General features: G+C 38.8%; 8 protein-coding genes across 8 annotated transcripts; 5 read left to right on the top strand and 3 right to left on the bottom strand.

Annotated features, from left to right (window-relative positions):
• Positions 1 to 2,877: 2,877 nt before the first annotated feature.
• On the bottom strand, positions 2,878 to 3,568 carry LOC311070680 (histone H2B). Its single transcript, XM_084094687.1, has one exon. The coding sequence runs from the start codon at positions 3,549 to 3,551 to the stop codon at positions 3,177 to 3,179; it is 375 nt and encodes a 124-aa protein (XP_083950813.1). The 5' UTR covers positions 3,552 to 3,568; the 3' UTR covers positions 2,878 to 3,176.
• Positions 3,569 to 4,340: 772 nt separating this feature from the next.
• Positions 4,341 to 4,669, bottom strand: LOC311070689 (histone H4). Its single transcript, XM_084094696.1, has one exon. The coding sequence runs from the start codon at positions 4,666 to 4,668 to the stop codon at positions 4,357 to 4,359; it is 312 nt and encodes a 103-aa protein (XP_083950822.1). The 5' UTR covers position 4,669; the 3' UTR covers positions 4,341 to 4,356.
• Positions 4,670 to 10,169: 5,500 nt separating this feature from the next.
• Positions 10,170 to 10,784, top strand: LOC311070658 (histone H1-like; the record flags this gene model as incomplete). Its single annotated transcript, XM_084094662.1, has 1 exon — positions 10,170 to 10,784. The coding sequence occupies one exon, from the start codon at positions 10,170 to 10,172 to the stop codon at positions 10,782 to 10,784; it is 615 nt and encodes a 204-aa protein (XP_083950788.1).
• A 603-nt stretch (positions 10,785 to 11,387) lies between these two features.
• Positions 11,388 to 12,074, top strand: LOC311070667 (histone H2A-like). The gene has a single exon (XM_084094672.1). It carries the CDS (start codon positions 11,411 to 11,413, stop codon positions 11,795 to 11,797), a length of 387 nt encoding a protein of 128 aa, XP_083950798.1. The 5' UTR covers positions 11,388 to 11,410; the 3' UTR covers positions 11,798 to 12,074.
• A 559-nt stretch (positions 12,075 to 12,633) lies between these two features.
• On the top strand, positions 12,634 to 13,097 carry LOC311070663 (histone H3.2-like). The gene has a single exon (XM_084094668.1). It carries the CDS (start codon positions 12,654 to 12,656, stop codon positions 13,062 to 13,064), a length of 411 nt encoding a protein of 136 aa, XP_083950794.1. The 5' UTR covers positions 12,634 to 12,653; the 3' UTR covers positions 13,065 to 13,097.
• Positions 13,098 to 19,612: 6,515 nt separating this feature from the next.
• LOC311070690 (histone H4) lies at positions 19,613 to 19,949 on the top strand. The gene has a single exon (XM_084094697.1). It carries the CDS (start codon positions 19,629 to 19,631, stop codon positions 19,938 to 19,940), a length of 312 nt encoding a protein of 103 aa, XP_083950823.1. The 5' UTR covers positions 19,613 to 19,628; the 3' UTR covers positions 19,941 to 19,949.
• A 765-nt stretch (positions 19,950 to 20,714) lies between these two features.
• On the top strand, positions 20,715 to 21,485 carry LOC311070692 (histone H2B). The gene has a single exon (XM_084094699.1). It carries the CDS (start codon positions 20,727 to 20,729, stop codon positions 21,099 to 21,101), a length of 375 nt encoding a protein of 124 aa, XP_083950825.1. The 5' UTR covers positions 20,715 to 20,726; the 3' UTR covers positions 21,102 to 21,485.
• Positions 21,486 to 37,417: 15,932 nt separating this feature from the next.
• On the bottom strand, positions 37,418 to 40,808 carry LOC311070660 (ladderlectin-like). The gene is made up of 6 exons (XM_084094664.1): positions 40,674 to 40,808; positions 40,470 to 40,537; positions 40,135 to 40,283; positions 39,131 to 39,250; positions 37,847 to 37,961; positions 37,418 to 37,657 (listed from the first exon to the last, which is right to left on the bottom strand). The coding sequence occupies exons 2-6, from the start codon at positions 40,528 to 40,530 to the stop codon at positions 37,560 to 37,562; spliced, it is 543 nt and encodes a 180-aa protein (XP_083950790.1). The 5' UTR covers positions 40,531 to 40,537; positions 40,674 to 40,808; the 3' UTR covers positions 37,418 to 37,559.
• Positions 40,809 to 66,759: the final 25,951 nt, after the last annotated feature.

Raw genomic sequence — 66,759 nt, forward strand, 5'->3', positions numbered from 1 at the left:
ATTTGCTGTTGCAGTCTTGCCTTATCTCTCTCTCTCTCTCTCTCTCTCTCTCTCTCTATCTGTGTGTGTGTGTGTGTGCATTTGAGCGAGATGTTTTTTTTCATTTATTGATTTAATTTTGCATTTTCACAAAATTTTCTGTTGCAGTCTTGCCAGTAAATCTCTCTCTCTCTCTCTCTCTCTCTCTCTCTCTCTCTCTCTCTCTCTCTCTCTCTCTGTGTGTGTGTGAGTGAATGTGTGTGTGTTGCATTTGAGCGAGAGTCTCTTTTGTATTTTTTATTTATTTATTTTTGCATATTCTCAAAATTTGCTGTTGCAGTCTTACCAGTCTCTCTCTCTCTCTCTCTCTCTCTCTCTCTCTGTGTGTGTGTGTGTGTGTGTGTGCATTTGAGCGAGATGTTTTTTTTTCATTTATTGATTTTATTTTGCATATTCAAAAAATTTTCTGTTGCAGTCTTGCCAGTCTCTCTCTCTCTCTCTCTCTCTCTCTCTCTCTCTCTCTGTGTGTGTGTGTGTGTGTGTGTGCGTGTGCATTTGAGCGAGTTTTTTTTTTTTCATTTATTGATTTTATTTTGCATATTCTACAAATTTGCTGTTGCAGTCTTGCCAGTTTATCTGTGTATGTGTATGTGTGTGTGTGTTTGTGTGCGTGTGTGTGTGTGTGTGTGTGTGTGGGGGGGGGGGGGGGGGGGGGGGGGTCTTATTTGCACTCTTGATGTTTTAGAGTGTCACCCCTTCATTGCTGTACACTTTTTTTCAGCACAGTTGCTGATCTGTAGCTTGTACCACCAAAAGTTTCTCTGAGTTTTCCTATTTTTTCGTATTTCCCATTCATTTCCTATGTCGCCCGTTTTCGGGCGGGAGGAAGCTAAGTGTGACTTTTTTTTTTACGACCCTTTAACATATCAGAATCATCTCCTTGATTTTTTTGTGTGTTCATATAGGTAATACAACAAAAGTCACCAAGTTTCATCCCCATCCGATGAAGCAAAAAAATTAAACATTTCAAAACATTTAGGTTTTCGCCCGTTTTCTAATTGCGTTTAGTTGGTGTTGTGGTCTACCGCATAACTTAATCCAGAGCAGACACTTATCTCGGTTGAAATGTGGCTTGGGAAAGGGTAAAAAATACACACCGTCGCCCAGCCTTTCAGGATACCTAGTGTTGGAGTTGAATGTACCCCATGCACACCGTTTGACCATTTTAAACTTAAAATGACAAGAAAAAACATATAAAAACGAATGAAAACTGACTAACTGCAATGCATTTCAATGGACGTGGAAGCAGAGAATGTCCGAGTGTATGGGTTAGCTATGCGCACTGTGATTGGCTCATCGCGTTTGGGGGCGTGGCTTAGCCATAGGTCAATTACACTGTGTATCTAGTTAATGCAACTTTTGATATAGGAACTCGAACTCCTAATATTTTACTATAAGCAATTATGGAGATATGAACATAATCAAAGCACTTACAGGATTTTCATTCAGGATTTCACTCTTTGTGAGGTTTTGTTTTGCCGCGTTCAGCTACAGCTACGTGTCTGCGGGAGCACCACAACAACAATCTGCGATGCTGTATAGGAACTCACTCGGCTAATAACTGCCTTGATTGCTGCCTCGCGCTAGGAAATAAATTAATTACTGTTATAAATATAAAACGTCACTAAAGACCTATAATTTTCACAATCATTTTTAATGTTAAAATATATTTCTGATATCCCTTATACTTAATAGACCCGACGGTGTCCGGTCTTACTGGTATATTATGTTGGGTATGAGTTTACTGACATTATATATATTATTAGACCCGACGGTGTCCGGTCTTTTCCAATATATATACTTTGGGTTCTGGCTTGTTTCTGTGAGCTCAGGAGTCCTGAGCTGCAGTAGGCAACCAGTTACTTATAGTGCGGCGTTTTACATGGCGTCCCCACTGCGTATAGCGAAGTGACCGTTCTCGAAAGGGAACTTACTCGGTTACTATCGTAACCTCGGTTCCCTGAGAGTAACGGAACGAGTATTGCGTAGCCGTCCGCACTATAGTAACATGGCAAGTTTGTCGCTTCAGTCGATTAGAACCTGCTATAATGGCGAATTCGGGCTCTAATATAGTCTTAGCCACGCCCAATTTGACGTGTGCGCCAATGAGATAGCAGCGCGCCAACACACTTCAGAGACCGCCAAATTGGGCGTGGCTCCCGAATTAGCCATTATAGCAGATTTATCTCCTTCAGCGACACACTTTCACATCGCAGTTGCCGCAGCACAGCCAATGAGTGAGCCAGACACTCACTGTGCTAGCTGTGCAGAATCAGAAGTAATTGATTTTTGCTATGATATTCAGAGTTTATTTTCTTACACTGTACATCTTAGTCATTTGTGTTTGTGAATATTGTATTTGACCATTTTTAAAGTCTCTCAAAAACCTAGTCAATAAATTATATGGTCTGCAAGTATTGTGGATTTTTCTGTCCAGTCCACATAATAAACTCCTAAAGCAAATTAAACATTTTGCATCAATCAAACGGTTGTTACAACTTCTAATTAAATTATCTTAAACCAACATTTGATTTAGATTAACTTAAATTGTAGCATAAACACAAATAAATTGATATGATAACTTATATTAAATTGTTGTTTCAACTAGTTTAAACAATTCACTTATAAAGGGAGTGGTGGCCCTCAACTATTTTAGTTCAAATAAACAGCTAGAGCTCATAACTTATTTTAGCATGTAAATTGAATGAATAAGACACTGGCATTAGCAGTCATTGCTCATCTAAATAATAACTCGTTCAATGTTGTATCTCAAGTTATTATTCAATAATAACTAAAGTATCTCTATATTCGTGATGTAAAATTATTTTTTTAACAGTGTTTATTTACTGGAAACAAATGCTCTATAAATTTGTACAAAGAGCAAGGAAGACAAAGACAAATTCTTACTTTCAAGTTTTTGGATTAGGGTTATGAAACATGCTCAGCCTCAATGTCATCAAAAAGCTTAGACAGTGTTGTCAGTGTTTATATTAACAGATTCATCGAAATTCTCATAGAATTAAAGGCTGTAGATTTTAAAAGATAAATAAAATAAAATAAAAAACACAAAAGCTCTTTATCTGAGAAGATGGGTGGCTCTTAAAAGAGCCTTTGGGATAGTTGAAGTCAGGCACGCCTCACTTTGAGCTGGTGTATTTGGTGACGGCCTTTGTGCCCTCGGACACGGCGTGTTTGGCCAGCTCTCCGGGCAGCAGCAGACGCACGGCGGTCTGGATCTCTCTAGAGGTGATGGTGGAGCGCTTGTTGTAGTGCGCGAGGCGAGACGACTCACCGGCGATGCGCTCGAAGATATCGTTGACGAAGGAGTTCATGATGCCCATCGCCTTGGAGGAGATGCCGGTGTCAGGGTGAACCTGCTTCAGGACTTTGTAGACATAGATAGCATAGCTCTCCTTCCTGGACTTTCTGCGCTTCTTTCCTCCCTTACCGGCGGTCTTGGTGACGGCCTTCTTTGAACCCTTTTTGGGCGCGGACTTTGCTGGTTCAGGCATGATGATGCGAGATCAAATATTTGATGAAGTTCTGTCCCGCCAATGTGAGACAGAGGTATTTATTCACTGCCCTATGCTAATTTTCAAAGGGATAAGGGAATTCTCTGATTGTCCGTTTTCATAGGCCAAACCCATAAACTCGTACTTCATTGGACAACTCAAAGCATCACGAAGGCCAATCACAGGAGGTTAAATAATAGTCCCGCCCACTGCTCCACGAACGACACCCTCCCTCAAGTTTCCGTTGTTTCGTTTCCCGCTCTTTTATTCAATATTTTTTGAGATAAATAAGCGGTTCTAATATTGTGCATCATCATGTAATTTTTAAACCCCTTATAAACCTATTGAGAGAGTTTGGGAGAAAAGAAACGAATAATGGTCAGACACCCTTTAAAAACAGTATCCTCATGAAACTATTGTTAAAATGTTTAAAATGACAAAAAAAAAGCTGATACAAGCTCATTGGATCGTTAGTGTACAATATAACATTTTCGTCTTCACCTTCACTTCTCTTAACTGTGGTAGCCTACTATGTTGATGTAATTGCTAGTTTGAATTGTTAGTTTCCAAAAAAAGAATATTCGTTAAATTAACATTTAACACAAAATCAAATGCTTACATTTGTTATCTGTTAAAAGAAAAAAAATGTAAAATTATATATATATATATATATATGGTCTCAGACATGGCGTTTTGAAATTAATTCTATGGTTGATATAATCAAAACATTGACTCTTTATGTGGCAGAGTGTGTGGCTCTTAAAAGAGCCGTTGGGTTTGAGTGGTTTCTCCTGGTTTCAGGCGTTTATCCGCCGAAGCCGTACAGAGTGCGTCCCTGTCTCTTCAGCGCGTACACAACATCCATGGCGGTGACGGTCTTTCTCTTGGCGTGCTCGGTGTAGGTGACGGCATCGCGGATCACGTTCTCCAGAAACACTTTCAACACTCCGCGGGTCTCCTCGTAGATCAGACCGGAGATGCGCTTGACGCCGCCGCGGCGAGCCAGACGACGAATGGCGGGTTTGGTGATTCCCTGGATGTTATCGCGCAAAACTTTACGATGACGCTTAGCGCCTCCTTTCCCGAGTCCTTTGCCGCCTTTGCCTCTTCCAGACATGTTTCACTTTGACTACTTCAGTAAACCAATGAAAAACAACAAATAGATGCTCTGTGTGTTACAAGGAAGCCTTATACATTCGCTTACAGGACCTGACAGAAACCAGCGCCGTGTCACATGACACACACCTCCCTCAAAATATAGCTAGAGCACATGTGATTTAATACCAACCCTGACCTTTGTTTCGTATAAAAAATTGTGAAATGTATCTCACAAAGATCATATATTTTACAGTAGTAACTGGTTTATAATGAAAAGTGATTTTCAACAAACTCACCAAAGTGAATGAAGACGTCGTATCACAATATTAAAGTAAAGACAGAGTGGCACATCTGTTATATCTTCTGTTTATGCCTGTTTGTGTTTGTACATGTATCATTTAAGTATTATTTTCCTTAAACACAAACAATGGTGACACATCATGTTTGATACTCTTTCACAACTTTACTGACTGTATACATTTGAACTCTTAATCAGTAGTGGAAAATAATCAGCAAAACATCATTTCATGTCACTTTTTATATCATCTGGACTTGAGTAAAACATAGTCAAATGAGTTTTTCTTTATTTTGATTTTCTTATATTTGATATAGTTTGATAGATTTCATGAGCTGTATCTCCCATGATGCTCTATTAAGGTAAAAAGTATGAAATGTCTAAGGTCCTTTTTTCTCCTGGAGTTAATATATGTTTCGGTCGTTCGGATCACATGGCCGACGCTAAATACAGGTGCAAACGGGGTATAAAATGATTTGAGCTTGTCCACTTTCCACCACTTCCAGAGGTACAAAACGCATTTGACCGAATTGCTTTCCCAGTGTAAACGCTCATGTGGTCGAATGTGTTCGAACAGCCACAAAAGACCATCTACTCTCCGCCTACTGACCTAATGCATAGACATTATGAGAAGTGCTCTAGCCAAATGGGATTTAAACTTCATCGGCTGGAGACCCAAGTTTGATTTGAAGATGGAAAGTCACCATTCCTGATTTCTAACACACGTTCTTGCGGCTGTCAGAGCAGAAACTAAAGCTTTCCGTATGTTTTCCCTCCGTACAGCCCATACCCTCCCATAACGTTGTTAATGTTCAATTAAGAAACACAGAACATTTGAACCAAGTCATATGAACATTGTAGCTTTATAACCTGCATTGACCTCGGACACTTGGTTTGATACCGTTTAAACTTTATGATATATCATAATCATATTTTGCCAGTTATTTATATCTTTTGCTACTTGTGTCAGTGGGAAATATCAGTTTACACTTCCAAACATTCCTTTTGCCATTAATTGTTATAATCCAGTGAGATGTTTGTAAAACAGCTGGTATGATCTGATCTCACCATCATCAAGTCTGTGATTACATGAAGAAATCATTCCTGGGATGAAGAAATCCCAGGAATCCATTGTTCAAAACAGATCATCGGACCTTTGACCTATTTAGGCCTATACTACAGTAAAACAGTGATTGGTTAATGATCATTTAAGCAATTTGTGTTTGCACATATGAGGAGTGTGTGTGTGACCTGGTGAATAAGTGTAGCATTTTGATTGGTTGTGTTTGGAAAAGGAAAGCAAGTCACTTCCTGTTAGATTTTTGTGTTTTAGGTAGAGAATTGTGTGTAGTGTTTTGAAAAAAGGCTGAGGAAATAGCTTATGGTTTTGGAGATTTGGTATGTAGTTTTGCACTTTGAGTGAGAGGTTTCAAAAATCGTGTGACATGAAAAGATTTTGTGTGTAAGCAGTTGGAAAAAACTGTAATGTTAACACATAAACATTTTGATCTTAAAATGTATTAGTAAATGAATAAATGTTATAAATGAATAAATGAAGTATTGCTCATTGTTAGTTCATGTTTCTTCATATTCACCCAACATTTTAATTATGTCATCATTTACTCACCCTCAACTTGTTCTGACTAACGTTATGCATGTATGAATTTCTTTCTTCTGTTGAACACAAAACAAGCTATTTATAATAATGTTGGTAACCAAACAGTTGCTGGTCCCATTGACTAGCATAGTATGAAAAAAGTCAATGGGACTGTCACAGGTCCTGGCAGTCGGGAGGACTGTAAGCAGTTTAAAAACTTAACAATAAATGAGAGAGAGAGAGAGAGAGAGAGAGAGAGAGAGAGAGAGAGAGAGAGAGAGAGAGAGAGAGAGAGAGAGAGAGAGAGAGAGAGAGAGAGAGAGAGAGAGAGAGAGAGAGAGAGAGAGAGAGAGAGACTAGTTAGTGGTTGCTTAAAGGTCCTCTTTGTTGTCTTTTAATCAACATTGTACTTCAGAGTCATTAAGACACTTTGAATCACAGGATTCATAAATACATTGAAATACAAATAACATATAGATACTTAAATCAAATCACAATAAATAAGTAAATAAATAAATCAAGAAACCTTAACCATATGTACAGACATGCTCTAGCCTAATTCACACAACTGGCTGAACTCGTAAGTATACACGAATGAACTTCTTTATGACAAAAGCATATATGTATATGATATATATATATATGACATTAAAACATGTAAATAAACATTTGATATGAAAATTAATGAATTTAATAACTAACCTTAACAATAAATGAGAGAGAGAAAGACAATAGTTAGTGGTTGCTTAAAGGTCCTTTGTTGTCTGAGGATGCACCACAATCGTCACGGCAACTCCACTCTCTCAACTGTCAACCAGAATTCGGAAGATGCAGCTGAGCTGCCCAATGTAAACTCACTACAATAATAAAACTTATATATACATACAAGTAAACTGAAATAGACATGTGTAGGTAATAAAAGAAAGAAAGAAAGAAATATATACAAACAATCCAATATCCCTGTGACCCGACTAAATTCAGGGTGGTCACAGGACCATAAACGGTTTGGTAACATTTTTATTTCAAATATGTGTGTGTGTGTGTGTGTGTGTGTGTGTGTAATGGAGAAAATCATACAGATTTAGTCAAAACTACTTGAGGGTGAGTAAATGTAAATAATAATGATTATTGGAAATTTTATATTTATTTAGAATTTAAAATTAAAAAGTTTTGGCATCAAAAACGTTTAAAAAAAAATTTGGCATCAAATATCCATACTGTCTTTAAGTATTTGTTGCAAAATTAACATGAAGTGAATGTTATCTCATAATAGCCTACAATATCAAATTATAAAAAAGAAAAGAAAAAAAAGCTATGTTTCATTAGTTAACTACATTGTTTAAATTGAATATCAATAAATAATCAGATCATGTATTTTTAGTCTAATAAGACCCTCTCTAAACCATATAGAGCTATGGTTCGCCTTCACTTCCTTCCTGAGCCGTGTGTGTGTGTGTGTGTGTGTGTGCGCGCTGCAGCTCGATAAATCTCCTGTTTTATATTCGTTATTTTCAGCGTTACATTAGAAATCCCCTCGCTCAGTGTTAATTAAAGTAGCTCTTAAAAGAGCCGTTGTGGGTTGAAGCAGACGCAGTTTAAGCACGCTCAAAATTATATCCATTTAAGCACATTAATGTAGCCTACAAAGTGTTATTTTAGGCAGAGAAGTTTTCCCAGTTTCGGTTCAGGGTTAAATAAAATATGCTGTATCTTTGGTTTTACACGTGAGGCACAAAATGTCCTTGCTAATATAGTGAAACATTAGGGAAATTATGTTTCTCATATAATTACAGTGCGTCATGAGAGCCCCATTTCTTTTTCACAAGAGAATTATAATAGTTTCTTCTTTCTTAGGCTTCACATTTGACTATTCTTGTGTAAGACTTGTGCACCTTCTTTCAGTTTTGTTATGTGCACATCATGGGCACACCTAGACAAAACAAGGACTATGCCGATAGAGTCAAGACACACACACATATGAATATCTGACCTCTCTTACTCTCTCTTATTACTTGTTATTATTTCTTAATATGCCATATGGGGTTGATCTTTCAGTATTATGATTGGATGGCCTGGATATTCTGGATGATTCTGCTTTATCTTGTATAAATATGACCCTTCCTCCTTAATAAAGTTGAGAATGTGATGGTACTACACTGTCTGTGTCTTGATCATTGATCTCGCACTGATGCCACACATCACAGGGGTCGAGGCCTGTTTCCATCTGATGACTGACAGATGCTTCGAGGCTGCAGAGAGACTACCTGAAAACGAATCTAACAGAAAAATATTGTCTTGGATTAGAATACCCTCATATTCCCTGATGTTTTCAATTCCAATAAACACATTTTAGGAATAAGCGAAAACTTCTAAACAACTGAGACCCAACAAAACTACGTTTTAAATTGATTTTGAGTGTTTAAATTCAAAATGTTTTAACTTCATTAAAACATTCATTAAAACTTCACTCTTCAGCTCCAGTGTACTCATAACTTAGTAATAATCCCAGTGTAACCTACCCGTGTAATTTTGAACACCTTCATTATCTTGACCAAATACATCAAACATATAGTGCAAATGATATGACTATTTTATGAATTGGTATTCAACAGTGGTTAAATCAGAATATAACAAACATGCAATAAGTGGCCTGCTCTTTATCATTTATTAATTTAGCAGATGATTTTATCCTAAGCGATTTATGGAGAAATACAACAAGCAATTCATCTTAAGGAGGCAATGATATAAAGAAATGCTTGCAACACAAAGTTTCAAACATTGTCCAGAAAAGTACAAGCTAGAACAAGGCAAATATGAAACAGTGGGGAAAAATAAGTTGTTTTTTGAGTCACTTGCTCTGCCTTGCTTAAATGGGCAGCTCATTCAGATGAGCTTTTACATGATCCTCATTCACATGATGAAAACTGAGATGAAGGACGAATAAGGAAAGACAAATATGACGATTTACATTTTTATTTATGTGATATTTTATTTATGTACATCAGATTATGAAAATGCTATATATTTTTTATTAATAATAATACCAATTATTACTTTACTGCCAGATCATCTGCTGGCCAGACATGAGTCACAGAGAGACTCGGAGCCTCCGGATGATGTTCGTGTGCTTCAAGCTGCCCAAAACAACATCTGTATGAAAGCCTCCTCACGGTCCTCACTGATGCTGATTTCATTAAAGTCTATTTCAGACTGTTTGCTGAACACACATATGGCGTTCAGGCATCTATTAACCTTTACAGTTAAACTATCCATCAAATTTACACGCGGCTTTCCCCCGTGGCTGATGCTCGCCTTGGATTTGATCTGACGAAGCCAAAATAAACATTTCATCAGCGGGTATTTTAGTCACCGATGAAAGCTCAGAACCTCTGCTTGGTGTTCACTTTGTTTTGACTGCGCCAAACTATTTTACCACTCCAGTTTTGAACCAAATGTAAGAGAAGAAAACACACGCGTGAGGGGCTCGTGGACGCGCACAGACGCCGAGCGGGCAGGTTGAGTCTATAAGGTTCTCATGTGTTATTTAAGAGCGCAGCGCCGCGCGAGCGTCATTTATTGCTGAAAACAGAGACAGCGTTTGAAACACTGTAGATCCGATCAGAGAAAAATGGCAGAAACCGCCCCAGCACCCGCTACTGCCACCCCGGCTAAAGCGCCCAAGAAGAAGTCCCCTACGAAAGCCAAGAAAGCAGGTCCAGGCGTCGGCGAGCTCATCGTCAAAGCTGTGTCCGCATCCAAGGAGAGGAGCGGCGTGTCCCTCGCCGCGCTGAAGAAAGCGCTCGCTGCCGGCGGCTACGACGTGGAGAAGAACAACTCCCGCGTCAAGATCGCCATCAAGAGCCTGGTGACTAAAGGCACTCTGGTGCAGGTCAAAGGGACCGGCGCCTCGGGCTCATTCAAGCTCAACAAGCAGCAAGCCGAGACCAAGAAGAAAGCGGCTCCTAAAGCGAAGAAGCCCGCGGCCAAGAAACCCGCTGCTGCCAAGAAGCCCAAGAGCGCTGCGGCAAAGAAGCCCGCCGCCAAGAAATCGCCCAAGAAGGCCAAGAAACCCGCAGCCAAAGCCGCTAAGAAGGCGACGAAGAGCCCCAAGAAGGCGACGAAGAGCCCCAAGAAGGCAAAGAAGCCGGCAGTCGCTAAGAAAGCAGCCAAGAGCCCAAAAAAGGCAAAGATTGCCAAACCTAAAGCTGCAAAGCCTAAAAAGGCAGCGCCCAAAAAGAAATAAAGTCCAATGTTTGTTTCTCAACGGCTCTTTTAAGAGCCACCCACTAACTCTGAATTAGAGCAAAACACACACACAATCATTGTTCAGATGTACATGTATTGTAAAAGCTTCAGACAGTGATCAGTCTAAATATGTTGTACAAAAGTACAGGCAGAACCTATTTTTTACAGTCTATGGGCAGAACATACAAACAACCCACACCCAACCAATTAGTTATAAAACTATAAGTTATAAAACTCCAATATTACAATAGGAACATAATACTGTACAGTATCAGACAGTCATTGTACCCAGAATATACAGTGTGTAAAAAGGTATAGTACCTTTAGTAGTAACAGCATACAATATCCTTTTTTGTACTTATTTAAATTTTATATAACAAACATTTATATGGTTTCATCTCTTCTGTCTTATTAAGACAGTCTTAAAGGTCATTAATTCGTGTGCATAGTAATCCCCGCCAGAAAGGGTGTTGGGCTTCGGAGAGAAGTTCAGTGATTGGTTTGAATATTTACACACTCTAAACCAATGGGCGATTGTCACTCTCGTTTAAATACAGTGTGTGGAGCCACTCTAATTTCATTCTATTATTTTAGACGGAGGTGTTTGAAATAACTGAACTGAAAATGAGTGGAAGAGGCAAAACTGGCGGCAAAGCCCGAGCCAAGGCTAAGACTCGCTCCTCCAGGGCGGGATTGCAGTTCCCCGTCGGCCGTGTTCACAGGCTTCTGCGCAAGGGAAACTACGCCGAGCGCGTCGGTGCCGGTGCTCCTGTTTATCTGGCGGCGGTGCTCGAGTACCTCACCGCTGAGATCCTGGAGCTGGCTGGAAACGCCGCTCGGGACAACAAGAAGACCCGCATCATCCCCCGTCACCTGCAGCTGGCGGTGCGCAACGACGAGGAGCTCAACAAACTTCTGGGCCGAGTGACCATCGCTCAGGGCGGCGTGCTGCCCAACATCCAGGCCGTGCTCCTGCCCAAGAAGACCGAGAAACCCGCCAAATCCAAATAAACAGATTGAAGACTGGGTTACTGAAACAACGGCTCTTTTAAGAGCCACCCATTTTATCTGACAATGAGTGCTTTTCTTTGTTTATATTTACAAACGCCATAAACTAATTTGGTTAAGTGGGAAAATCTAACCCATCAAATCAGTAAAATGTATGATTTCTCTACATCGACGATTACATGTATAATCGAAGTTGTGCGCATGCTTGTTATAAGCGCATTACGACCCCCTAACGTGTGTTTGCTACCCAACCCATCTCACCTAATATTAAAATGTTGTTGTCTACAAAGCCTTGATAGTTTATTGTATATAATAAAATTATTTTATCTCAAATAAATAAACCCATTTGCATATCAGCTCCAGGAAAACAGAAATTGGTCATCAATGTTACTCTGGGTCTTTTGCCCTTTATGCTGATTTACGGAACGTCCCCCTGTTTTACGGGACGGATGGAAACCCTATTGCGTCTCGCTGCAGTGCTTTTACACAGACTGTAACTTGACTTTGTTATAATCCAAAATCTGCACAACCACTGGGAATTAAGGCGAGTATATTTCAGAACACATAAATACAACAATGTAAGTATAAAGACCAGGGAGCTTATGTACGCTGTTTTATGAGCAAAGTAGTCAATGGAACATAGAAAGCATCTCGAGCGGGAAACCCTCCACTTGTTTGAAAAGAGGAAACGCGCAGTCATTGGCTGACACTCATGCGCAGACATCACGTATTAGCCAATCAGAAGGCCTGCATCATCGCGTCACTATGAGCTCGTGGCGGTTCAATGCTTTAAAAGCGGGTGTTTAACGTAGAACAGCATTTTCAGCGCAAGCAGGACAGAGAGAAGAAGACTGCAGCAATGGCAAGAACCAAGCAGACCGCTCGTAAATCCACCGGTGGTAAAGCCCCGAGGAAGCAGCTCGCTACTAAAGCCGCCCGTAAGAGCGCTCCGGCGACCGGCGGCGTCAAGAAGCCTCACCGCTACCGGCCCGGGACCGTGGCTCTGCGGGAGATCCGCCGCTATCAGAAGTCCACCGAGCTGCTGATCCGCAAACTGCCCTTCCAGCGGCTGGTGAGAGAAATCGCTCAGGACTTCAAGACGGACCTGCGCTTCCAGAGCTCCGCTGTCATGGCCCTGCAGGAGTCCAGCGAGGCTTATTTGGTCGGTCTGTTCGAGGACACCAACCTGTGCGCCATCCACGCCAAGAGGGTCACCATCATGCCCAAAGATATTCAGCTGGCCCGCCGCATCCGCGGAGAGCGCGCTTAAACCCGCGTCTGCGTCAACCCACAACGGCTCTTTTAAGAGCCACTTCAGTTTTAACTGAATGAGGGAATTTTTTACTGTAACACTGAAAATAACAAATATTAAACATCCGGGTCCTACACGGCATGATATTTGTTTAAATAAATTTCCAGATCTGAATAATCAGGAGAGACCGTATATCGAGCTGCAACACACACACACACACACACAGCTCAGGCAGGAAGTAAAGGCGAACCATATATGGCTTAGAGCGGGTCATTATTAAACTGAAAATACATGATCTGATTATTGATATTCATTTTAAACATTGTAGGTAACTAATGTAACAATTATATTGTTTATTTTTACTGTAGGTTACTATGGGATAACATCTTCATGTTCATTTGTAACAAATACTCAGTTTGGATGTTTGATGCCACATATACATTTTAAAATTCTAAATAAACAAAATAAAAAACTTTTACTTTCTTCAGTAAAAGTAGCCATAAGCTGCTAATAACAATCCTGAACATTGTCTTAATTTTCTTTTTCAGTGTCTTCAATTATATGTGGTTCATGCTGTTTTTTTCTTTTCAATAAGAAAAAGTGTTAATACACAAAATTGACTACGATGTATGAAGGGCAGAACAGGGGCCTGTTTCAATAAGGAGGTTCAACCAACTCTGAGTTAAAAATTGAACTCTGAGTTGACTTACCCTGAGATGGGAAACTCTGAGTTTTTGGTTTCAGAACAGCTGAAATTAGTTAGTTCAATCAACTCTGAGTTGACTTACCCTGAGTTGACTGACTCTGAGTTAAGCGCGTGCACCACAACTATAAAAAGCCATTATCAATGGAGCACAGATATTATGAGTCACCATGGCAACAGCGTCAGACAAAAAGAGGTCTTCATATTTCTTCACATTTTAATTACTGTTATACAGTGATGGGTGTAATTAATTACCAAGTAATCTAAATACTGTAATTTAATTAAAGGGATTACTCTTAATTCTTCTGTAATTTAAAGTTAAATCTGATGTAATTGTATTAGACTACAGAACAATTCTGTATAGGCTATTTAACATACATTTTTAAAAGTTATATTTTTAATGTAACCTTCTCCCTCTACACACTTTGGTCAATTCAAGAATAATTCATGCAATTGTATATTGTTTATTTGAAAGCATTAAAAGTGCTGTTTCTTGTCTCTCCTTGTTGTTCAAGTGGTTGAGGTTGATATGGGATTTAGTAATTAGTAATAAGTAGACCAATAATTTCTAAAGATAGTCATTATTACATTAATCTAATTACACTGTTGAAGATGTCATTTGTAGTTAGTAATACAAGTAACTTGCCCAACTGTTATAATATCAGAGGTGAAACTGGAAGAACAGTATGTTATTCAACCTAATTTTAATTTTCATGTAAGTGCAATCCTGCAGGCATTAAAAGAACATGGCAGCAGCTGAAATTTAAATATAAACACATAATTCAGTCAAGTAAGGCTTGAGCATATCATGGGTGTAGGCTATCTGACTTTACAAACATTTGACATATTAAATAACTATAGCATCCAGTGTCTAGCAGTGCAGCAGCATTTTTGGCTGAGGGAATTCCTGGACGGACTTCAGAGCCAGTCCCAAAGATCCAAGGGCCTTCATAAAATGTAAGAGGTTTACATATGTGTTATTTTTTTATATAGGCTATTTTTGATATTTCCATTTATTTTACTTTGGGTTAGGATTTTTGTTGGTCCCAGTAGATTCTGATGGTAATATCTGTCTTTTGGAGCCTCCTGTCCCAACAGAACCCCAGGCAGTTGTAAGTCCCTACTCAATACACCAGAAATTATGACAAATAGTGTTATAAAGTGTACTCAACCAAATGCTCATCACATGGGGATAAAGAGTTTCTGCTGCCACAGAGAGGCCTACAGAGGTGATGTTAATATTATGTGTCTACACATCAAACAATCTACACATTCACATTTTTTCACATTTTTATGTGGAGTAGCCTATAGAATCTAAGTTTAAATCTAAGTATAAACGGGTATTCTTATCTCTACCCCCGCCCCCAGAGTGTGGAAGAACAGCAGGAGGACGGTCCATCAACTTCTGTTGCACAGATGAACAGTTCAGTGATTTTCAGTAAATGCCACAGTTTAATTCTGTAGAATTTGTTTAGAACTACATTATGTAACTCTAATCTACTACTGTGTTTTCAGTTGCCAGTTAAGGAGTTATATAGACTTCATCTTATTTAAAAAAAAAAGCAATATTTTATTTATTAATAAAAGATTAATTTTATTAATAAAAATGTACTGAAATAATGAATGAGGTGTTTAAACACCACTTCCTCTTTAAAAAAAGGGGAGGAGACTGATAGAAACTCTGGGTTTACTGAAGAAAACCTGCTCCCGACCAGGTTAGGTTCACAGAGTAAGTTACCATGGTAACTGACTCTGAGAAAAAGTTACCTCTCTTTCTGAAACAGGCTTGACTTACTCTGCTTTCTCAGGTTTGACATACCTCCCATTCTGAAACAGAAAACTCAGAGTTTCCCTCATTTCAGGGTTAACATACTCAGAGTTTTCACTTAACCTCCTTTCTGAAACAGGCCCCAGGTGTGCACACCGGACTATGAAATATTGACTGTATCTTTCCGACCATTCTATCTCCCGCGAGAGTTCAGTCAAATTACTATTATTCTTGTGTATGTGCCCGGACCGAATGACGCAGTAGCGGGGGAAAAAATAACAGAGAGCTACAATGATGCACTCGCCCGCTCTGCAGATCAGCCTGTCTTTGTCTTTGGAGATTTTAATTCATGTAATTTGTCTACGCATCTGCCCACTGTCTCACAATATGTTGACACGGCTAAATCGGACCCTTGACCGCTGCTATGGGAATGTCCCTGAGGCATATAAAGCATTGTGCAGACCACCCTTAGGGAAATCTGATCACAATGTAATCCATCTTTTGCCGAAATATAAAGCTTTGCTTAAAAGGACAAAACCAGTTGTCAAGCAGATACAGACGTGGTCTGAAACAAATAGAGATCAACTAAGGGACTGTTTTGATAATACAAACTGGGACACCTTCTTTGAATCCTGCCAGGATGGGAATGAATTTACGGACACTTTAACATCATACATTAAGTTCTGTGAGGACTGTGTGTCTGAAACAAAGACTATTAGAATATTCCCAAATAATAAACCCTGGGTTTCTAAACAATTAAAAATCTGCCTTAATGAAAGAAAGATAGCCTTTTGTTCAGGCAACTTGGAATTAGAACAGGAAAAAAGGAAACAATTAAAGGGGGATATCCTCAAGGCAAAAATTGAATATAAAAACACAATAGAGAGTAAATTTTTCAGTGGGAATATAAAACACGCTTGGGAGGGCTTGAATATTTTAATGGGAAAAAGTTGCAATAAAAGCAATAGTCCTGCAGTTTGCAGTCTTAGTTTGGTAGACGAAATGAATACATTCTTCTGCAGGTTTGACACTGTGGATGATGAGGATGAGTGTGATGGCATTTGTAAAAATCTTCCCATAGGTTCATCAATAATTATTACAGAAGAAGCTGTTGCCAAAAGCCTCACCAAATTAAAGCCGAATAAGGCCACTGGCCCAGATGGCTTGAAAGCCCGCTTACTTAAAGACTGTGCCTTACAATTAAAAGGTGTTTTTTCAAGGCTTTTTAATTTTCTTTTAGCTGCAGGTGTACCCACGTCCTGGAAGTTCTCCTTAATAAGGCCTATACCTAAGAAGCCTGGTGCAAGTAAGCCTGAAGATTTTCGACCCATAGCCATTACCTCCATATTGTGCAAAACAATGGAGAGAGTTCTGGTAGATCTCCTGACCTCTCAAGTAAGTGGCGTGCTAGATCCGCTGCAGTTCGCGTATAGAAGTGACAGAGGGACTGATGATGCTGTCCTGATCCTCTTAGATTCTATTTCAAAACAACTTGCACTTTCTAAAGGCCTTGCTAGAGTTTTATTCATAGATTTTAGTGCAGCATTTAATTCTATGAAGTTACACATTCTCCTACAAAAACTAGCTAATATTAATATAGATAGAGGCTTGATTATATGGATCAGAGACTTTCTCTCCTGTCGCACTCAGAGGGTATGTGTAAATGACTTTGTGTCAGGAGTGCATACTAGTACAGATTGTCCACAAGGCAGTGTTCTTTCCCCTATGCTTTTTTCATTATTTACGAATGATTTCTCCATAAACAATAGCACTTTTAAATTAATAAAATATGCAGACGATATGGCCTTAGTAGGCCTTTTACAAAAAACTAATCCCTTTGATGAAGCCTATTATTTAGCACATATTAAGGCCCTTGAATTATGGTGCAAAGACAGCCAGCTAGAAATTAATGTGGCGAAGACAAATGAGCTAATTTTCTGTAAAAAACAAGACATAATAACAGAGCCAGTGTTACTTAATGGTCAAGTAGTTGAAACAGTGGGAACTTTTAAGTATTTAGGTACAGTTCTTGATAATCACCTGAGTTTTATAGAAAATACAGATTTTATTTACAAGAAATGCACACAACGTCTAAGTCTGCTCAGAAAATTGAACTGTTTGGGTGTCAGTACTAAGATTATTGAGCTTGTGTATATCACACACATTGAAAGTGTTTTAACTTTTCATCTTTCTGCTTGGTTTGGCCATTTAAACTGTAAGCTTAAGAAAAAGCTTAACAGGATAGTGTTAATGGCTAGTAAGATAGTAGGAAAACCACAAAAACAACTGACTCAAATATATATTGACAGAATGAGTAAAAAAGCAAGAAAGATCACAATAGATAGTACTCACCCCCTCTCTAGTGAGTCTGAACTTTTGAAGTCCGGGAGGCGATTTAGAGTGCCTCTGGCTAAAGGTACTTTTAAAAAATCCTTTATTCCAAATGCCATTAGTATCCTTAATCAAATTAAGTGACAACAACAAAGGAGTTAACTTGATGTATTTAAGTATATTTATCTTCAGCATGTTTTTTTTATATTGTATCTTTTATTTTTTAGAAATATTCTCTCTTGTACGAGTTGTTGTTTGCATGTCTGTTGTATTTGTCTTTTTAGTCTGGTGAGCCAAAGAAAAATTTCCACTTCGGTGGACAATAAAGATTTATTCTATTCTATTCTATTCTATTCTATTCTATTCTATTCTATTCTATTCTATTCTATTCTATTCTATTCTATTCTATTCTATTCTATACCACAGCACAGAGGTCAAGATCATATAGAGAAAGAATACAATCAGATCCACTTAAATATGCAGAGTCCCTCAAGAAGGACAGAGAAAGATACTTGAAGAAAAAAGCAACAAGGTGTTCATTTCAAAATATTGCCTATTTTATCTGTTATTCAACATTATATTCAACTGGTTATATTAAGGCAATGATGACATAAAGGGTTTGCTCTAGTTTGTCCTAGTTCAGCATGTAGAAAGCAGTGAAGAAATGACTTGCTGATTTTTAACACATATTCTTGTTTTGTTCATTTTTTGTATTGTTTTTCATTTAAAAATATTGATTATATGTTTTTGTTCACTAATGCTGTTGCTTATTGATTTGCTCTGGTTCACCACATAGAGCAGTAGAAAAATAGTTTTTAATTGGAAGTTGCCTATCTATGTCATTTCCGCCACACACTGTCTCTTCCGCCACGCCATGTCATTTCCACCACAACACATATTTTAAAGTAAAACATATAAAAAACATACAATCAAAACAACTATATTCAGTGGTGTTGATAATTGTGCAGTTAGGGGTAAGATATGTGTATACACTTTGAGAAATACATGATTTTGAGCTATGATAAGTAAATGAAATGTTCCAGTGATCTAGTTTTAGGTGTTTTTTAGTGTAAACATTGTAAAATCTTTACAGTTACATTTCTGAAAAATAAATAAATTACAAATTTGATCAGAGATGTGTGTGCTATTTAATCAAATATTTTTATAACAGAAGATATTTAATTATTTTCTCTTCAAAACACATGTTTTGCTATGTGATGGAAATTACGTTTTCTTGGACTGTCAGATAAAAATGGCAAAATATATATATTATTCAATACAAATCAAGGTTTCTAGACAGATTGAGAAACCAACTGATACTAAAAAACTGTTTGTAGAAATGTTTTCATTTTCTGAAACTGTCTAGCTCAAAGAGTACCATAGTTGAAGAATTACCCATATATATATAAGATATTTTATATAAAAAAACCCGACTGATTTATTTATTTATTTTATTTAACCCAGTCTTTAAATTGAATTGGATTAAATGGGTAAAGAATTTAACTTTGATAATATGATATGTCGTCTTGCCTTGTAGAAAGTCATTTATCAACCAGTACTACTGTAAAATATATAATATTTGTTAAATACAATTTATGAAACCTGAATTTTAATATGAAACAAAGCTTTAGCTATGTTTTGGGGGAGCGGTGTGAGTCATGTGACGCAGCGCTGGTTTCTGTCAGGTCCTGTAAGCAAATGTAAAATTCTTCCTTGTAACACACAGCAACTATTCGTTCATTGTCTTTCGTTGATCGACGGAAAGTAGTCAGAGTGAAACATGTCTGGAAGAGGCAAAGGCGGTAAAGGACTCGGGAAAGGAGGCGCTAAGCGTCACCGTAAAGTTTTGCGCGATAACATCCAGGGAATCACCAAACCCGCCATTCGTCGTCTGGCTCGCCGCGGCGGCGTCAAGCGCATTTCCGGTCTGATCTACGAGGAGACCCGCGGAGTGTTGAAGGTGTTCCTGGAGAACGTGATCCGCGATGCCGTCACCTACACCGAGCACGCCAAGAGAAAGACTGTCACCGCCATGGATGTTGTGTACGCGCTGAAGAGACAGGGACGCACCCTGTACGGCTTCGGCGGATAAACGCCTGAAACCAGGAGAAACCACTCAAACCCAACGGCTCTTTTAAGAGCCACACACTCCGCCACATAAAGAGTCAATGTTTTAACCATGTCAATCATAGAATCAAGTATAGAATATTTTGTTAACTGAATCCAGGATGAACTTAACCAAATAACGTTCCACAGTAATAAATCGAGACTGTATCAACATATGTGTTATTTAACAGATAACGCCTAAAAATTACATTTTTTTTGTGTTGCACATGTTAATCACTTGAACGAATTTTCTTTTACGAAATTAACAAAAAAGCAATTAGATCAAAATAGTACTACAGTTAGCAGAAGAGAGGATGTAGAAAATGTTACACAAACTGTCAAATGTGCTTATATTTGCTTTTTTTCTGTCATTTAAACATCTCAACAATAGTTTCACGACCACCCACGGTTTGTTTGTTTTTCTCCACACTTTTTTTTCTCTCCCAAACAACTTCAATGGATTCATAAGGGGTTTTAAAATTACTCGATGATGCAAAATATTGGAACCGCTTATTTAAAAAAATGAGCGGGAAACGAAACAACTGGGAATCTTGGGGAGTTGTGGGCGGGACGATTATTTATCCGCCTGTGATTGGCCCTCGTGATGCTTTGAGTTGTCCAATGAAGTACGAGTTTATGGGTTTGGCCTATGAAAACAGACAATCGGAGAATCCTCGCATCGCTTTGGAAATTAGCATAGGGCAGTGAATAAGTACCTCTGTATCACGCTGAAGGGAACATTACTTTGTCAGTCTTCTGATCTCGCATCATTATGCCTGAACCAGCAAAGTCCGCGCCCAAGAAGGGCTCAAAGAAGGCCGTCACCAAGACCGCCGGTAAGGGAGGAAAGAAGCGCAGAAAGTCCAGGAAGGAGAGCTATGCTATCTATGTGTACAAAGTCCTGAAACAGGTTCACCCTGACACCGGCATCTCCTCCAAGGCGATGGGCATCATGAACTCTTTCGTCAACGACATCTTCGAGCGCATCGCCGGTGAGTCGTCTCGCCTCGCGCACTACAACAAGCGCTCCACCATCACCTCTAGAGAGATCCAGACCGCCGTGCGTCTGCTGCTGCCCGGAGAGCTGGCCAAACACGCCGTGTCCGAGGGCACAAAGGCCGTCACCAAATACACCAGCTCGAAGTGAGGCGTGCCTGACTTCAACTATCCCAAAGGCTCTTTTAAGAGCCACCCATGTTCTCTGATAAAGAGCTTTTGTGTTTGTTTATTTATTTACAGCTTTTAACTCTGAGAATTGATGAATTGCAAATATAAACACTATTAATACTGTTTGAGTTTTTTTTAGAAGATTTAGGCTGAGCACGTTTCATAACCCTAGTCCATCTCTTTCAGTCTGTTATTAGTTTAAAAATTTGAAAGTAATGTCTTTTTTTTCTTTGCTCCTTGTGTAAATGGCCTACTCATAGCATTACCCAACTTGTGTAAAATGGCATCAACACCAAACCGCAAACTTCCTTACATTTTAAACTCACTCAAATGTGCTTTACCTTCCAATAACAGGTATCCATGCCTTATTATACTATTAAAAAACAACTACCAATGAAAGTAAATAATCATTGTTGAAGTTAAAAAAAAAAAAAAAAAAAAAGCTCTAAAATAAGATGGATTTGCTGAAGTACAGACAAAATTACCATGATATGCTGATGCTTTTTAAAAAAGAAATATGGCAGTGTTTTGTAAGTTTTATTTATTTATTTTTTGGTTTTATTACTATTTAAAACAAGTCATAAACTTTTATTTTATTGTTTTAATTTATTCAGCTGTGTGCAGATGTTACATTTAAAAAATTTATTTCCCTGGATTTTACGGTGGCCGAGAGAGCTCAACTGAAGAAAACACATGCAAAAAAAACCCCCGCAAATTAAGAAAACATCATCAGTTTCACAACACACTTGTGCTCCAAATAACACAACCAAATACAGAAACGCGCTGCAAATAACACAGACCACAATGGAAATGTTTCCAGGGGAACAAAATAAGTGACGAACCCGGCTGGGACGTGCTTATTGCTTGTGAGCATCCCTATGCCCTACTCCCTTCGAAGGGCAGACGGCAGAGCCCTTGAAGTGGGACTTTGGAGTGAGCAGAGCACTAGTGCACCATTATTGGATCGCACTTGATGAAGGGCGCAACGAAAGACAATGTAATTTCCTCATTATTTTCACCTGGGATGTTCCCATGACAACAGCAGCACGGTGTCCATGTTAGCATAACGGTTGCAAATATATATTATATATAATATAATATATAATATAATATATAAGTTTTAGCTCAAAATATTTTTATATAGCATGTTAAAGTTGTCACTTTTTGAGGGTGAGCAAAAATGCACTGTTTTTGTGTCTGTCCCTTTAAATGCAAATGAGCTGCTGCTCCCGGCACAGAGGGCGGAGCTTCAATAACTCTTGTCCTTAGCAGCTTCGATTACCTCACACACACATGCACTGAAAATTTCAAAAACTTTTAGTCTTTTATGTTCAAACCAGAGTCAGACAATGATGGAGAGATTCAAGAAGAAGTGACAACATGTAGAAGCAACAGGACATTTCTGAATGGTTAGTTGATGAATTTATGTATCTTATTTGTAGTTATCTTCTAGTCATTGATTAGCATATTCTGTCTTGATAATCTATAAATCGTGTTCTGGGGCGGGGTTTATGTAAATTCTAGGGTTGGTGATGTCACTAACCCGGGAGGAATGTCGTGTAGTCTCTACCAGCCGTTTGTTGTAGTCCTTAAAAAGTGATTTCTTTCAAAGCAAATATCTCCCTTTGCTTTGAACTTTTAGCATCGTAACTCTGCAGATGTTGTTTATGCTCAAACAGCAACATTACACACTAACGCAAGAGTAAAATTCATCAGATCACTCAATTCATGTGTAAAATTTAAAACGAATGATATAACATTGATTTGATGGCATTTGAACTCTAGAACATTAAAATGTGACCACAATGCATATAACAACAAATAGGCTAAAAAAAATGAACCTGAATGACCAGTGAATCTCAATTTATTCAATGAATATGAGTATAATTACTGGAGGTTAAATGTCGCCTACTTTACCTGAATCCCACTTTATCAAACACATTCAGCCAAAGTGGACCAGCAATATTTAAACACCTTACAAAACTGACACATTTTTAAACATTTTAATCTTTGCAGTTTCTTTCTGTTTACAGTGTGTACAGTTTACATTTAGTGTTTAAGTTAGGAATTAAAATATTTTTCTATATTTCACCTTGAGTGAGTTTTGCTTTGACGTGTGACTACACCCACCAGTGTCATATTGCATCAAACAGAACTATTTCATTTAAGGTTTGACCTTATTTGTTTACCTGTGGACAGGAGCACTGTAATGCTACTAAAAAAGAGTTTCTTAGCAGTGTTAGTTAGTTTCTCCTCAAAACTGATGAAAACAAAGTAATTTATTACCAACTATCAAACATAAATTGTAAATCATACATTGCATTTATTCTAAAAATAATGATCAAAACATTGGCAGTAAAAAAAAGATGATCTTTATACGAAACAAAGGCATCAAGAATAGTTCTTCTTAGAAGGAAGTGTTACAGCTGGAAAAATCTACTGAAACTGGCACTGCATGAGTACATAAGATCATGATGCATATGCACACAAGGTATATATTTTCATATTACAATATGTGTTTTATTTGAGTCCTTTTTGTCAAACATCAGCATTGATAGGTTCAGTATCTCTTTTGAGCAGAAGTCAAATGGTAAGCAGGAATGGAAAAAACACCTTCAACCGCATGTTATTCACAGACACACACTTCACACCTCAGAGAGAGAGAGACAGTCACAAACTGACACTGAAACATTGTTGCAAGATAAGTGTACCTATGATAAAAATGTAGCGGCTCTCTAGCTTGTTTCACTATAATGAGAGGTGGCTATCCTGAGTTCTTTAACTTTCTTTTCAGTCAAATATGTGAGTTTCACTAATAAATGTATCAGTATTCAACTTGTGTGTGTGTGTAATTATTAACTCATTGTATGAAATACTCTTTCCCTCTAAATCACTATTTAACCCTCTATTGCATGAAATATTACTTAGACATGGTAAAAAATGTTTTGCATGTTTTTATTACTTAAAATGAGCTAAATAACAGAAATATATAAAAAATAAAAATAAAAAAAAGTTTAAAGGGGGGTCGTTGGTAAATTGTTGCCATATGGCAACAATATGCAATCGTGGAAAGTACCATAAAATAAAAAATAATGTCAAAAAACTAATTTTATTTAACACAAGACTCAACAAATCCATCGTGAAATGTTTAAACAAACATTTATACAGTAAAAACATTATATAATTTCAACAGTTATCTGAAATGTCTGGTAATAATAACCAGGAACCTGGAACCTGTCTCACTGAAATACACTATTCATTCGTTTAATTTCATTCAGTCATTTTTTTGCCGTTTCATTTCATTTAGTTCTCTTCATGCCTTGTGAAAGTCAGTGAAGCAGAGGAAAACTAAACACTTGGAGCACTTGCTTCTCACAATGCCCTTGCATCCTGGCATTTTGCATCTGCCCTTCTCAGATGCATGCAAGGGCCAGTGGTCTGTGCGGTCTCTGCGGACAGGATCTGGCGGGACAAAGCTTTGGGGCCCTCTTTTATTTTTCCCCACCACAATAGCTTGTGAAGGTCTAATGTTTTTACCTTCAAAATATAAGAAAAAAGTTGTAAACATAGTCTCAGAGTAGTTTCATGCTATGTAAGTCAATGGGACTCCATTAGGTTGAATGCACCAGGACGTTTCCATATAGTTGCCATATGGCAACAAATGTATTTTAGCATATTACAAAAAACTTATAAAATCAAAACTGAATTTAATGTTAAAAAATTAAAGTTTACTTACCCCAGATAGTGATTTAAATTTTTCATTTGATGAAAATTTTCCAAAATTCTTAATAAAAGGCTATCTTCAGGAGCCCCAGACAGTGATGTTTCATTGTCAATGTCCATGAGCAAAAAGGACTGGCAAACAGGATATCCTGGTCATGTGACCTCATAAATTGTATTTTCTTAAAAGTTAAAGCCCCCTTTTCACAACTAACTCTAAAAACATAGATTTTATATCACAGCTTTTTAGAAAATTAAGATAAAAGTAATTGTTGCCATATGGCAACGCTATGCAATAGAGGGTTAAGCAGTACTATTTACTCTTTTTCCTTAATCAACTTAAAATATCAGTCAGTAACCACAACTGTTTTTTTTTTTAAAAAGACAGATTTAGTCAGAAAAAGTGTGTCAGAAAGTAAAAAGGTATTAATAAACTCACTTGTCAGATCACAAAGGCATTTAAATTCACATTCAAACAATAGGGCCCAAGAAAATAAAATAGCCGGCAAACTCTATTTTAAATTTGAAATACCCTTCACATGTTCAAATGATGCAGGCCTGAATGTAGCTTGGGTACGTTGTATCCTTAAACGAAATGGCTGCTTCACCACACAGGCCCAACAAAAAAAATGGTACCTTATATACTCAAAGTAGATGTAAGCTCACACGGACAGGATCAAAGGCGTCAGTAACAGGAAACAGGATGAAGAGAGTTGAAGAGAATTGAAGAGAAGATGGTTGACGAGGAACGTCACACGGTCGACGATACGGGCAAAGTCCACCACTCGGTAACGCTATAGTCCAGGCAAAATAGCGTTTTACGACAGACTAATTGTAAAATAATTTTTTTCAGCTTAGATAATTTCTATGAGGTGTCCAGAACAACATACTAAAAGTCCTAAGAAATCCTAGTTGAGGAAATATGTTAAATTCTCATCAATCCGAGATGTGTGCCAATAAGGCCAGGCAACAATACACCCCAATGGGGTTATTTTTTTCCTTTACTCCTATCAAAATGAAACTTTACACAATGAAAGTACCCATGAAAAGTAAAAAAATTTGTATTACAAGTTTCTTTGAAAATTAATTTGAATATGCAAATGAGCTATACACTAATCGAATATGCCCAAAATACATCCAAATATGCTTATTTTTTTCCTTTACTCCTACCACAATACAACTTTACATAGTAAAAGTATACATGAAAAGTAACTTTTTTTGTATTACAAGTTTCTTTTGAAATTAATTTGAATATGCACATGAGCACCACACTTATTGAATATGTCCTAATTTGCATAGGCAGAAACACCATTCATATCTATGACAAATACATCGGCCCAATCTTCATCCAATCATCCTACTGCCAATGGGTGATGGCAATGCTGCTTTTAGACTGGCCTCTAACCTGAAAACTGCCTGGCTTGGTATACCTGCCAGGGGTAACCCCCGCCGGTATAGTCAGGGTCACGGAGGCACACAAGCCTCCCCACCACGACAAGCTAGCAACAACAGGGGAGGTTTCGTTTTGGTGTTTTTTATTTAATTTGAGTTTTTTATTTTTTTGCTTTTCTTTAACTAACCTAGATATTGCTGTTGCTAGCTTCTCATAACACTGCAAAGCTACTTTACAAACGGTGGAAGTCTGATGTGTGGCCTGTCTGGTCTGAAATACTTGCTAACTACAAAAAGAGAAGCAGTTTTGGTGTCTGGCAAAATTATTGTAAAGAGCTGGAATGTCTGGAAAGTGTGTCTATCTAGTTTTTTCTAGATAGTTTTTTTCATTTTTTCATAGATCTTTTCATCTATTTTTGTTTGTTTTTTGCGCACAAAAAGTATTCTTGTCGCTTGATAAACATATGGTTGAGCCACTGGAGTCACTTGGAATATTTTAACGTCTTTAATAACTATTCTAGGCCAGCAAGTGAGACAGCTCTCAGATTTAATCAAAAATATCTTAATTTGTGTTCCGAAGATGAACGAAAGTCTTACGGGGTTGGAACAACATGATGGTTGTGTACTTTGTCCACCTCTGGACATTAACAGATCAACATCAGATGTGTGAACCTAGGTGTGGTAACAAGATTTGTGGGAACTTCTCAGAAATAACTAAGTGTTGCTTGAGGTGCAAATAACTAACTGAAACACTTATTATCTGTAGGATTACAGCAGGAGTAAATGGGGTCATGGATATATAGAGAGATGCAAATGCTGCTGAATACATACACATAGTAAATTATATTAATATTTCACATTCACACAGTGAATCTCAAAGATCTCACAGAGAATATATTTAGAATAAACATTTTCCATTCTGTACTTTATTTTGCAGTAAATGTTATGTTTTGCATAAAGAGGAAATAAAATTGTGGTAGTTCTTCAACCCCACAAGATTCACACTATACACACCTCAAGACATGCAAACACTGATACACATTAACCGCAAAGGTCCAGTACAGACACTTTCTCTTGCTCATTCTCTCAACAGATGAAACCATATTTCTTTTCAGATCTAAAACTGAGGCCTTCTGTGGTTTGAGTCTGTTGAATGCAATACTGTAAAAATACACCAAAAACATCTGTTTGCTGCTAATATTTAAACTCAAATTTAATGTATACTGTTATTCTGCAGTTTCATGTATATCAATCATTAACTTTTGTGCTGTTTAAACAGCCATATAAAATGGCTGTTTAAAGTCAGCTGGGATTTCTTGACCACACACAGAGTAAAACTGAAAAATACCCAGTTCAAAATAAATACAAATATCTGAGCCGTTCCCGTGTGAGATTTAACATCAATCCCAGTAGGGCATCTTGTAAATTGTAGGTTTTTACCATGTTATCTATGTAACTTTGCACTCTCCACCAAATTTTATGTTAAATTCAGTTAATGTATGATAAATGTCTGGTAAATGTGGATGAGTTTTGGGATTGTCGAGAATCCACACAAGGGTTTTAAGAGCTCAGAGGAAACTATAGACTCACAACCCTAAAGTAAATGTTCAAAGCTAGAAACTGTTGAATAAAATCCAGTTAATGTCCCATGATGCTTAACTATCTCTATGTGATTTTTTTGTGCTTTTAACCTTTACTATTACTGAAACCCACATTACCATGCAGGATCACAATAATCAGAAAATTATTGTAAAAAAATAAAAAATTACACAACACGAACAACACCTTTTTAGAATAAGTAACATTGATGTTCAGAGTTTGCATGCACTTTGGTTTACTGCAGCATTATGAAACGCAGTGTAAGTGTCATGCTCTTAATGCTCTTAACCTTCATACACAATGGCTGATATCATTAATCCGCTTTAACGAAACCTTGGTTACTTTAGCTATCTCTCACACACATGCACCTTTCAGAAAACAGTAAGAGCATATGTAAGCATGAACACTGATTTTGAATCTTAAACAGCTTTGTTGCAAAAATCTAGTGTGCATTAAAACCTTATTGATAAGAGCATCAATAATGAGAAAAAAAGCCTCACAGAGAATGTAATTAACATCTGGTGATGACACCTGCACCCTATATAACCTCATCCACCTGTTTAACACTCTGAAAGAAAACACAAACACAGAACATACAAAGAGAACATTTATCAATATTCATAGAATGGAATGGCAGGTTTAGTAAAATACTTGCTAATAAGAGCTAGAGGTGAAAGGCAGAAAGGAAGAGAAAGAGAGGGCTTTTTCATAGATTGTGGTGGATTTAGGCATTGACAGCACAGGCATGCTAGTACAAATTATTGTCAATTACTTGTATTATTGGTCACATTTTTGTGTGTGGGCCCTGTTTAGGTGATTACCTGTTTTAAAGTTCACTTTGCTCTACATTTGCATTGTACCTGATGAAGACCTGAGGGTCGAAACGTTGTGCTTTAAATACATTTATCTGGAGTAGCTTGCAGTGTGCGGACTTCACTTTTCTTTTTTAGTTTGTTACTTTGTTGTCCTGCACCTGAGCCCAATCTGGGGTGTGGGTTGTGCACACCAGTTTTGTAATTTTGATACTATACAAATTGAATAATCAAATGTAAAATAAAATAAAATAAAATATGTAAAATAAAACGGCATAGTCTTCACTATAAGAATAAAACTTTTTTTTTAATTCCTATTAAAACTACTAAAATCATTCAGTCAAGAGCAGTAAGTGATTTTCTCTGTCTTTTGTTGTTTGATTAACATTAATGACATGGGCGGCGGCAGGTTTATTAGGCTCCTGTCACTAAGACCGATTGCATGGATCCAATATATTGAAATACATCAAATTTTCTCCCAACAGTTTACATTTAATGATGCGTTTAAAGGAACACGCCGACTTTTTGGGACAAATCATTCTGGGAACTATATTCTCAGAAGGCGAAAGCACTATTTCTGCGGAGTGATTTACTCCAACTCTGAGCAAACTCTCTGCTCCTCAACACGGGCTTCTCAGGCGCTGCGAGCAAATAACTCAGCAGAAGTAGCAGTGACACTTTCACACTCTTGAAGTCTTGGAGTTTTGATGCCAGAAGGTTTCATTACAAGGAACAAAACCGATTTGGTCTGCAGAAACACAACTGCAGGACCAGCTCTCAAACAATCTTTTTATACAGTTTTCCTAAAGCTCTCCACAGGTGGAATTAATACATCTTAAACAATATTGGTGTTGAGTGTGAAAATGTATATATCAATTCTTCCATTTGCTGGTTGTGAATTCAATGCAGTCTGTTTTGAAAAGTGGAAAGTTCTCCGTTCTGTGCTCTGTTCTCCATCTGTGAGTTGATCATCACCTTCCTGACAGACAGGCAGCAGCCAGTGAGGCTGGGAAAATTCTCATCCAACAACCGGGAAGAAAGTACAGTCTCTGCTGGGCCTTTTTCACAATGGAGTCTGTGTGAGCGTGCCAATTCAGGTTCTGAGAGATGTTGGTGCCCAGGAACCTGAATGACTCAACCGCTGCCACTATGCTGTTCATAATGGTGACTGGGAGAGTGCTGGGATGTTTCTCCTGAAGTCCACAATCATCTCCACTGTTTTGAGTGTCCAGGTTGTTAACTGCACTGGTGCCCACCAGGGGTACGTTCTCTCCCCACTGCTGTTCTCCCTGTGCACGAACGTCTGCACTGCCAAAGACAACTCTGTCAAGCTCCTGAAGTTTGCAGACGACACCACTTATCGGCCTCGTGTTTCAGCTTACAGACTTGAGGTTAAAGAGCTGGCTGTCTGGCGCAGTCACAACAACCTGGAGCTGAACACACTCTAAACAGTGGAGATGATTGTGGACTTCTGGAGAAACATCCCAGCACTCTCCCAGTCACCATTATGAGCAGCACTGTGGCAGCAGTGGAGTCATTCAGGTTCCTGGGCCTGAATTGGGACAGTCACATTGACTCCATTGTGAAAAAGGCCCAGCAGAGGTTGCCCGGCCTTCTCCAGCTGAGGAAGTTCAGCTCTCACAGGAGCTGCTGATACAGTTCTCTAACGCCATTGAGTCTGTCCTCTGCACTTCTGTCACTGTCTGGTTCTGCTCAGCTACCAGTCAGACCTCTGAAGACCACAGCGGATAGTCCGGACTGCTGAGAGCATCACTGGTACACCTCTACACACTCTCCAAGAACTGAACTCATCCAGAGTGAGTAAAAGGGCTGGCAAAATCACTCTGGACCGCTCATTTAGAAGTGTATCGTGATGCCTGTTTCTGTCATGTAAATGTTTTGTCATGTCAGAACCAAAATACTTTCATTTGTCAAACCCCTCCACAGTATGTGTGGAGTACTCCTCCACGCAGAAGTAAGCTGAACGCAGAATGTGCGAGACTTCCTATTTATTAGCAGCTATAGAGAAATAACGAGAAGAATATCAGAATATTCGGTTAACTTTAATGCTACACCGTGTAGGATTTTCTCCCATCTAGCGGTGAAATTGTATATGACAACCAACTGAATATTACTTTCTAACCCCTCCCATTCTGGCGGCAGTCGCGAGTAATCTTTCCCTCGCATTCGTCACGGTGCCACTGAGTGTAAAAACGCAAAAGGCGAAGCTTGAATTTCCAGGTATGTCCCTCTTTGACTAATATAGCTACATTTATTCTGGGTGGGAATTAGAGTGCGGATCGGACCGAATTTTTCTGTCCGAGCCCGGCCCGCATCCGACAGAGCAGTAACCGAACCCGAACTGAGCCCGACAGGCATAAAGATATTATGTCGGAGCCAGTGACGTGCGGTCTGGGTAGGCAAACTAGGCACTGCCTACCCTGCCAAAATTCAAAAATAAAATTGTTTATTAAATAATAAACTTGTATTTGTATTTTTACTGTTTATTCTTGTGATTTATATATGCAATATGTGTGTTATTCCAATTATTTAGACGTTATGATGACAAATGTAGCAGTTACGCATAATCAAATAAAAAACAAATCGTAGAATAAGCAGTGCTTTTACTGTCCATTCATTGCAGACGGCAAGCGAAAAACCCAATCGATCCTGTATTCTTTAACATGTACGTCAAAAAGCACAACTCTGCTGTGCCTTTGGACGTAAATATGGTATGCCCGTAACATCTCCGTAACATATCAGACATGGACCAATTAAAATCGAGATATCACTGGACATTTGTGCAGCTAACGTCATTAACGTTACACCACAGCTAGCCTACATGCCTAATCCCCGCGCCAAATTCAAAGCCAAAATGACAGCACCGGAGTTAAAAGGCCGTCATCACAGAGTTAAAAATTGTTTTAAATTGAGAGCCAGAGACTTTGCAAACTGAAGGCCCATAAAGATTTACAAAGCTGTGATCGACGTCTTCACGAGGAAAGGGCGGCGGATGAATTTTATGTAGGCAGTAGGCTACAAATAATCTACCGATTGGTGAGTCAAAAACTATTTTGGGCTTAATATTGAATTGATAAATATGGTTGAATTAATGCAAGCCATTTGCCTTCATATTCAATTGAGCAGTGTGTGATTTTACTTTTACTTTTGCCCGCTGTGCAACAATAAGGATTAAGAATGGTTGCATTCTAATGCTGGAGTGAACATTAACTACCGTTACTGGTGTGTGCCTGTGCCGCGCTTGTGTGTGTGCGACGTGCGTGTATGTGTGTGTGTGAGTAGAGAGAGAGAGAGAGAGACTGAGAGAATACACGCTATACATCCAGATTTGTACATTTCTTGCTATTCTTGATTTCTTGATTTCCGCGCTTGTGCGTAACGTTTACTGTTATTATGCATTATTAGCCTAAACAATAAATCAGGTAATCTGGCTTTCATAACTCAGTGCCTAGCCTCTTTAAGACATCACCGCACGTCACTGGTCGGAGCCTGACCCGAGACCGACAGTTAAAATCCCATTTTATTCTCATACTACTGACACATGTACGTTTGTTTGTGTGGAAAGCCCGCTTTTATTAAGCAACTGTAGGAAGGCATTCGGAAATGTCAACAGGATGAGCATCAGCGCGCACAGAGAAACAAGCGCACACACAGGCGCGCATGCACGTGTTTCGTTGTCACGGCTACATAAACAAATTTCCGCACGCTGGCAGACAGATTTTATGGTAAAATTTTATATGTATTTTAATCACAAAAACGAACGTTTGCATCAAGTGAAAGCATCAGGCACATTGGCTAACGTTACCGACATAATAAGCTGTTTTAAATGTAAAATGTTCAATGCATGGGCGAGGCTAGCCCCTTTTTAGGGGTGCTTCAGCACCCCTAAAAAGGAGCTCAGCACCCCTAAAACTTGGAGTAAGAAATGTTATTCTAAAAAAAAATTCGTCTTTGACAAGGTTAAATAATGTCCAAAACATACTCCGTAGTTTGTGGTTTAAAATGTATGTGTAAGTAGAGCTGTAGCGGTGCGTCGATGACGTCGACGCGTCGACGCCAAAATTACGTCGACGTCATATTTTTTGCGTCGACGCTTCTTTATTTATTATCTATTTATTTTTTTGCACCATTCCCGGAGGTACAGCTCGCCACACACACACCGCCCGCCGTGTTATTCTGCCATGTTTTCTCCCTTTCTTTCCAAACCGCGACAAACGCCAGTCTCCTTTCTCTGCAGAATGCCACAAATCCGCTCAACCAATCACAGCGCACCATTCCACGCATTGTAAACAGTAACGGTGGCGCTCTGACACCCGGCATCCTAGTTTTCCTTATCTACTTTGCACTTTTTGATCAACAAACAAACAAAAAAAATTATACATTGATGAACCTGTGGTGGATTCTGCCGTAGGGAAGAAAGGTAAGCCATCGAAATCTAATCATTTACGTGAGGAGATTAAGAAGATGAGGCACGCGGGAGGAAGAGAAATGCCGACTGATGCTTGTTCTCACACGACAGCGTCAAACTTCTGTCGAATGCTGACACGTTAACCCCAGGGGATCTTTTAAAAAACTTTCAATTCTTGTACTCAAAGTCAACGAAAACCGAGCAGGACCTAAGCCATTTTACAGCTGATCGCCGTCAAAAAAGAAGGTCGCCGTCGTTTAGAAGGTATTTCTAGCGATGGCTGATTGAATGTAGCCTATGTTTAGTCCAGATTAGTATTGACCGAGTTCAGAGGCTGTCATATGTGGATCAACTTACTTTGTTGTGTATTTTCAACAGTTTCAATGTGAAAAATAACTTTTATATTGATTCAATGGATTAATTGCATGAAAAAAAAAGGATTTATCACATTTATACTATATTATTCAGAAGTAAACATTGTAGCTGACAGTGTGTTTATGTCAGAATGTTTATTTTTAAACCACAACCTTCTAAGTGCTTCTTTTACCAATATATTTAACATATCTTTTGCATTTCTCATCCAAACAACGTCAAACTTGGCACTGCACTTACTCGTGCCCAGACAGCTGTCGAGTTTGAAATCCATCGGAGTAACGGCTCGACAGAGATATGCGAATAACAGACAGGATAAATAATTCCAATTAGTCGTTAGATTAGTCGACTAATCGATAAAATAATCGCCCGACTAATCGTTTAATTAATAATCGTTTACCCCAGCCCTATGTGTAAGGATGAAAATGAAAACATCCCCGCTTAGCAAATGGTGTCATCCTCTTCTCTTCTACTTCTCTGTACCTGCACCGCTCAGCACGACCGTCATCCAGCGCGAAACACACGCAGAGTGAGAACCATAGGCGTCACTAGGCCCTTTTCAAACTTCTGCCTAGCCCCCCTAAACATTTGTGATTAAGTGTAGGCTACACAAATGCGTGTTCGCAGAAGCTGCTGTGCGCGAATTTTAGCAGCACGACTGACGCTTCAGTTTACGGTCAAGTGCGAGTTAAGAAGATGTAAGTAGCTAAACTAAACATTTTATATTTGACAGTTTTTTAGGTCATAAATGTTAAACGAATGACAAAAATAATTAGAAAACTAATAAACTTTTGTCTAATTTCGCCATTTTAAGCTGAAAATAGGCCTATATAACGTGTAATTATGTCATTGTGAGGGGACAAGAAACATTAACAAAGCCGTTTTCATAGGCACAAGATTAATAATGCATGTGTACATGTTGAGAATTAATATAATACAATTTGTAGCCTTCAGTAAATTAAAAAAGTTCAGCTTTAGGAGGGGAAGAGACAGGGCAAGATCAGGAGACTGAGAGAAAAAGACAGTGATGGAGATGAGGAGAGAGCAGGTTTTAAATCTATTTCTTATCCTTTTTTGGCCTTCAAACGTCCTGAAATGCACATATCAGAAATAAAAATGTTTAACCCCATAACAACCTCAAATGTATGACCTCTTTAATTATAAAGCCCTGTCTATGGCCATATATTAGGCCTAGATCAATAATGAATGTGTACATATTGTGAATGAATTTAATAAACTTAGTTACCTAGCTTTCCTGGTAGCTTTGTCTGAAAAAATTATTCATAAATCAACCTATCAGTTGACACTATGTTTACTTTCTTCACTGACAGACAAAAATGAAAAGCCTATATCAGTCAAAGCTCAGCTTTAGGAGGGGAAGAGACAGAGCAAGATAAAAACAAAGAGAAAAAGTGTGATGCTGATGAGGAGAGAAAAAAACAGCTGCCCGCACATGGTTTTAAAGCTATTGTTATCCAATTTCTTTGGCCTTCAAAACATCTTAAAATGCACATATGTAGATCAGAGAAATCAAAATTTTCTCGGGGGAGCATGCCCCCGAACCCCCCTAAATACCTCACATTCGGTTCCTCAGTGATTATAAAACTGTGCCATATGCACGTTACTGGATGAATTAATGAAACTAGTTAATAATGAGCATTAGACCATAATTTTTTTTTTTTTTTTTTTAAATCATACCCTCATTGGGGGCTGAGCCCCCCTAAAATGAAAATCCTAGAATCGCCCCTGGTTCAATGCATTATCGCGCTGATGTGACCGAGCCCGACCCGAACCCGAACATAATTTCTAAATATCTGTCCGAACCCGGCCCGGCCCATCGGGTACCGACGGGTCCCGTCGGGCTCGGGTCGGGTATCCATCCTCTAGTGGGAATGTGATTAATCCCTCTAGCTCTAGTGGTCAAGTGTTGTTATAGTTATTTGTTTGAGTGTTTAAATATCTGCATTCTTTGAGTATTAGCGCATGTTGAAGTAAAAAAAAAAATGGAAACTATATCTCAGCGTTGAACTGGCAGGATTGTAGAAATGCAGTTAGGAGGTTGTTTACAATACAGAAGCATTAGATGGGAACACATATAGGTTTGATGAAGGATATTATTTACGATTAGGAGCATGGCAGCTACGGAATTATTTATTGTCAACACAAAGAACTTTGAATAATTTTCTTTATTTGATTAAAAATGAATGTTCTTGTGTACATCTCCCTGGATGAAGCCGTGTTCACGTGACGTCATCTTGGCGGCATCAAAGTTAAAATTGTCTTCCGCATGAGCTGTAAATCTGACTTAATGTCACTTTTCTTAGAAGTTGAAAAAAAAACATGAGAAAATCTGCGATTAAACAGTTTCAGTCCTGTGCTCCGTTCAAGAATGATTCCTAAAATAATGTGTGTTGTTGAGGAGACGTGCTGTTATTTTAAGTGACCAGATTTTCACCTGAATGAAGATGATGATGAATCAGGTGAAAAGTCCCTCAGACACACATTGAAGGAGAAAACCGAGACATCAAACCAAAAGATCACAGAGACTGAGAATATCACAGAGATGTGGGCACTTTGACTAGTAAACAACCCTAGCCTACTAAACAGGTATCCTACTCTAATCCTCCAGGACACTGCACTAACTACATATTTGCTAATTAGGGATATTAATTCATCGTAAAAAAACAAAAAGATTAAAAACAAGTGGTTTTGTATTATTTGTAGGATCAACACTTCCTCACCCACACCTGTGTTTTGTTCCCTGACTCGTCATCATCCTACAGAACTGGAGCAGGAGTGGATATCTTGAGCTGTCCTCATCACTGCATCTGGACTTTACCACTATCAAGGAAACTTAAGGTGAGATTTTCTATCTAATTATGATCTTGATCTCATTCTATGAATTTCTACATTTATGTTTTATGGACACTGTTATGCTACTAAAAAAAAAAAAAAAAAAGTCCACACTGATGAAAACAAAATAAATGTTATAAAATAAAATAAAACTATAAATAAACTATCAAACATAAATCATAAATTGTAAGTCGTTCATTGCATTTATTCTTAAAGTTACCCAGACACTGGCAGAAAAATGATATGACCTTTAAGAATATGACCCTGAGAGTGTCGCACTGCTTAACTGCAGGATCACGGCATGAGTATGTTTGCTCACTGAAATCACCCACATTTCGAAGATAATAAATTGGCGAAATAATTTTGCAAATGTAAAATTAACTGATGACCAATTTATAAATAAAATGAAGTATGTTATTAAAACTAGTTTAATCTAAAAATAGGCCTAAACCAAAACCAATTTGCTGCTTTTGATGCAGATCGCTGAAATAAAATGATTTTCATTGTTTTAAAATTTTGCGATACCATATAGATCTGTGGGCATCGCTGGACCCTTTTTGAAATACACACTGTGCCCCAGTAAAATATTGCTGATAAATCATTTTCTGGTATTGTAGATTACTTTCGACCCGAGAATATTCCTTTGTGTTTTCTATCTGCTGTTTAGAATCAGAATTAGCAATGCCAGAATAGTGAGCAAATCACTATTGATCTAACTAAACAGGTTTAGAAAATGATCTGAAATGGTTTGTGATTCAGTTTGATTCGTTCAAACATTAAGCGCTTTGAGTACCTAGAAAAGCGCTATATAAATGTAATGAATTATTATTATTATTATAGTTCACTTAATCTCTGATTTATTTGCAGAGGTGTCACATCAAAATAATGCGATATTTTACAAGACAGAAAACAAAAAGGGCCCTGGATGAGTTCTATATTTGCTTATAATCCAGAAAACAAACATGCAAATGTCTTCTTTGCCAATGATGAAGTATGTGTGCAGTTACAGCATGCTTAAACCCCGCCCCTGATGATGACATCATTTAATGCCATTTTAATAACTATTTCCTCAAACCTTGCAACACAATATACTTATGTTTTGACATACATTATTATCCACAATGCACAGTTTGCGTTTTCAATGCTTTTATTAATTTGAGGAGCGTTTCAGAGAAGATACTGAAAAGAGATTAAAGTTTAGAAGAGATTTGATTTCAGAATAACATTTTTGACAATATAATGTCGGAAAAATGTAGTTCAATCAAAGTAACTGTGGAGCAGCATGACGGTCTTGCGGGTCCTTAACACAAATATAGGGCAGTGAGTGTGAACAGCGCGTATCGTTCCAGCAACGTTTAGCTGTAAGGTGAAATAATGAAATAAGTTATTCTGATCATTAAAGTGGTGTTAGAATCAAAATGAAATGGAATATTTAATTTAAGGCACTTTGTAATATCCAAATTGAGTGATTTCATGTTACTGTATGATGTAAAATTGTAGGATTGTAAATGATAATTGAAAGTATTAAAAAACAGACTGCATTCTTACAGGAATTGTTGATCTCCAAACAGTTCTGAAAACCATTTGGATTTGAGTTAGGTTCTCCAGCGCACCAGTGGGTATACAGAAACACAGTTCCGTCACTCCACATCCAATGTCCATCCTAAAGAGTGAAGAGAGTGAATACAAAGAGTGCACTACAGTTGTCAGACTTTAGTAAGAAGCCAATTAAGTTCAGAATTGAAGTAAAACCATCTTCATTAGAAACTTTGCCTTTACTGTTTAAAGCTGAATTTTTATTTTTTAGACAAACAAAAATGTCTCTTTACACTCTCTTTACAAAAATGTTGGGTTATTTTTTCAGAATGTTGGTAGTTTTCTTGTGCTACCCAGAGCTTGGGTCAGACGTACCAAACCAGGGAGTGTGTTATTTATTGCAGGCTTTTGCCACAGGTCTCTTCAGGAGAGAGTGCAGCACCGTCAAAATGGTGTAGGCCTATGTCTTCAGTAAAATACAGGTTTGTGTACATTTAATTTTATCTTTAAATTGGTTATTTTCCAGTATATTGTTTACATTTTATGCAAAGCAACATACAGAGGTGCGACGTGAGTCACCTTTTACACTAGTGTCGCATGATTTGCGTCAGTCTTTTCGCCTGATGACTTGCATAAAGTTTTATTCAAATATACAGAACATAAACACGTATGATATTAAAATATGTTCTCAGAACTGTGCACTGATTGTTTATGGACATGTTATGTAGTCAGTCAAAGCATATTTCGGCTATGAGTGAAACGCAGGGCGGCCCACAACTAATCCTAAATCTACCAATGCTAGGGTGGAAATAATTTGGCTGGGTCGAAATTCGGCACAACACCTGTTCGAGATCCAGCGCCGTTACGGTGGAAACGGGACAACAGAGACTTGTCGATTGCACTTGAATTACTTATAAATGTTTAATTTTTACTTCTAATATTTCTTAAACGAGCTTAAATGTTGTCAAAATGTATAAAAAATATATTAAATATACTGTACTGTAAAATATGATTGAAAATGAAGGAAATTATCATGCAAGCCATGTATCGAGTGTTTTACAAACGTTTATAGGATTTAAGTTAATCCGTAGACGTTCATTCATGTATGAAGGAAAGAAATCATAATAAAAAAGAATCAACTCTGATGGCTTAATCAACCCATTATGCTGGGTTAAATAAACAACCCAATTAGCTGTAAAATGAACCCAGCATGAGTTCCATCCTTTATTTACCCAGTCCTTGGGTTGTTTTTAACCCAGTGTTCTTTTAGAGTGTAGGACACAGGTTTGAACTTACTATAGCATCATGAGCACCAATCCAAGTAGGTGTGGAAGAAGGCACCAGACTCAGCAGGAAATCATTTTCCTGTTTATTACGCACAGATGCGAGGTTCGCTCCAAGACTTTGACAGTTTCTCTAAAGAGACAGAATTTTTTTTATTGTCAATATACAAAATCAAATGTTTTGTAGCATAAAGCAAAAGTGACAACATTTTAGACATTTGCAAACAAAGTCTGCTCTAACTGATCTATTGATAAAATCCTCGTAACAATTTGCACTAAAGTTAAGTAAATTTTACTGCTACTGCTCTGTACAACTTGCCTGTTATCAAGTAAAATCTACTTACTATTGAACTTCACATTCATTTGACATTTAATTGAAGTAATTAAGTAAATATGACTTAATAATATTTATATTTAATTTAATTTCACATATAGAATAAAGAAACATCTACTTAACTAACTTCAGTAAATTTAACAAAATTAACTTTTTACTCAACAAAATAACACTGAATTAAACCACACATTTAAAAAGTATGCTTAGAAATATCTAAATAAATAATACAATACATATTGTATAAATTCCATACTTTATCTAAGTAAATAAAAGTAACAAACTACACAATCGTACACAATGACGGTAACATTCGATAGATCGTTTTTGAGTATGACTGTGTTATTTTGCGTGGAAAATGTATCCAGATGTCACAAAACGGCAAGTTTTAAACCTAACAACAAAAGCAATGATAAATGCAGCTGGAAAACCTTTAATTATTCATGCCCCAGTGCATGCCCCATTTGTTTTTTTTAATTCTTGCCTGAACTAGCTTTTCCATGTAGAAATTACATTTGTTTTATCTGTATATTTACTTCACCAGAGAATAATTTGTATCAGTTTAAATTAATAATTTGATACAATGCACTTATTGTGTACATAAATGTCTTTACATCTGTCTTTTAAGATGTAGTTAAAGGCACCTAATATTAAGTTTGACCAAATCATCTTGTTGTGCACATTACCTCTGCTTTGATCCATTTAGCCGGATGAGAAAAGTACTTGTAGCATCGGTGTTCAAATTGTCTCCATCCCTTAGGGCATTTTCTGTCTAAATCAACTGCATCCAGTCCATCCAGGCCATTAACATCTCTTGTAATGGCATTTCTTGTCACTGCAAAGAATTTGTTTTTATTTTTTATTTATGTAGCTTATTTTATGTTTGTGTGATTATATGCTGAAAATATGTGTACTTTATACACTGTAAACTCCTTAATAATCATGGAATTATTAGTCAATAGAATATTTCATATTTCCAAAATGTTTATTTTTTTTTCTACAAAATAAATGTCTTGGTTACCTTCTGTATTCACCATGGAGAAGATGATGAAAAGAAGCAGACAACTTTTCAGCATTGCCATGATGAACCTGAAATCAATAAGCAGGAAAAGTTCAATGTCTGCATGCACTCATATGCTGCACACTGCGATGCATTTAAAAGACAAAGCTCAAAAATACTTCAGGTAGAACATTTATTCAGAAAGTTTCTGTTCCAAAAACTCACCTTGGTTTTCAAATTGTTGCCTTTAGCCAGAGCCTGTGCAATACAGTTATATTCTCATATCTATTGAGTGAAGAGGGGTAATATTTATACACATAATATCAGGAAATAACAACCGGTGTCCTGTGAAAAGAACAAACGTTACCATTTATGGCATATTAAAGGGTAAATAAACCCCTGGTCAGAGCCTGACTCCACCCACTGGCAATATTTAAAAAATGCTGGAAAAGTAGGCAGAGCCCAGTGGAGAGGAAGCGTGCATCTGAGATGCATCTCTCTGTAGGCAAGGGCATGGTTAGCTGGTTCCCTCTGACTTCAGAGGACACCACAACTTCCAATAGGAAAATTCAACTGCAGTAGCCATTTGTCAACCTGAAGAGGGCAGCACTCAGTCGTTTTTACACCATATATTGTAGAATTAAAGCACTTTAAACCCAAATGTCAAAAAAATTACTTGAATCAATGAACAGCATTAATAAAGCCTCAGTTTTACAGATCATTGACTAAAAAAAGTTGTTTGAGGGTTTAGTTACCCTTTAAGAATGATAGAGAGGTCAAATGTATGTGTGTGTCTTGAGTTGTTTGCTTGCGAGTGTACCAGGGTTCGAGGTTCTTAACCAAAAAAAAAAAAAAGGGTAAAATTTACTTATTTTTTCTTTTGCACGTTTTTGCACTCCTATTTTTTTAAGTAAATGTGACATGTATGGACATTTAACTAAGTTAGGTAAAATTAACAAAGACCATAAGTAAATTTAACTGGGCCAGTTAGAATTTGTGGAGTAATTTATACTTACTCATTTGAAGTTTACTTTGCAATACTCACTATATACTAAATACTAAATACTCAATACTCAATATTTCACTCACTCTTTGTTTGTAAATCTTACTCAAACAATATACACCGAAAAAATAACTTGTAGGATTTACTTGAAATCCTCGTAACAATTTGCACTACATTTTAAGTACTTTTTACTGCTACTGCTCTGTACACTTACCTGTTATTTTCAAGAACTGTACAATTTGACATTTAATTGACTCTTAACATGTAATTGAAGTAATTAAGTTAATATTACTTAATTATATTACATAACTAAAGTAGCTTTTTACTCAAACAAAATAACACTGAATGAAACCACACTTTTATGCTTAGAAACATCTAAGTAAATAATACAATAGTGTTGCGGGTGATATCAAGGCAGAAAAGTTGTGAATCAAGGGGGTGTGGTTAGCCCAGGGGGCCAATGTTTCATAAAACACTGAAGCTTCCCCGGGCGCCGCCATTGATTAGCAGACCATCACCTGCTGTTAGCATGCCATTGACTCCCATTCATTTTGGCGTCACTTTGACAGCGAATAACTTTACATCTGAGGCATTTAAAGACTCCATTTGTCCATTATTTATTTCTAAAGAAACACGAAAATGTATAAAAGGCTCCATTACCTTGTAGCTTATATTAGGTATATTGTCTAGACTATTATATTACTAGACTCTATTGTCTAGTCCGCCTGGGCGCTTGAGCTGGTAATCAGGCCCAAAAGAAATGGGAAAGGCCCTTGGAGCGGACTAGTTTTCTTTTCCTTTTTTGTTTGTTTGTATATTGTTTGTTCCCCCACTATTTATTACTGCAGCACGAAGATGCTACAGGCCTAGTGTTTGAACAGAGGAGCTATTTTTTGCATGTAATTTACTTTGGATTAACTGAGTGATTCACAAGGTTTTGTTTAATGAATTTAACTTATGGGTTTATTTTGACTGTTTGATTTCTTTGATTTCTTTTTGATTTGTGGTGTAAAGGCTCCTTCTGTTCAGGTAGTTTGTGATGAAAGCATCCTCGTGTGTGTGTGTGATATATCTTTGTGTAAGCCAAAAATAAATCTTGGGTATTTTTCTATTTAATGAAATGGGTGTGACATTTTTTAGGCGTTCCTAGTAATGCCGACCAGCTGTGTCTAAAATCGTCCCCTATACCATTAAATAGCGTATGGATTGCCACTGCTGTCACTAATAGCCGTTTGTCTGCTGTCTTTTAGCTATGGAGCTATTCTTGTGCCAATAAAAATGAACGTAGCTTTTCAAGAAACTAATGAAAATATAAATTGAAACTAAATAAATTATCTCTAAAACTAAAAAAGAATAAATCGCAGGCAAATTTTTTTACTTCGTTTTTAATACACTGCATGTTTTGCTAACTATTTCTCATATTTCAGTCGCTGATCTGAACTTACAAATGCGCTTCCAGAGTTTTCATTTACATTTCTGAAGTTTTCGTTTACGCTCCCTGAGTTTTCGTTCGCCGTTCTGACACATTTCTCTCGTGGGGGCGGGGCTAGTAGCAGTGTGTTCTCATTGGTTACTGAGCTTTTGATTGATAGCTTCGTGACCTGGAAGTGAAGACGTCAGTGGTGTGTTTATGTGTGGATGTGAGCGTCTGTAATCGCAGTTTTATATTTCATTTTAGTGATATTAAGTTATGTTTTTTTTTTTTAATTTTATCTGTATTTACCTGCTGCTACTAGTTGGCAGAAGCTTTTTAGGAGCACAAGAGATCTATTCAGTCTATTCAGGTGTAATTGCACATTAAAGTACTGTCTGTATATAATACTTAAAATATTGTAGTGTCCAATGTTTTCGGAGAATATTTGTTTATTCCTGATGATTATTTTGCATGTTAGGCTGTGATTAGGTTCAGCTGTTACAATTTGTGTGATATATTCAGCCGTCAAGAAAGTCAAACCTCAACCAGGGGCACGTTCAAGTTCAAAACGGTGCGCAACGTTTTGCTACGGTTTCCGGGTTGAACGTCATGTTTCCTGGAAACGGCGTGCACCGGGGTTTGAGATGCGTTTTCTCTTGTTTGGTGGGTGTGTCAGAACCAGTGGTGTAGTCTACGTGATACGCAGGTATACGCCGTATACCCACTAGAAAAGGCCAAGGATTTCCGTATACCCACTTAAAAAATCGTGAGGATGCGTAACAACTTCGTTTTGTGTCAGAACTTTCACTTTCATTCATAAATTCACCCCGTCTGTGTTTGCGAAGCGACACCGAATCGCGGAATCCAGTCACAAATGGAGCTTGCTAAGCAGAACGTCACCGAATTTGGCTATTTTTGAATGAATAAATCAAAAGTAGGGATATGATATGGACCAGTGTCTGTGAATATTAAAGTTAAAAGAGACTGCAATTGTTCTACGCGTCTCTGGGAATGAATGAGCGCTCAATGTGTGCTCCACTACACACACACACACACACTGAAGCACGCGTGATCACGCTCGTGGTGTTTTCAGCGTTTCACTGTATTGAGACATGAGCTACTACATGTGCACTTCATCGCAGAGCTGCTATGAGAGTCACTTCACGAGAATTTCACCATTTCATTTGATAAAAGTCATTCATTCGTTTCATATACAAACACAGAAACTGTAATGTCTTTACGACAACCTGTCAAAATAAAAGTTCGGTATAACTTGAAGAAATTATAACAGAAATATATTACTATTGCACAGTAGAGTATACTTCAAGTAGGCCTAATAATAATAATACTTTATTAAAACACACAGAAACTCAAATGTCTACAACCCACCAAAATAAAAGTTCGGTCTAACTCAAAGAAATTAAAAAGAAGTAAAAATGAATTTTAAAATAATAATAATAATAATAATAATAAAATCTATTAAAACGTTATTTTAAGGGAATATCACACAAGTTTTCATACATGTTTTAATTTAAAGAGTAGCCTAAACTTGCCAAAACAATAACACCATTTTTTATTACAGTATATTACAGTATACTCACTATAAAAAACTAGACTACACCACTGGTCAGAACTGCAGTCCAATCAGCAGCAACATGTATATAAAGCACGCGGTATTAAAGTGAACTCGCACAATGGGTTCAAGGAAAGTAATTTACAAATGTCTTCGATGCAGCTCGGTATACACAACAACTGAGGATATTAGAAGACATGTTTGTTTTATTGTAAAAATATAGGTTATCAACATAATGATGTAGTTGCTTATATTTTTAGCTTCATTGCAAGTGTATGACATTTGGTATAGAAATAAACAATGGTAATTAAGTGCTTTTCCTAAAAAGGAGAAAGAAAATACAGGGTATTAAAACAGTATGAACTACAAATAAAGTCAGTATGTGAGGCTAAATAGATGCGCTTTAGTCTGAATTAGGTAAGATGTGTGCTTCCATTTCAGTTTCAGCAATCCCTTCACTCGATTGGGATGTTCTCTTTTGTTCTGGGCGGCAAGTGCAGTAACTGTAACATCGGGCATATTTTGTAGTATTAAACACATATTTATACCGACTTCATCAGGCTCCGAAAATTCACAAAGAATGGCCTTCTCAGCTGCCATAGTTGCAACTCTTGCGTCATCAGAACAGTGTGTTCAACGCATCACCGTTTCTGTTTAAAAAACGTTAAAAAACGTTGTGCAACGTTTTGTCGGGGCTGAACGCAGCCCAGGTAATCAAGGATGGCAACCATGGCCATCACACTACTCATTGTTAGCATGATATACGTTTACACCATCACAAGTAATGATCACTTAAATAAGAGGAATTTAAACAATATGAAAATTACAGTCGTGGCCTGCTGTCAGATACAGACCTCAAAGGGCATTTCATTACATATGTAACACAAAGAATGCTCTTGCTGCCATTTTTTAAAATTGATAATTGTATTTAGTTATTTCATTTAATTAACACTATCTTCTAACATTTAAAATTGTAAATAGATTTTAACAATCATCAACCGTTTCAATCGTGACTTATACAACCAGTTAAATAAATGTAATTGAAAATATGAATTCAAATAAATGTACATTCTTTATTGTCACTAAAGCATATACACAAGTATCAGAGTGAAAGTCTTGGATGCAATTATGTTGTGACCAGAAAGACCAGAATCCACAAAACATTAACTGCATAATATACATGTAATGCACAGTATTCTCATGATATACATTACTATACAAAATGCACAATTACAAATACAGAATACATTTTAAAAATTCATATACATTTTAAATGTTGCAATGATTCTTTGAGCAGTTCCTGTTGCAGTACAAGTAACAAAGCAGTGACTGGACACAAGCAGTGCAAGGATAGTCCACCCAAAACATGAGCATTCTCTCATCATTTACTCTCCTTCATGCCATCCCAGATGTATATGACTTTCTTCTTGACATAAACATAGACAACGATTTTTAAGGAAATAATCCATCTCTGTGAGTCCATAATACAAGTGGATTGTAACCCATGTACGCAAGACAGTTGGTCGGAAGTGATTTTTAATAGTTAAAACAGTCACATTATTATTATATATTGTTTGACTTCAGAAGGCATTGATTCATCCACTGAGAACGCATGGATTACATTCACGCTCACTGTGTGTGGTTTTTAAAGCGTCTTTAGGACTCGCAGAGATGGATTACTTTCCTTACAATCTTAATTCGTGTTTATCTGTAGAAAGAAAGTAAAATGCATCTGGGACAGCATGAGGGTGAGTAAAATAAGAGAGAATTGTATTTTTGGGTGAACTATCCCCTCAACATTCATATGCTATTGGTATGCTAATCCAAGATCAGCATAGTTTAATAAGAATAAAGTGCAACCTCTTGTGTACTTGTGAACTGTGTTTGTTTTAATCTAGAGGAAATTGAAATATTTGCTAGTTTATATTAAAATAAATCAGGTGTCTGAAGATCAAGATCCCAGTCATTCAAAGGTGATGTTTCTGAACAAAGTAAGATTATTGTCTGAAAGGGACAGTGGATCTCTGGTACTATCACTCCATCCTCTGTGTCAGCATCAGGCTCATTCAGCAAAGTTGCTCCGCTCCCTGGAAAATGAGAGAGGAAATGTATTATAATCTAACAATACAAATTGCTTTGAACTCCCCATACAGTAACAAGTTGCAGACTTAAAATATTTATTATATTTATATTTAAGGGATTTTACAGTACTAAATATTTACCTCGGAGTCAAGCAGCATTTATCATCTGTAATACTGTTGTGTAACCAGTAGATGGCTGTATTGCCCTATATATAAACATATGGATGTGTATTCCCTAGTTGCTGGATGTTTTCAGTCTTAATTACTTGCATGTATTAAGTTTTTAATTTGGACATATATTTATTATTAAAGACTATTATAGATTTAACATTTGTCTCAGAAATGTTCATTTGAAGTGCACTTTTTTTCATTATTATTAGTCAAATATGGACACAGAAAAAGCATTTTGTTACTCATACTAGATATATATAATAGCTTAATCAGTCATCTTTATCACACAAAAGTAATCAGAATAAATATTGCAACCAAGCCGATACTTCAAAATAATTGAGTGTTTACATATTACGAACAGAGACGTGGTCTGTGGTCAAGTCGTGTCTCTCCTCTTTCAAAAACTTTGTATCGCAAATTAATCAGCAATTGAGAAATTCAGGTTTAAATAGCTTTATTGGCATGGTAAAAAAGGCTTTACATTGCCAAAGTTGAATCAGGCAGTGATTGACAGCGCTCTCGTCCTATGGCATCGGTCATTGACTGATACAGTACAGATAGGCTACTGTACAGTACTCTAGCTCAATGTTGTTTGGGGTGGCTGGGGGCAAATATGATCTAATCGAAGCATATATGATCTAATCGAAGACTGTAACCGAATGTAGATAAACAAGTCATGTAATGATTGGGCTAACAGTTAAAGCAAGACAACACAGCTCAGCTGTATAATGTTATGGGCTCTCACTGAGCTCTAAAATGCCTCTCCACCTGAAAAAGCCAGTACTGTAATATAAATAGTATTAGTATAGTATAAAAAAAAAAAAATCAGACTTACCACGAGTAGGCTAACGTTATCCAGTATCCTCCTGATCGATATAGCGACGATGACTAATGATAAATATCATTCGTCTGTGCTATTCCTTCTATAAGAGATGATCTCAACAATATAGTGTAGCAGCAAATAAATACAGATAAACGTAATATCACTAAAATGAAATAGAAAGCTGCGATTACAGACGCTCACATCCACACATAAACACACCACTGACGTCTTCACTTCCAGGTCACGAGGCTATCAATCAAAAGCTCAGTAACCAATGAGAACACACTGCTACTAGCCCCGCCCCCACAAGAGACATGTGTCAGAACGGCGAACGAAAACTCAGGGAGCGTAAACGAAAACTTCAGAAATGTAAATGAAAACTCTGGAAGCGCATTTGTAAGTTCAGATCAGCGATTGAAATATGAGAAATAGTTAGCAAAACATGCAGTGTATTAAAAACGAAGTAAAAAAATTTGCCTGCGATTTATTCTTTTTTAGTTTTAGAGATAATTTATTTAGTTTCAATTTATATTTTCATTAGTTTATTGAAAAGCTACGTTCATTTTTATTGGCACAAGAATAGCTCCATAGTTAACCATCACGTCACCTCAGCTAATCACGCCTTTTTGCTTTTTGCCTATTTTCATTAGGCTTGTTTGAGATGAGCTAAATCTGCGCAGAATCGATCACCGGTGATCAGCGCGAGATGCATGCCGGTTAGAAATGTGTCCGAGTGCGGTCCGCCTTGCTCTGATGTCATGCTGACGTATGTCAAAAATCTCTCGCGAGCGCAAGGCACACCTGTCGGATTCTGCAGTCGAGCGCAGTTGCTCTCCACCGACTGCGCTGATCAAAAGGTGTGTTCGACATCGGCTGCGGCTGGATGTAACCGATCGGCGAGAGTAGCCGCGTGCAGGCGGGGAGGAGCTGCAAACAGAGACGTGAAGTCGGACACTTTCTGGTTCCCGTAGTGACCGCTCACGTGGTGTTTGCATACTTTACCACAGCTGAAGTGAAATAAATGCAATATTTGCCTAATAATGCATAGATGTTTCAGAGACATTTTCATTCAATACTTTATGTACTGCTTCATACAGCGTATGTTTGAACAAGAATAAAGTTCAATATAAGCTACTATCAATGAAGTGGAGTCTACGTTTTTTAATCAGTTTTAATTTGATAAACATGACACAATATAACATCGCAACTACATGAAAAGAGTGTTTACTGTTATAAAAAACTGATTTGTGAGCTTTAGAGGAACTAAAGGTGTTCGAATAAACACGAAACACACGTGATTGTTGTCATGCAGTGAATCCGGCCAATCGTGGAACAGCTGTATCGTCATCAGCCCACGTGCAGCCCAGTGCAGCCGCTCTTGAGAAGCTGCGCTGGCTGAGTTCTCCGGCTACTCTCGAATCGCTCTCGCGGTACTTTGATGGCATACGTCACAGTCACGTGGCGTCGGCGCTGTATCAAGTCGGACAAAATTTCTAACCGGCATGCACTGCTTCAAGTCAGCCGCCGACATAGACAGTAAAAGAAATGGACACAGCGACCCCATTGGAACTCAATTGAGACAAGTGAAGCCCATTTTCAGCGATTTCTTAGCACTTCCTTTCCTGACGCGCAGACTCAAACCGAGCAAGGCGTTACACGGACCACGTGAGCAACCCGTCTGCATTCTAGTAGCTGTGCCAAGAGAAATCTGAATCATTCCCTTCCGAATCTTGCAGAGACGGAGAGTGTGAGTAGGAGCTGTTCATAAGCTTGGAGCAGGAGAAACTTTTGCTAGGTATTCTGATTAATTATATTGTCATTTTGCCTCCACGTCCCCCCGATTGCCCGCGAGCTTCTCCTCCCGTCTATACGGTAATCTCTCTAGTGTGCGACAGAGAGTCGCGTGGTTATGACGCAATCGTTAGCCTACTTTTACAAAAACTGCTTCTACGGGTCCATAACATAAGCTACAAGGTAATGGAGCATTTTATACATTGTCGTGTATCTTTAGAAATAAATAATGGACAAATGGAGTCTTTAAACGCCTCAGATGTAAAGTTATTCGCTGTCAAAGTGACGCCAAAATGAATGGGAGTCAATGGGATGCTAACGCAAGTGAAGTTCTGCTACAAGATGTCGGCACCCGGCCGACTTCAACTTCCGGTCGACTTCCTTCCCGCCTGGCCGCCGATCGGTCTGCGCAGAGCTGCATGAAGTCGAACAAGCCTAAAAGCATGATGGGAAACGACTTGCTGACGACACAGCTTAATGCTCATTGGTTTAAACAACTGTGATGTATTGTTCTCTTTTAAAATGTTTGATTTTAAAACTCTGATATCATGTTTTATGTGTATACATTATGTGTGAATATTCCCAAACTATCTAACAGTGCGATCTCTGTTTATGCAATGTATTTTTTATAAAAAAAACAAGAAAAAAAAACACATGTCTGTATTAAAGAAAAAAAGACTGATAAACATGTATTTGGAATGGAATTAAATAAGTAGGCTACTTTGGGTGTCTTGTTTATTATATTTATTTTCATATAAAAGCAACATAACTTAAATTCCATCCAGTTTATTAGCAACACTGTGCACGAGCGTGAATCCGGTGAATCCCGCGATATCCGCCTTTGATCTCGCAGGTGTCAGATCCACTGCGAGAAGAGAGATCTGTCCGGCTTGCCTGCGCTTTTTTCACTCCTCCTCTCACTGCAGCCGCCTACTCTCGACTACATTTCAGGCGAGGCAAGGCGCATCTCAAACAAGCCTATTTATCCGTGAGTGACGCGATACCAAGATGGCGATGGCTGGCTCCGCCCACTTTGGGCTTCAAAAATGCTCTTCAGAAACCTACGGGTGATGTCACAGACACAATGCCCATATTTTGATACTGTCTATGGCTCTGAACCACTGATTCGAAACAAAATATTCGTAAATGTTTAGAAGTTTCATGAAGCAGTGTTTTGAAAATGCCCATCACCATGCAGATTAATGAATGTTCTTACTCTGTATCAACAAAACAAGGTCAGAAGTTGAAATTATCTTCCAGCCTTTGATCCGGCCTTTAAAGATGTAATATTTGTAATGTTTATGATGAACAACTTTGACTCTTTTATTATACCCTTAAATTATAATTTAGGCCTATGCATGATTCAAAGCTGTTTATCAGTTCAATAAGTAATATTTAGTTTTCTGTTCAAATACAGGAATTTATTGGTGTGACAGTTTTACACTTGTGGGGTTGCTGCATACAAGTATAGCCTACAAGAAAATGAAAACAGCAACACAACATAATTTAAGAAAAAATTAAAACACTGCAGTTAAGAAAGAAATGTAAAATGGATGACATTAAAGAATAAAATGAAATATTCTAGAATACTGGCCCAATGGCCCAACACACCAGATTTGAGTAAAGAACCCTTTACAATCAAGCTCAGAGTCGGCTAAAGCATTTCAATCATTAAACAATTAGACCATGCTTAGTTTAAACTGGAAATAGGCCTATTTGCCACAATATTTCTGACATCTGTTCTGTTTTCTCTGTTTAACCTCTTGCAGCTCTGACGTCATTGACCAGAAGAACAGCAGCAGCTGCAGAAGCCACGTCCATCAGCACAGTGACAACCAATCGCAGCACAGCTTCAACTGAATCACAACAGGGGGCATGGACTAAAAAAAAAAAAAAAAAAAAGAAAAAAAAGCGCTTACGATGAATTGAATTGAGATTTTAGTCTCTGTCATGAACTCAAAAAGATCTTGTTTTCTGCTCCATACAAGAAAAATAAAGTAAAAACTCTTCAGAAAGACACAAGTACACAATGAAAGAAGCTCCTTAATTCTCCTAAAATCAACTATTTAATTCAGTGAATAAATGGCAGTGAATAAATATCAGCGCTGACATCAACTAATATCATCATCAGTGCTGTGGTACCTGCACATGTGTGACAGAGTGTGTTGATGTCCAGATGTGTGGTCTGGTTGCTGATGGGATTGTTCAGCACACAGCTGTAGGTGTTTTTATCCTGATATTCCACCTCCAGAGGTAGAGAGAGACTGATGCTGAGATCACACACACTGATGCTGGACAATACACTGATTCCTTTGTACCAGGAGAGAGTCGCATCACACACATTCAACACTGATGAACACACCAATGAACAATTTGATGATGATGATGAAGAGCATTGTGAAGAGTTACTGATGATGACAGGAACAGGCAGACGAGCTGGAAAAGATGAGATAAATAAGCAGAAATATGGATAAATCTACAGTTATTTTTGGTTCATTGTGTTGATGAGCAGTGATTGTGTCTGTCATCTCACATAACATAATTAAACATTTCAATATGTAAATAGCTAATGAAACAAGAAGCGCAGGAGGAATTACATCTCGACTCACCATAGACAGAAACACTGAATGTTTTTGATGCGTCATATCATTACGCCTGCTGGACTCATGGTATGGCAGCAAAGTTTCTTGATTATTACGCAGGAATGAGAGTATAGTTCCTAGCCATATCAGCCTAGAAAATTGCAACTTTTCATTTTCCGTCGGTCTTAGTACACGATGTAACTACAGAAGAGTCAAGTTTTAAATAGGAAAAATATCTAAACTCTTTGTTCATTTTTTTGAGAGAGATGCTAATGGTCTTGTCCGGTTCAATTCATTATGCTAAGCTATGCTAAAAGTGGGACCCCCAGACCCGGAGATCGGCTGAATGGATTCCAAAATGATAAAACTCAACTGTTTAACTCTGGGGGAGTTGTAAAATGAGCCTATTTCCAAAAAAAGTGGAGTATCCCTTTAACTCATCCAAGATAGTGCACACACATTAGGAGTAGTGAGTAGTGAACACACACACACACTCCAAACAGTGGACACACACACCCATCCATTTTGGGGTTATGTGCCTTGATCAAGGACAACGAAGTAATTTCCTGTCCACAAATATTGGATTACCAGTCTGATTCTCTAACCATTAGGCCATGACTGCCCAATGCTAGAGCATCTTCTAGTATCATAACCAGAAATCAGATACATAGGTCTATTTTAAAGTTACAGTTACAGTTAATTAAACACTGGGTTCATATTGTTAAGGACTGAGTTGAACAGCTAGTTGGCTTGAGTAAAGGTTAAAAGGTGAATCCTTTGATAATTAAACTTTTCTACATTAATCATCAGTTGTATGATATTGCTTAAACTGATAAATGGCTCCATCTGGTGTGTTTTTGAAGAACAGCATCATCACTATGAACTCAATAGGAAACACTATTATAGTGATGATATGTGCATGTGACCGATCAGGATGTGCGTCTAACACTAGATTTACATAGTTTAAGGCTGGAAGTTAGGGCTTGGGCAATACAGCGTAAACATGATTATTCGAAGTAAGATTTTGAGTGCAAGAAAATATTTCATTATCATCCATTACATCTCACCATTTTCACTTACTGGACAATAAACGGGTGAAAAACATCCCACAGATTTGCAGTAAAGTTCGCAACTCACTGGTTCCCTCAACAAAAACCCAATAGAATTTTCCAATAGGTTTTTGGATTATTGCAATAAGCTCTGTGATCAACAAATGTTATGATACTTACACCTTTTATCCATCAATATAATTATCACAGATGAACACAACTTATATGAATTTTGAAGCCTAAATGCAGTTGTCTGAAGTAAAAATCTAATGGTATGCTATAAATGAACACCACGGTCCCACAAATTCAACGTCACCATCACTAAGCTTCAGACAACTCTTTCAGTTTTCATCTAAAAACATTTTCCAAGAATGTTTGAGTTAGAATAGTTTATGAGAGCACAATTATAAGCATAACGATGCTGTATAAGAGGGCTGAGTTTACATGTTCAGCGTGATGACGTTTAATCTCCTCGGCAGCCTCTGTAGTCCCATTTAGCCACTTGTTAGCAATCACTTTTTTCAAGACACTTAACAGCTTCAAAAAAATCACAAGTGGGGTAATATTGATGTATTTTATGTCATAGAATCTTGAGTTTGTGTTCACCACAGACCTTTTTTCAGCCTTACAATCAAAACCCCATTCAAAAAACCCATCGACTTCGGGAAAATGGAACTGGAAGAGCTAAAATGCAACTCGCTTCTGCTTTTTGGCCTACAAAGAGATATCATAACTACACCATGACACGTTGCGTCGTCTTTCATTCTAGGACCACTCTTGAAGTCTTGGAGTTTTGACGCCAGAAGGTTTCATTACAAGGAACAAAACCGAGTTGGTCTGCAGAAACACAACTGCCGGACCAGCTCTCAAACAATCTTTTTATAAAGTTTTCCTAAAGCTCTCCACTCAGGTGGAATCAATACATCTTCTACATTTTCAAACTCAGCACCAATATTGTTTACCAATTCTTCTATTTGCTGGTTGTGAATTCAATGCAGTCTGTTTTGAAAAGTGGAACGAGAGACCCCAACCTATTTATATTAGAGGCCCCAGCTCATCCAACGCTATCTCACCACCAATTTGCCTTAACCCAGGTGATGGTTAGGTTTAGGGGAGGGGTCAGTGTTAGGGCATTCGTACGAATTCATACGAATTGGGCAAATCGTAAAATATGTACGATTTAGAAAAAGTCGTACTAATTCATACGAGTGAGGTCGTATGAATCCGTACGAATTAGCCGTGAGATCGGGTTGGCTAATCCTACAAATTTTCTTTAGCTTACCATTTATACCGTATATCTAATGGGCAGAGCGATTAATAAAAATCTTCCACAAATACCCCACACCTGTTCTGACCTTCTCTCCATACACCCATCAACACCTCCAGCACCCCAACCAAGATCTTCAACAGAACACTGGAGCTGTGCAAAATCCCTTCCTGTTTCAAATGCTCCATCACCAACCCTATCCCAAAGAAACCCAAAATCACAGGACTGAATGACCTTTGCCTTAACATCTGTGGTCATGAAATCATTTGAAAGACTGGCCCACCTGAAGGACATCACTGGACCCTTGCTGGACCCACTGCCAGCAAACAGGTCTGTGGATGATGCGTTCAACATGGGACTGTATTACATCCTGCAACACCTGGACAATCCAGAGACTTATGTTTCACCTTTTAATTTAAATGTCTTAAATACTTGAACTTTTGCACGATATTCAAATTTTTGGAGTTTCACCTTTATTTGGCAAAAACAGATACTTACCTGAAGTGATCTTGATGGTCTAACATATAAGGCCTTTAACCTGAAAACTTTTAGAATTAAACTGCCTGTAAGCTGTTGACCTTCACTCAGCTTTGGTGTTATGAGCTTGTTGCCACACCCCATTAAGATTTCCAAACTGTATACAAAAAAAAAAAAAAAAATACAAAAACAGGTCATATAGATAAATTTCAATTAAAAGGTTCATATTTTTACAAAGATCTATAATTTTATGACAGAAAATGACTCATACCTAACATCAGGTGGAATTTTTTCTTTGAGCCCATCTTTGATTTTTTGTAGAACTGTTGTATGGTCCCATGCTTTATTAAATTCAAACGCACTCAATATGTGTCCGATTTCATGCAAGTGTTGTTTGGTCCGCTGTTTGACGACCATATCATCTGTTGGACTCCTCAGCAGTATCACATCCTTGTTGAAAGTTTGATGATTTGGAGCCCTAGGTCTGTTCAGAGAGGCACATCTTAAAGGATTAGTTCACCCCAAAATGAAAATTTCCTGATAATTTACTCACCCCAATGGCATCAAAGTTCATTTCACTAGATAAAACCCTATTCCTCAGCTGGGATCGTGCAGCCCTTTGAAGCACTTTATAGCCCTTTGAAACTGAATTGATTTGGACTTAAACATAAACATGTGGCCACTGAGTCAGTTTTGTTGTAATGTATTGTCTGTGCCAGATGCCAAGCAGTTTGCGCATGGCTGCCAAGGTTCAGCCCACGGGCGGGGCACGGTCTGGGTATGGGAGACAAACTTGTAGCAGCCCAGGACCTCACTATCGGGGTGGGTATAGGTGAGCAGGTGCAAGCGGCTGGGTGCTTGGGGCTTGCGTTATTACGTGATGTGCTGTTTTGTGTAATGTGGTCACGATTCTGTGAAATGTTGATGTAATATTTTAGTATAACATACAATGTATCTGCTGCATGATTGTGTAACTCATACTATGAAGTTTTTTAGAAAGGTCTGACCAGGGATTGGGGTTGCAAATTAGCCTATTGGCTAGAAACCTTTTATGCAACAAATCTACACATATTGATATGGCTTTAACTGTGATAATTATGTATGTAATAGGCTAATGTGTGCTGCATTGTCCCTGACAAATAAACTAATAAACTAAACTAAACATTTTGGTTGTAATTGAAGTCCATTTGTGTGGAGAAAAATCCTGAAATGTTTTCCTCAAAAAAAAAAATGTCTTTTCCACTGAAGAAAGACGAACATCTTGGATGATATTTGGGTGAGTAAATTAGCAGGACATTTTCATTTTGAGGTGAACTAGTCCTCTAATCACAAGAATTCTATGAAGCTAAAAAATATTATTTTTTTAAATACCTTTTTCAGAATAAAATATGATTTTTCATGTTTATCAGGCATTTTGGGAGTCAAGTAAATGTTCGATATGTTATTGCCCCAAGAACAAATTAATATGCAAATTACATACATGAATAGTATTGAACGAAAAACCCATGTATGGTCATTTCACTTAAATATTGCATAAAGTAAAGTAGTATATCAGTTAATTCCGTTATATCTTTAATAACATAGTTTAAACTCATTTTTAGACAAAGTTTGGTTAAAAAAAATAAAAAGTTGAAAAGTATTCTGGCTTTTCTCCTTACCTTTTTCTTGATTTGGCCTGCCACTGGCCATATTGCTGGCGTGTGTGGAACCGTGGTCCTGAGGCGGTTGGCGATATGAGGTTTGATGGTCGGAACAACGCTTGAACTTCGGATTCAATATTTGATCGATTCGTTGGAGTCACGTTAGCTTCAGCAGAATTAGAGATTGACTGGATTAGCGAAGGCGATGAGAGCACATTTCGCAGAATTTCAATAGCTTCTCGCGATGAATCTGACATCACTCTATTTTATGGGATTTTGGTTGTTAGCAATCCACCACACACATTTAATTGCGACAGCATTACTCAGATGTTATTTGATTGGACAGTTGTGTACACGTCATAGCCTTGACAACGCCTTGTGATCTAAACTGTCCAATCGCAGGCTGTTTGTAAGCCGCTCAGAGAATGAGGGGGCAAGTCCAGCTCACCTTCCGTTTACACTGAAATGCCTTCCGTTTACACTGAGAATCATATGCATAATGTACTGTGTGTGCTCGCGTCTCATATGAGTATGTGCGCGAGTTTGTGTGTGTGTGTGCTCGCGTCTCATATGAGTATGTGCGCGAGTTTGTGTGTGTGTGTTCTCGCGTCTCATATGAGTATGTGCGCGAGTTTGTGTGTGTGTGTGTGCTCGCGTCTCATATGAGTATGTGCGCGAGTTTGTGTGTGTGTGCTCGCGTCTTATTTGAGTATGTGCGCGAGTTTGTGTGTGTGTGTGTGCTCGCGTCTCATATGAGTATGTGCGCGAGTTTGTGTGTGTGTGTGTGTGCTCACGTCTCATATGAGTATGTGCGCGAGTTTGTGTGTGTGTGTGTATGCTCACGTCTCAAATGAGTATGTGCGCGAGTTTGTGTGTGTGTGCTCGCGTCTCATATGAGTATGTGCACGAGTTTGTGTGTGTGTGCTCGCGTCTCATATGAGTATGTGCGTGGAGAGTTCATATACATGTATGTGTGACTACTTAGTATATATGTATGCAAGCGTGTTTCATATATGTGTGCGTGAATGAAGTTTGATTTAAGCCTTAGACGGCGCCTCATACTGGTGACCTTTTCTCAGATGCACCTGTCCATCTACAAGTTGAAGGCAGAAGTTCCTGTCGTTGGAGGAACATGCATTGAGGATTGTGCAGTGTTTGTATTTTGAAGGACACTTAATTTCAATTTAGCCTTTCCCACTGCAGGTACACCTCACATGGCATCTGGTGATGCTCCTACTTGTGGAAAAGCTGGGTTGATAAAAACCCCACAAATTTGCACCTCATGATTGCTGTGCTGTCCTCTTGTTTTATAGATGTATGCCTTCCTTTCATTCTCCTCCTGTCTGATACCCCTGGTGGTGTCTACTGTTTCTGGGCCATGCTTAGGGTAACAGAATTTCTTTACAGTAGAAAGAGCTGGTGAGTTTATGTCTGTTGCATAGACATGATGCATGCAAGAGGCTGTGATCCTGAAACAAACTTTGTCTTTCTCTCAATCTGCGCTGCCTGATCCTCTGAATCATCCACTGTGCTTATTATCACCTGGCAGTGCTGCCGCAGTGTTGAAAAGTCACTCCCATCAAGGCTGGTGTTACGAACGCTTGTCAGGGATTTTAAGTTTCTGATGGGCAGAGCTGCCATGCAAGTACAGTGGGCTGAGGACACTTCACCTGACGACTTAAGGATGGCCCACGCTGTCAGAGGAGACCCATTAAGGAGATGTGAATGCATGACCTGTTACACAACAAAAGTTCATACATTTTATTCCATGCTATTTCCATTTTACTTTGTCTGCAGCAATTGTCCATCTACCAGCCATTCAGCCTAATCACATCTTATTTGCATGTCTACAAGCTCCCATCATCATCATGATGTCTCCCATCACAAAACAAACTTACCTTTTAATCTATGACTCAGTAGTTGCAATCATTTTTTTACAATAAACCTAATACAGTTATATTATTAGTATATTTAACCATTTACAAAAAAAATAAAAAAAATAAACATTAATAAAAGTGAAGTGCATCCTTCTGAACTCTTGCATTGTGTAGGCACTGATGCCATAAAACAAGTAATTCATTATGTCAGGGTATGTGAAAGGTGGTAGTGCTGCTGGGGTCTTTCGTCCATTCTGTAGCTTGCAGGTCGTACGGGTCCATGTTGTTGATTGCATGCAGTTCCTCTAAATAACGCTGCTTTGCTGTGTTATTTAGTTTCTCCCGATAGAGCCCCTTTCCTTTTGCTTCCTCCTCCTCCATATCTTCCCAATAAACTGTGGCGTATCGCTAAAATGTAAACAAATACTAAGCTGTGCTCTCTCTCTTTCGCTATTTATCTCGGTCTCACTTTCAAAGTAACCATGGCAACGGATAGCGTAACCACCTAATATGGCGGATCCTTCCCGGAATGCAACGCTGCGTGAAAAGATCTTGACGTAACTCCTCATTCTCTAAAAGCTGGATCACGAACAGTTGGTACTGATCCATCCTTGAGTAACAATGCGAGTAAACATCCAACAACAAAACATCTCAATCGCTTGGAAGACATTCTTGTGTAACGTTACAGCTGCTTCGGCGTCGAAACAATGGCGGACTGTGTACAGCTCACTTAGGGCGGGTCTATGTTAAAACTGTAGTGTCAGTCAACAGTTGTGTGAGGGGCTTGTGCAAAAGTATGTCACATTACCCCGAATGGCTTGTTCTAAGACAGTGCTTATGATTTATGGGGATTTAAAATAAAGCACTGGGTGAATTGTAATCATCATAGGGTGGTTGTGTACACACACTGTTCAAACGCCATGTAAAAGTGAATTTTGCATAATAGGTGCCCTTTAAGCAAAACTCAGTTCAGTTCAACAATATATTTAAAGGAGCTGTATGTAAGAACTGTATTTCAAGTAATCATAAAATGGCCCTGATATGTCACTAGACATTAAGAAATCATGTTCATTTCAAATACTTATATCTCTGACAACAGTAGTACAGACAGGATATTGTCATTTAAAAAGTGAAGTTGCAGCCCTCAACTGATGTTGATGTTGTTATCTTGTGTTTTGGCCTGATGCACCACCCTCCACCTATCTACCAATCACGAAGTCAGTAATGTTTCGGCATCCGGGTTGCCAGCTCTGCTCTAGTTACCACAGCTACATAGCAGCCTACGTTCCTGCTGGATCCTGCAGCCTATCTGGCAACCTCAAGTCAGAGGGGAGGGGGAGGGGATACACCGCTCTACACTAATTTGAAAGTGATTGCAGTACCAGTTTTGGCCACAATCTTACATATGGCTCCTTTAACACTGTCACTTTAAGATAAAAGAAAGGAGGGGGGATACTGTTCTTTTTTTCTCTTTCTCCTTTTTCTTTTGCTTCCTTTTTTCTCTTTGTTTTTTTTTTTTCTTCTCTTTTTCTTCTTTGTCTTTTTTTCTTTTTCTTCTTTCTCTTTTTTAACTTTTGCTTTCTCTTTTTTCCACTCTACTCACACTACTTAATTGTCAGAAAGCTTACTTCCATTGACGTAGAAACTAACGATCCAGGTCACAGCACCAAAGATGTAATCCTCTTTGTTGGTGTGCTCCCCCAAATGTCTCTGCATTGTGTTTATCAATGAGGAGGCCTATGAGGAGGACACCAAGACAGTAGTTGTGTCACAGCAGTGAAGCTTTTAAGGGAAAGAGAATTATGGCCAAACAACAGCCCAGCCCATGCAAAAAAAAGGACACACTCATGCAATGAAACGCTTTTCAAACACAGCTCCTCCTATGGCTCAGACAACATATTACATCTTTCCTACATATAAAATATATGTTTAACAAAATGTTAAACGCAAAACTTCAAGAAAGTCAAAGCTAAATATCTGAACAAGTTCTGTGCCAAATTATAGGTTGATATCTCATTAAATTTTTTTTTTTTTTTTTTTTTTCAGTAAGATTTTTATTTTTGTTATTTGTTTTGTGCACACCAAACTTTTCCACTATAGATTACATCCAGAATTCTGCAGTGACCATAAGGACTCTTCGATTTCCATGACTGATCTGAAACATATATTTCTAGCCTGACGTCGTCATACTCAGATTCTAGTCAGAATGTGAGTCTGATACTGCTCCATTGATTAGCAGACCATCACCTGCTGTTAGCATGCCATTGACTCCCATTCATTTTGGCGTCACTTTGACAGCGAATAACTTCACATCTGAGGCGTTTAAAGACTCCATTTGTCCATTATTTATTTCTAAAGAAACACGAAAATGTATAAAAGGCTCCATTACCTTGTATCTTACGTTATGGCCCCGTAGAAGCAGTTTTTGTAAAAATAGGCTAACGATTGTGTCATAACCACACGACTCTCTGTCGCACAGTAGAGAGATTACCATATAGACAGGAGGAGAAGCTTGCGGGCAATCGGATGGACGTGGAGGCAAAATGACAAAACAATTAATCAGAATACTTAGCAAAAGTTGCTCCTGCACCTAGCTCATGGACACCTGCTACTCACGATCTCTGTCTCTGCAAGTTTCGGAAGGGAATGATTCAGATTTCTCTTGGCACAGCTACTAGAAGACAGACAGGTTGCTCACGTCACATCTATGTCGTCAAGTTCAGTTTGAGTCTGCGCAGTACGCTCAGCCATCAGGAAGTGAGAGCTTCTAATTGACTTCACTTTATGAAGTTTTATGTAACAAAGTTTGGGAGGAGCACGTTCAGGTAATCAACCAATCAGCACAAGAGGAAGCCGGTATAAATAAAGCCTTTCCTCACCTCTGTCTCATGTCAAGTTTCACAGCATCCCTCCACCACACCATCACCTCACTCTAGGCTGGTTTCTATCCCAGTAAAAGGGGGAGTACTCTGGGTTCGGGCAAAATTCCGAGCTTGGAGCCCTCCCCCGGACAGCATGGCAAATACGCTTAAAATACTACATCTGATTTCATGTATGTGTGAACTCGTAAATCTCTGTTGAATCCAATGGGGTCGCTGTGTCCATTTCTTTTACTGTCTATGTTGTAAACAAAGTTGCTCATCTGTCCATCATCGTATAAAGCCGTATATCGTATATATTTATTTTTTATAGCCCAAATCATAAATTCAGATATTTATTCTTTGTAATGTGTGAAAAGTATTAAAATATGTTGAAAGTTAATTATTTGTACCTGATTGTATGTTTTTTTCATAGTGTGATTTTTGGGGAATTGTATTGCGTTTCTCAAAAGCATTGTGAGCACTGTAGATTGTAAAGACCTTTGGTGGCTGCGCCAGCATGCAAAATGAATATGGCTAGAGTTTAAACTTCCTAATTCCATACAGATGTCAAGGATGTTGGTCAGATCTTTTGTTGGGCTTGATGGATAATGCCATGGTGATTACATGCACAAATGGCCACAACACGCCATCAGTATGCGAATGAACTGTTTCCATCACCTTAAAGCGCATTTGAACTAACAGAAAACTCAAGATGATCTATACATCCAGCGCATTAAATTTAGATTTAAAATCTTTTCCTTCCCGACTAACGAACCCGACTCGTTGAAGCCACTACCTGCAGTGTTGGGAAAAGTTACTTTTAAAAGTAATGATTTACACTATTGTGTTACTCCCTAAAAATAACTAATTGCATACTTAGTTATTTTTTTTATGGAAAGGAATGTGTTATGTTTGCTTTACTATTTATTGCCTGGGCCACATAAGAATAGAATGCAGGAGAAGAAAGTTCAACACTCTTACTTTAGAAATAATAATAATAATAAAAATGATGTTTATCTAAAGTCATTTTTGCTTATTAGTAGCAGCAAAGACTTTGGTTAATAAAATGAGATTAAATACAGGATTGTGTTTTGTAAAATGAGTAAATGCCGGCTCACTACAATAAGCATCATGTTCACAGCGCACACAATGCCTCTACACTTACTCATGATTTCTCTCAACATGAGGACAGGAGAGCTATCAGTCAATACATTGGAAAACAAATAACTTGCGTTAAGTACTTGAAAGAGGAACTCAGATTGTTACTGCTTTCCATTAAGAGTGAGTGAGTGAGCAAGTAACGTGTGCAAGTCCATGCATAAAGATGTGGATGCAAACATTGTTTATCTTTATTTTGTTCCAATGAATAAACATTGCATCTAATCCACTTCCTCTGGCTTCTCATTTCTTCATGTTCATAATTAGGCACAACAGCTCAGAATTTACATATTAAGCACTGACCATAACTTCCTTTTTATCAATCCTTTTTATCAAAAAAAGATATAAACCATTATAAGCCATTACCAGTATTCGCAGTTTATTTTCTTACACTGTACATCCAGTAATTTGTGTTTGTGAATATTGTATTTGACCATTTTTGACCTCTAGTGCTAGCATTATTTCCACTCATCTGCAGACTTTTTCACAGCGTAATTATCCGTACATTGGATTTGGCAAAGGGTGATTTTTCTATCCAGTCCACATAATTCACTCCTAAAACGTACTCGGTTACTAACGTAACCTCGGTTCCCTTTCGTAAAGGGAACTCCCGCTGCATCGATACTCGATACTTTGGGGAATGCCTTCGGCATGACGCATCTGAAGTCTGTAATGGAATTACTCCAATCTTGATTGGTGCTGTGTCTTTCGTCACTCGTGACGTTGCATGTGACGGTGATCCGGAAGCTATATAAGGACAACGGAACATAGCCGCGTCAGCTTTCTGTCTTCAGCAAGCGTTCTTGTGTGACTGTATGTCTTATTTGGTGTTGTTTGTCTATCTCAAATATATGGCGAATATAGAGAAACGACTCAGGCGGTGTGCATTCCCTTGCTCACGCTGTTCGAGCGAGGATGACACGCTCTCGTTCCGTGTTGTTTGTCTGGAGTGAAGCATGCACGAGCAGTGCTCGAGGGCGCTGTCTGTGCAGACTGTTTTCAGTTATCTATGAAAATCTCCGCTCCCGTTTGAGCCTGTTCGATCTATTAGATCAGGCTCGCGTTCCCAGTGCATCAGGTCCCGCGTCTGTTGAGGCAGCGCGCCGCTTGTATGCATGGGATTCGCACGTGGGGCTGGCATATAACACTGAGACGGTTGCGACCCTTTCTCAGTGTTTATTAACCAGCTCCACTGGTCTCGCGCACGGTTCGGAAGCCCGCGCTGCGGCTTCTTCCGACCGTGTTAAAGACACAGCGTTTGATTTATCTGGCTCCGAGGAGGTAGATATTATCAACACTGAATCACGTGGATAGGGGGATTCGCCACCCCATATTCACGTTATTGAGGAGTTGCTGGAGGTTGTAACCAGGGCAGTGGCTAAATTAAATGTGAAAACAAATGGCCATTTAATAAGCAGGAAGCGAGTAAGAAAAATAAAATGGAAAATGCGCGCTTCCTGCAGACCCAGTCACAATCTTCGTGTCAGAGCCTCCCCCTTTTCACTGATCTCCATACTGAGGTATCGAGATCGTGGAAAAATCCATGTTCATCTCAATTATTTTCCCCCTCATGTATATATTTTTTATCCATTAGGGAATCTAATGAGAATGGTTATGAGGTGATGCCTCGGTTTGAGGAATATTTTGCGAAATATTTTCTCCCCGACATTGCGTCACCCCTGATAGCTCAGACACTTCCCTCCAAATCTCGTACATCGAATTTGTTAGGGAAAGCATATATGGTGGTGGGTCGGGCCGGTGCATGCCTACACACGATGGGGTTATTACAGGCATACCAGGCTGACCTCCTCAAAGAGGGGATGATAACTGGGAGGTCTCACTCGTCGGTATTACTAAATTTCGTAGAGTGGCTGACTTATCTCTCCGTGTTATTAAGAGACGGCCCGTGCCATTGGCCGTTCTATGGCAGCAGGAGTCGTCTCAGAGAGACATTTATGGCTAATCGCTTGGGGATCGGGGAGAAGGTCAGGGCCTTCCCTCTCGATGCCCCCCTTTCGCCTTCTGGCCTCTTGACACGGCAAGGACCGTTGTCGAGAGGCTTCAGGAGGCAGAGCGACAATCAGCTATCCCCGGTTGTCAGTCCAGGTCTCATGGGGTTGCTGCCAGGGGGCAGCCTCATGGGACAGCCGCCAGCTCCTCATATTTTGAGAAGGTTTCCTCTCGTGCCCCCCCGTATAAGGCTTGGGGCCAGAAGAAACATTCTCGCACGAGCTCTCCATACCGAAGACAGGTCTGAGGACTGTCTTTCGGGCTAAGACGGCTTCAACTAAGAGGTCTTGTCGTAACACGCAGACCCTTATGGGCGTTCCCCCAGGAGAGCGAGTACAGGGAGTCTCGCCCCCTTATGCAGCCCTTAGGAAATCGATGTTCGCTTCCCGCCGCCGATGGCGCTTCGGGACACATCGGCTTCCAGCGAACACAAATCGCAGTATCTGCCCGAAGACGTTGCGGCACTGTCGAGTTTGCCGCCTCTCAGGAGGTCTGTAGAGAGCATATTTCGGTTAGTTCCTGCCAGTTAGCTGCTTCAGGTCACCGAAGCCATTTGGAAATTTATAGCCGAGGCCAGTCTCGAGGGACTGGTCCCCATAATGGCATATTTAGACACCCCGAGGGGTCTTCAAAATATAGCCTAGGGGGTCCTGCTTACAGTGGAGCTAATATACAAATATTATCTACTAGGGGTGGTTCTCATGTTGGCCAGCCCCGAGCAGGGTCGGTTCTTGGAACAGGAAGTCTAGTCCCTCTTAACACAGGAAACCTCAAAGTGGGCTCTTCCTTGGTTACGGGAGCCCGGGTTCTACAGCCGGCACTTCATAGTTCCTATGAGGGGGGAGGAGTTAGGCCTTGTTTGGATCTCAGGGTACTGGATCAACCTCCGAGAAGGGGTTTAGATTCAAGATACCGACTGTCAGTCAGACCAGCTCCGAGGACTGGTCTGTCGTGATAGATCCACAAGCTCCTTAACTCCTCGTTTCCTTCTAACCCTATCACAGGAAGTTTCCAAGATCCGCTTTTGGGGGAAAAGCGCATCGGTTCCGGATTCTTCCAGTCGGCCTAGCCTTATCCCTTCGCACCTTCACTAAATGTATGGACGCAGCCCTTGCTCCATTGAGACTTCAGGGGGTCCGTATCTTAAATTATATAGATGACTGGCTCATTTTGGCTCAGTCGAAAGAACTAGCAATTCAACATCGAGATGTTGTTTTGCGTCATCTGAGGTGCTTGGGGTTGAGACTCAATGTGAAGAAAAGTTCCTTAACTCCTCTTCAGAGGACTACGTTCCTGGGAGTAGAGTGGGACTCAGTTACGATGCGGACACAATTGTCTTCTGCTCGTATTAATACTATCTTAAACACAATGAAGAGTATTAGGTTAGGCCAGGCTATCACTGTCAAACACTGTCTTATGGCTGTAGCTTCCAGGGTAGCACCCTTTGGTCTGCTCCATAGCAGGGCCTTGCAGTGGTGGCTCAGGAACAAGGGATTTTCTCCTCTGGGAAACCCTTTTCGCATGATCAGAGTTACGCGCAGATGTCTTCGTTCTCTTGTCATGTGGAATAAACCATGGTTCCTGTCTTAAGGCCCGGTTTTGGGAGCACCATGTCAGAGAAAGACTTTGACTACGGATGCGTCCCTCACGGGCTGGGGTGCAGTTATGGAGGGCCTTTACACCCGAGGTACTTGGAAGGACCATCATCTCACATTGCATATTAATCGCTTGGAGATGTTGGCCGTATTTTTTGCCCTGAGGCACTTCCTTGTAGACCTCAGAGGCCATCATGTTCTTCTTAGGACAGACAATATGTCGGTGGTCTCTTATATCAACCGCCAAGGAGGTTTGAGATCTCGCCCTCTTTGTAGACTGGCGCATCAAATTCTTCTTTGGTCCCAGGACAAATTTCTCTCTGTAAAGCGGATCTATTTATATTCCTGGGGTTGAAAATATGGGAGCAGACATCCTGTCGAGGCAGGGGCTGAGGCCTGGGGAATGGCGGCTCCACCCTGAAGTGGTTGAGCTTATATGGAGAGAGTTTGGCCGGGCGGAGGTTGACCTGTTCGCTTCTCATGAGAACTCTCATTGCCCGCTTTGGTACTCTCTCTCACATCCAGCTCCTTTGGGTTTGGATGCCATGGTACAGATATGGCCGAGGTCACATCTGTACGCTCTTCCCCCGATCGCTCTGCTCCCTGGGGTTCTAGAAAGGGTCAGGAGGTACGGATTTAGACTACTCCTTGTAGCTCCGTACTGGCCGGCCCGAATTTGGTTTTCGGACCTTATTAGTCTCTTGGAGAGTCCTCCATGGAAATATCCTGTTAGGAGAGATCTTCTGTCTCAGGCTGATGGTACATTATTTCATCCCAGACCAGAGTTATGGAGACTATGGGTCTGGCGCCTGATGGGGTCCCACCCATAATTAGGTTGCCCTTTCCACCGAGGTGGTCAGGGCATCCATTCTAGAACCCCACTCTACTAGGAACTAAACAATTAAGTTAGGGAGGGCATTGAACCCAGTTTATTACTGC

Source organism: Abramis brama, assembly GCF_963993115.1.
Source record: "Abramis brama genome assembly, chromosome: 20".
In the NCBI taxonomy this organism is placed as follows: Eukaryota; Metazoa; Chordata; class Actinopteri; order Cypriniformes; family Leuciscidae; genus Abramis; species Abramis brama.

Bases quoted from the DNA above. Each gene is read 5' to 3' on its own strand.
- LOC311070680 (XM_084094687.1), bottom strand. From the start codon at position 3,551: ATGCCTGAACCAGCAAAGTCCGCGCCCAAAAAGGGTTCAAAGAAGGCC.
- LOC311070689 (XM_084094696.1), bottom strand. From the start codon at position 4,668: ATGTCTGGAAGAGGCAAAGGCGGCAAAGGACTCGGGAAAGGAGGCGCT.
- LOC311070667 (XM_084094672.1), top strand. From the start codon at position 11,411: ATGAGTGGAAGAGGCAAAACTGGCGGCAAAGCCCGAGCCAAGGCTAAG.
- LOC311070663 (XM_084094668.1), top strand. From the start codon at position 12,654: ATGGCAAGAACCAAGCAGACCGCTCGTAAATCCACCGGTGGTAAAGCC.
- LOC311070690 (XM_084094697.1), top strand. From the start codon at position 19,629: ATGTCTGGAAGAGGCAAAGGCGGTAAAGGACTCGGGAAAGGAGGCGCT.
- LOC311070692 (XM_084094699.1), top strand. From the start codon at position 20,727: ATGCCTGAACCAGCAAAGTCCGCGCCCAAGAAGGGCTCAAAGAAGGCC.
- LOC311070660 (XM_084094664.1), bottom strand. From the start codon at position 40,530: ATGGCAATGCTGAAAAGTTGTCTGCTTCTTTTCATCATCTTCTCCATG. The intron at 39,251-40,134 runs GTAATGTGCACA...CTGTCTCTTTAG, and splicing joins CTAAATGGATCAAAGCAGAG to AGAAACTGTCAAAGTCTTGG. The intron at 37,962-39,130 runs GTAAGTTCAAAC...TTCACTCTTTAG, and splicing joins TTGGTGCTCATGATGCTATA to GATGGACATTGGATGTGGAG.